A 72,089-nucleotide genomic window follows, 5' to 3' on the forward strand; every position below is an offset into this window, starting at 1 on the left:
CCGTAACAACGATATTCAGGGAAATATATGAAATACAGCTCAGAAATATCTTTGCCAAATTTCATTGAGATCGGTTCCGATTTGGATATAGCTCCCATATATATCTTTATCTGATTTCAAATTAATTTTTCACCAAATGGGCAATACAAGTCCGAATTTAAAAGATACAAATGCTTCGCATATTTAGTCTTTAATCTTTAAATTATAATTATAATCATAGCGTGTATGATTAAATTCTCCCATAAAAACTTTTAATTGTTATGTGGAGCACTACTAAATTAGCAAAGTGGTGTAGGGTATCATAAAGTCGGCCCGCCCGACTTTAGGACTTTCTTTACTGGTTAGTACTCAAAATGCGCAATTTGTCCACTATGATAACATTTTGTAATCAAAACTTTATACGTCGTACTAAATTTTCAGGTTTTACATATTATTTAAGTTTTTTTTTTCCTTTTTTCGGAAAAAATATAATAGGAATGGAATGTTTACCTTTTAAACCAAAAAGTCTTGAATATCCTTTGAAATTTTTTCTGTTCAAAACTATTTCAACGCCTCCATATGTAAGTCCTAAAAACCAACAGTGACCTCAATTTCAAATTTCAGGATTTCAGCTCTTTAATTTCCCCCATAAAAAATGTAGTAAATTTTTTAGAGTTATTCTTCGCATATCCAAAAACAGCTCCTTCTATCATCATCTATCCCTTCAGCCAGTACCAAATTTAGTAGCATTTAGATACCAACAGTGACCTTAATATTACATTTCAGCTCTTTAATTTTCCCCATTCTCAAATTTAGTACTCATTTGAAAACCCACAAGCAGATCTCAATAGCAGATACCAACAGAGACCACAATATCAAATTTTAGGATTCAAGTTCTATACATTCTCTCAATACCAAATTAAGTAATAGTTAGTACTTTTAGTACACATATAGAAAATATTTCCAAATCCATCTCCAAATCTTAAAAATAGGTCAAATTTCAATATTATATCTCTCTCTATCTTCATCCAATACCAAATATAGTACCATTCAACACTTTTTGTACAATTGTTTGTACATTTCCAAATGGATAAGATATGGAATATTGACCACAGTGACCACCAACAGTGACATCTACTTATAATTTAAGGTTTTAGGCTCTTTTCCTTCACCTAATATCAATTTTAGTACTATCGGGTACTTTTCGTATAAAAATAGCACACATTTACAAAACTGCACTTATATCTCAATTTCAGATAGAAACTGTATAATTATGTAGAGGTTTTTAGATGATGTCAAATGGTACCATTTTAGAATTTCCAAAAATCCTTTGGTATCCCGCACTCTATTAGTGACTCTCATTCCGAATTCTAGGTCAATTCGTTTTCGATTTTTAGTACATTTTAGTATTTTCGTACCATTTTTGAACCTATTTCCAAAACCCAAGCCTACACACCAACACTAGACCTCGTGCACAATTTAAGGACTCTAGCTTCAGCCGTTTTATCTGGGTGTTGGTTCTAGATAAGTCAGTTATTTTACTACTCATTATAAATAGAGACTACCAAACATAGATCGAGTTCGGAAATGGGCTCTGTCGATCCACTACCTCTGTTACCTCCTTCCCCACAAAAATTTTGGGTTTTCCCGAATAGTATAAACTTGGCATATTCTAATATTAAGGTAATATTCACTATTTCTTGTACTTCTATCACACACTCCCACATTTTCAATCGTTCTTGTACTTCTCTCAAATAATTTCAAAAATTTTGAAAAATTATTACTAAACTATTTTTTTAAACGTTGTGTGAAAATGGAATATATCCGTCCTTTTTTATTTTTGAAAAATAAAATGCAGCAGTTCGGGTTGATAAAGCATTTCATCCCAAAAAAAAAAATTAAATTGAATTTATGAAGTGAGTAGCTGGTACTATTTTTGGCAATCTTCCAAAAGGAGATATGGCAGCTACAATCATTAAAATGAATTTGACTATCGTGTTTCTCTACAAGTCCATTTTTTTAACGTGGGTTTTTCCGAAGGTTATCATTTTTCTGGAGTGTGCAGTCTAATTTTGTCATACAATCTTGTCATTTTCTACAGGTTTCAGTTTTAGTTCAACTTTTCAATTTCTGAGTATTATTTTTACATTTATCCCTAAGGCTATTTTGGTCAACAGTTCTGTGGCTCGTGCTAAAGTAAAATTGTCCAAAAAATATGAAGAATGTTAAATTGTCATTTCCAAAAACAAAACAACGACTGTGCAGCTCCTCGAGTCACTGGAGGACATTCTAAATATAGAAATCTGAGTTTTAGATGTAATCTAGTATTTCATTTCAATACACGTGTCGGTATTTACAATAATCTTATTTACATGTTTTTTTATCAAAGAATCGAAGAAATCGTAAATTGGACCGATGTGTGAGATTTCACACATTCAGATGAATGGAGGCGCGATTTTGTGCGGCGCGCTGGTGTTGTTGTGTGGAGCAATTTCAAATATCCCCGAAATAGAAAGCAATAACAAATGAAAGTGACTGGATTACAAGAAGAAGAAGTAGAACAAGATGGGATTGAAATAAACAAAGCGGCAATCAAAGAAAGTAAAAGAACAATTGTAATCTAAAATAATCCTTTCGTTTTTGTGTGTGTGTTTCGGGAAATGCATAACCTAAATATTGGCGGAAACGGGGGGAAAAATTGTTTCTAAAGATAAAAGGATTGGGTTTTATTTTTAATTGGTTTGAAGCAATAACGAGAAATATAAATATTCCGGAAGGTTGAAAGGATTGGCAATCAATTTGGTTTGAAATATATGATATCCTGTTATTCCTGATTTTATTTAATGTATTTTTTTCGTATCCTTGGAAAGTTCTTCGTTTCAAAAATTGTCCCTAAAAGGACTACCAAGTCGAGGTTTTTGGTTATTTTAAGTTTAGCTTAAAATTGGTATCTATCATTCAACAACTTCTTTTACCTCCCCCACTAAAGGGCAAACATTTGTGAATAGTTATTTGCCCTATAAAAGTGGAAGTGGGTATCAAATGTAATCCGAACTGCGTTTAGAGCTATATTTGTATCACGTTTAACTCAGGTGTCACAAGTTAATAAATAGTATCGGTGACAGATGTAGACCCGCAGAAAATGTTCTATTATTTAAAAATATTTTGACTTCTGTTATGATTATTCAAATTGTAAATCCTCTATGGAGTAGGTTCCGAAGGAATGGACCAATATTTTCAATTTAATGTCACACTCAAAAAATATGATATAAATATTGCTACATGTCAGGTTTGGACAACATCGACTACTTTCTTCACTTTATATGAGATATGCACTGATTTTGAGAATGTATTGAAATTAATGGTGGACCGAAGTATTTCATTTTCAAACGTCATCTAATACAGATAAAAATATTGGTATGGACAAAATTACAAGAAAATCGAATAGTTATTTATATCCAATTTTATGCGAAATCATAAATTTCGATAAATTCAATATTCACATCAGATTTCTAGCTGAGAGAAATATTTAGAAGTTGCATGTTGTAAAGAATCTCTGAGCTGTTCGGCAAGTTATGACACATATATGTATTGAAAATTGTTACCAGAAGGGGTTTGCAGATATCGTTCACCTACACAGCAGATCTTGTGTTAAAAAATGTTTGCATGTGTGAAATTTGAAGATGCTTATTTCGCTTTCTTTGAAGGTTTTGTTCTTCAAAATCTTGGCCCCTTTGTGGGGGAGGCACCAGAAGAAATGATCCGATCCCTACCTCCTTTACAACAGATTTTGTGTCGATGGAAATATTGAGATGTGCGAAGTTTGAATGGAATCGGATGCCAATTTCGCATTTTATATGCTTCATAAATATTCAAAATGTTGACCCTTTGTGGGGAGGTACCATGAAAAGTGGATCGAAATGATATGCTCTATCTTCACACCAGACATTGGGCCAATAAAAATATTGTAATGAGTGTAATTTGAAGACAATCGGACATTATATTATATTTTATAAAAATTACAATAATTCAACATTTTGAACCCTTTGTGGGGAAGGTACCAGAAGGAGTGAGTCAAGATATCCCATCTTTATAGCAGATCTTGTGTTAATGGGATGTGTGAAATTTGTAGAGAGCCGGATTCTTATTCCGGATGATTGTTTTGCTTATTCAAAAATTTGACACATTGTGATGTATCAAGTTTGGACAAAATCGGATACTCCCTTCGAGAGTTATCGTGTATACCAGCCAGACAGACAAATGGACGGACAACTTTTGATCGACTCCAAATGTGCTGCAGCGAATTTAGTCCAAAGAGACCTAGGCTCTAGAATCGGTATTTCTTTAGTCATATGGCTGATGGTATAAAAAGATATACAATTGCTGATAAGTCGTTTCGGTTAATACTTGACACACACAGTGATCTCTAAATGACATTCAACGCACAATGGGGATAAATATCAATTTCATGTCCTTGACTTTATGCAAAATGGAATTGGAATGCTTTAATTGGGGAATTCTCATAACAACAATAATAAATATTTATTAATGACCGACCGACCGCCTCAAATTCCATTCCAATCCACACATTCAAACCTCACTGTGGACTGCCACACACATTGCCGGCAACCCCGATCATTGATGGCTAAATTAAAGCAAATGGCTTAAGTGGTTTATTTGGGCTGAGCAGTAACAGCCAATGATGTCCGTCATTACTTTAATCAAGAAATATGCCACTTAATTGTTAATAATAATTAGAGTTGCGTGTTGCTATCATAGAATAACCCAAATCCATGAATTGTTTACTCGTGCTATCATCTTAGCTCTTTTGTTGCTGTTGTTTTTGGTTTTTAATAAAATGAAATATCATTTTAATTAAGAATTATTTTTCATAAATATTTAAACATAATTAATATAGAGCATATAAACATTTAAGTTGGATGCAAAACAGACACTGCTTCGTTATACATAATTAGAGAAGAGATATGAGAAAAAAATAAAAAAATGCTAGCAACTTAGAAATGTAATATTTTTTAAACTTTTTGGAAGAAATATTAGAATGCTCAAATATTAGAATGCTCGAAGTCTCAGAAGAAATTTTACATTTCAAGATAACTATTAACATACCCTCTACCTTGGAAAAGTGGGTACATAAACATAATTCCATTTGGAACACACCTAAATATTCGTCGTAGACCCCATAAAGTATACATTGCATCATAAAATACTAAGCGATTTTTCGTGTGTATGGTTAGTATTAAAAATGAGATACATTGGTTCACCTTGTCGCATAGCCCCCATATAACAATACCTCCCGATATTCGGTATTTTGATTATTGTAACACCACTTTTTAAACTGCATCGTTACGATTTTGGTATTATTAGCTTGTAACAGATCCTCTGGTGACAGATCATTTTTATACATATGCTCGTTTTACAATAGCATCCGAATTATCGGTACCGTCTGATATTCAAAACATTGACATTTTCCAACGGAATTGATAGATCTCCTTTTGATACCTCCCGATATTAAATATTAAGGTAATTTTAGCAAAAAAATTTGGAATTTTGGAATATTTGACTGCACAGAATCTGATTTTGTTCCAACTTTGAAAATCCTAAATTTGCTTTAGTGCTAAGTCAGGTGCAAAAATGGGCAATATCGGTCCACTCCATCAAAATTTGAATAATTATAACTTTAATAAAATGTGACATAAAAGTCCGAATATCTTAAAATTTTACACTTCCAATTTTTTATTAACCCAAGATTTAGTGTGGACATGGAATATATCGTTCTACTTCTTTTTGTACCTCCCCACAAAGGATACATTTTTTGAACACCCACAAATCTCGTAAAACGCGAAATTAACATCGGATTCCCTTTAAACTTTGTATATCTCAATTTTATATCAACACAAGTTCAGTTATAAAGATTGTAGAGATCGGGTCATTCCTTCTGGTATCCCACAAAAGATTTTGTTCAAATTATGCAAATCCCAATATTTTTGCCAGTGCTATGTCAGGTGTAAAAATTGACAAAACGGAACAATCCATTAAGTACCTCCCCCACAAAGGGTCAACATAAAAAACCGATTGTCATCAAATTTCACACATTACTACATTTTTATTTACCCAAAGTCTGGAGTGAAGATGGGATGTGTCGGTCCACTCCGTATTATGCCTCCATCACAGAAGATCAAATTTTGTTCATGAGGCAATCATTTTGAACTTGATTTGTGTTTAAAAAAATATAAGGAAGCTATTTATTTATTTTATCGATGCTTACAAAGAAAGTTAAAAAAAAAAAATAAAAATATCTATTTTTTATACCTTTGAACTACTTTAGATATTAACAGATTTTCGCATTTCTCAATGCATAGATAAAAATATCCGCCAAGCCAAAACATGCTCTAAATATTCTCTACTAACCCTTAATAAAAATATTTAGAAAAAATATATTAAATAAATATTTAATGTCGTAACGTTTCATTTCCAACAACATCACATAGTTACTGCCAATGAGGGTACCCCATGTCCCCCCCAAACTTCTGATTGCATAACATTTTAAAATAAAATTCCGCATACGTTTCCGGAAATCAATAAACGCATTACCTTGACTTGACGTAAAAAAGAGAGACAATTTCATAAAATACGCCAGACCCCATTTTTAAATGGTTTTCCAACCACATTCAATTTCTGAACCATAACCACTGAAATGGGATCGAGCACATCCTGCTGCCGACGTCCTTCGGAGATGACACTGATGGTTCTATGCTCGTTCTCGGAATCATCAGCATCTATCTGTGTGGCAGTCATCCGTGTGTCTTAAGGAAATTAAATGTTTACCCATAATATTAAATTAACAAACCGACAGAGCCGTCATAGAGTGACGAGGACGATGAAGCCGAAGAAGAGGCAAAAGAGGCTCGTTGAAGAAGCAAAGGAAGAATAGATGAGGAGATGTTTGGTTGGCTGCTGAGTATTTTGTTAGTTTTGCTCATGGCTCCCATTAAATGGAATCCCAAATGAATATGAAATCCATATGTATGTGGTTGGCTGGATGGTTGGAACGATGAACACACACACACACACACGCACACCTCATTGGTATATTTATGTGTATGGTGTTGTGGTCCGATTATCTGTGTCAGGCTACTTACTCACTCCAGCAGGAAGACGGAAGTCAGTCAGTCATTCAGCCACCAAGGCTGTGTGTGTGCGCGTTTGGAATATATCTATTTTATGGTTTAGTATTATCCTTTAAAAACACGCTCCCTGCCCCCTTTCGAATGCAGTAGCATATATACGCAATAATATTGCATGGAATATGTGCGTGTATGTGTGAGCGGGTTTTGTTATGAAAGAAGTGACATTTTTCATTCTCTCTTCAAGTGAATGAGTGTTAGTGTGCCATTGTAGCGTCCTCAAGATGTCAGATAGTAGAGCTTGGAAATGTCCTCATATTTCTTTATTATTTAACATTGGTTGGTTGGCTGGCTGACTGGCTGTTCTTCATTTAATGAAAGTTAATTTAACCAAACACTTAATTCACAAATGTTTTTCTTTCTTTTGCTTTTTGTTCTCATTTTTCCTTATTGTTTACATTCAGATATGTACAATGGCTTGAGATGAAACAAAACGAGCAATAGCTGTTATTTTTACGTGAAATAAGAAAACTATCAGGATTTATCTCGTACTATTAGAATTTGCTTTGCTAATATCTAGAAGTAGTTGAAATTATTTCTCCAAATTCAGGAGCAGTGTCTATATTTTTTATACCCTAAGCCATATGGCTACAGAGGGTTTATATCATTTGATACGGTCAAAACGTGCCTAGTCGAAATAACGGTTTTAGACCCTAGGTCGCTTGGGACCAAATCTGTTTCAGAAAATTTGGAGTCGATCTAGTGATGTCCGCCCGTCCGTCTGTCTGTCTGGCTGGTGCGCACAATAACTCTCGAAGGGAGTATCCGATTTGGTCCAAACTTGGTACATCGTAATATCTTTGTCAAACTTAGATCGAGTTCGGAGATGGACAATATCGGTCCACTCCTTCTGGTACCTCCCCCACAAAAGGTCGAAATTTGCAAAAAATTTTTTTTTTCCACAGAAAGAGAAGCGATAATCCGATTTTGCTCCAAGTTTGCAAATCTTAATATTAGCGTGAGTGCTAGGTGAAGTGTGAAAATGGACAATATCGGTCCACTCCATCAAGTACCTTCCCCACAAATGGTCAAAATTTGGAATAATTAAAACTCTCATAATATGTCATGTAAGAGTCCGATTGTCTTCAAATTTCACACATGCCAATATTTATGTTAGCCCAAGGTCTGGTGTTAAGATGCGATATATCGGTCCACTCCTTCTGGTACCTCCCCCACAAATGGTCGAAATTTTAACAAATATATATTTTTTGCACAGAAAGAGAAACGATAATCCGATTTTGCTCAAATTTTGCAAATCCTTATATTTGCGTAAGTACTAGGTCAAGTGTAAAAATGGACAATATCGGTCCACTCCTTCTGGTACCTACACCACAAAGGGTCATAATTTTTAATAATTACAACTCTCATAAAATATGATGTAAGAGTCCGATTGGCTTCAAATTTCACACATCCCAATATTTATATTAAGCCAAGGTCTGGTGTTAAGATGCAATATTTCGGTCCACTCCTTCTGGTACCTCCCACACAAATGATCGAGATTTTCAAAAAAATATATATTTTCTGCACAGAAAGAGAATCGATAATCCGATTTTGTTCCAACTTTGCAAATCCTTATATTTGCGCAAGTACTAGGTCAAGTGTAAAAATGGACAATATCGGTCCTGTCCTTCTGGTACCTACACCACAAAGGGTCAAAATTTTAAATAATTACAACTCTCATAAAATATGATTTAAGAGTCCGATTGTCTTCAAATTTCACAAATCCCAATATTTATATTAAGCCAAGGTCTGGTGTTAAGATGTAATATATCGGTCCACTCCTTCTGGTACCTCCCCCACAAAGGTCGAAATTTTGAATATTCATCAAGCTCTTAAAACACTAAAACACGATTCCATTCAAAATTGGCACATCTCAATATTTTCATAAACGCAAAATCTTTTATATAGATGGTAGAGATTGGACCATTCGTTCTGGAACCTCCCACACAATGGACCTAAGTTTTGAATAATCAAAACGAGCAAATAATCCGAAAAAAAAAACATCCCGTTCTCTTCATATTACACACGTCCCATTATTTCTACTAACTCAATATCTGGTGTGAAGATGGGATATATCGGTCCATTCCTTCTGGTACCTCCCCCACAAAAGGTCAACATTTTGAGTATCCATGAAGCTCATAAAACGCAAATTTAACATCCGATACATCCGTCGGCAAAACCGACAGACGCACAAATAAATATTATTTAATAGCTGCATTTGAATATTAAATTCCGAAAGTAAGGTATGATTTTAGCATCAATAACTTTGCTGTAATGCCTATAAGCTTTAGAAATTATCGGTGACACTCTAATATCTTCGATGTATGTGTAAGACAAAACCTCTTAACTTTTTCCCTGTTATTGGATATTTGTTTTTTTTTTTTGTTTTTGGGAAATTAATATTTATTAGCCCATAAAACATAAGTACATACATATGCCCATAATTTCATTTGGTTGGAAAGAAGTGTAAATAGTGCGGTAATTAAATCAGTTGATGATTATTATCACACATATCAAGCTTTCTTAATATCCCGCAAATAAATTTAACCTGAGCCAGTTAGGAAAAGTCAAAAGTCCGGCGGGGCCGACTATATGATACCCTACACCACTATGCATATTTAGTAGAACTCCCATAAGAAAATAATTTATTTCAAACCACCTATCAACATTTGGCTTTAGAGCATTTGTAGTTTGCTATATGGGAGCTATAGCTATATTTGAACCGATTTTCTCCGAATTCGATGTACTTGCTTCTAAACTGAATTCGGTCAAATGTGCCAAAAAATCAGGGCTTTTGGACTGATATTGGCCATTTGGTGCACAATTAATCCGTAATCGGTTGAATATATGTATCTAGATCTGAACCGATCATAATAAAATTTGGCAGAGGTATTTCAGGTCTGTATCTGATAAGTGGTACAAAATGTAATTTTTGACGAATGTATTACGCTTGTGAGGGACTTAAAACCCGAAGCCGGATGAAACACATATATGGGAGCTATAGGCATATCTGAACCGATTTTCTCCAAATTTTATTTACTTTCTTCTAGAGTGAATTCGGAGGGATGTACCAAAATACAGGTCATTTGGACCTATATTAGACAATTAACCCGAATTCGTTTGAATATATATGGGAGACGATTTAGCCGTCCGTCCGTCTGTCCGTCTGTTGTAATCACGCTACAGTCTAAACGAATTAAGATAGGAAGCAAAAAATTTGCACATATCTCTATTTTGCCTGCAGGCAGGCCAAGTTCGAAGATGGGCTATATCGGTCCACGATATCGTATAGCCCCCATATAACGGTACCCCCGATATTCGGTATTTTGATGATTTTAGCCACATTTACCAATCATATTGTCTGAAAATCCACATACGGAGTTCTTTGTGAGCACTTTACCCCTGAAACGGAATTGCCTATATAGGTCCACAATATCGTATATCCCCCATTTAACGGTACTCCCCTATATTCGGTATTTTGATGATTTTAGCCACTTTTTCCAATGGAATTATCTGAAAATCCACACAAGGAGTTCCTTGTGAGTACTTTACACGCAGACATAGATTTGTCTTTATAGGTCCACAATATCGTATATCCCCCCATATATCGGCACCTTCCTATATTATAAATTTTAAAGATTTTAAAAGAATTTTTAATGGATTTTAATTTTTTTGAAAATTTTCTAATTCGTTCCAAATGGTGGAGGGTATTCAAAGTTCGGCCCGGCCGAACTTACTGCTTTTTTACTTGCTTTTTTTAAATTTTATTGAATGAAAGCAAAACATGACGGAAATAGCATAAATATTTAGAATAAGTTTAGATTTGTTCGAATTGGTCACTTTTTGAGTGCCAACCTTGCTTTCCAAAATACTCCAGACACAATAGTCCAACGGATTGGTATCCGAAGATTTTGTGGACATTGTTCGCTGGAAAATGAAGCGAGGAACTTCATTTTGTAAGCATTCTTGGGTGGCATGTGCTGAGTGCGATGGTGCTTAGTCGTGTTGGAATGTCCGAGGTCTGCGGCCAAAATGTTTGCGTGCCCAAGGCTTTAACAGACCTTCCAAAATATTTTCTCGACAATATTCGGCATTTATTCTGATGCCACGGTCGTTAATACGAGCGGAGAACGACCATCGGCTGTTATGGCGGCCCAAACCATCACCTGACGGCGCTTGAGTTCTGGTGCACATTTTCAGCTGACCTCTTTGGCAAGGACTGCTGGTCAACGAATGTTTTTTTTTCATCGGAGAAATCAAATTCGGCAGTTCACCACTTTCGGCCAAGCGAAGCAACTCTTTAGCTCTTTTGGGTCTATTTTCTTTCTGTTGCGTTGTAAGTTCTTGCACTTTTTGGACTTTCAATGGCTTAAACCCGAGCTTTTTCAATATTTGCCGTATGGAATATTGAGATATGTTCAGCTCACGAGCCATTTTTCTGCCACTGCGACGCGGATTTCGATCAAGTCACTTCTAAACTTTTCAAACCATTTCTGCTGATGTTGCTGTTTTCTTCCTCCACTTCCTTGCCGTCGGGCTACGCTACCAGTATCACGGTAACGAGCGATGGTACGAGACACAACAGATTTATTCACATTTAAACGCTGCAGAGCTCTAACAATAGACACTGTGGTTTACCAAAATGCTTTTGTACGCTTGTAAGCAATATAATGAGCTGTCACTGGAATATTTTTAACAGCTGTCGGACGAGTGGCTTAGAAATGGCAGCAGTCTGAAGTCGGTTGCAGTTTTTTCATCTCACTCTGTATTGTGTGTAACGAGAATTTTGTTTATTTTTAAATCCGGTTCAGTAATTTTAGAATGCAGTTGGATTTATCCATAACCTTTAGTCTTTCATAAAAATAAGGAGAAAAGTTCATTCATAAATATTTATAAAATGGTCGCATCATAATATGCATGGGGTCATAAGATACTTATATGAAATAAGGCACAGGAGCTATGTCCATTCCTTTGACAGATATCTGAAACAAAACTGTAAACAAAAATAGGCCATTAAAAAGTTGTATGTTTTTTTATTTGCAAATAAAATCATTGCAAAAATCCTGCACACTGCTAAAATAAATATGCATGCAAATATGTAAGCTTTGCTACACTCATGCATATAGTGCGGGATTACTCTCATATGTTTTATTCATCACACCCACGGAATCCACCTACACTGTATGTGTGTGTGTGTGTATGTTTGCACACAACGACTGGTCAGCTGTGTCTAGAATAAGAAATTTAATTTACATATCTCTCACAAAGTCTGCCGTGATGTTGTTCTCGTTGTTGTCTCAATGATTTTGAGCCAGACATTTAGCTTCGTATGTTTGTATAAGTACACAGGTTTATGCATGCATATATATATTCACTCATATGTAGGTGGGAACATAAGCACATAAGTAGCAGAAGGAAGTGACTATCTTATGCATTAGTGGCTCCTCCGCCCCCTCTGTCGCTCGTCTAATAACGGTGCTGCTCAGGTAATTCCATCTTGAGCGCAAAACGTATTGCTGTAATTGGAAATGGATGTGGTAATGAAAGAGGATTAAATGTGTTTCTCTTTTAATTACGCTTCCATTTATAGATGCACACTAACACATGCACACACACACACACAACCATATGTAGGTGCTTCGTCCTAGACACACATATTAAATTTCTCTAGAAATTAATGATGAGTGTCACACTTCAGACTACAGATATTGGCCTCTTAAGATGTATTTGTATCAACACTTTTCGGGGAAAATCATATTCATGTTGAGACAAAGAGGTTTTTTTTTCTATCCTTACGGAATAAAGGGAATATTAATGAGATACATTAAGCTATGTGGGGGTGTGGGTAGCATTGTGCCTTATCCGAATTAAGGGAGTTCCAAGGAAGAGAAAGTTACATTTCCCAAGTAAATGTTGTTATTAAAGGTGGTTTTTAAAACAAAAGTTGGTAACTGTATATTTATATATTTTATTTCCTTGACTGTACTGCTTTGGCCATTTCTTTCTTTTGCTATCTCAGGATTTCCATAAAAACATATTTTTCCAAAAAGGCTTATATTTGATGACCTGATATAAGCCTTAATATCTCTTAATTAATTTATTTTGTTGTTCTCATTTTAGAATGCAGTTCTACGTTAAAGCAAAAAAAAAAAATAAAAGTTCGAAACTTGAACGCTTGCCTCCTATTTTTCAAGGACTAATGAATAACCTCAGGAATGGTACGATGAGCTTACGATTTTTAATTCTTAAATTGTTGGAATTTTTCGGCGTGGCAGATTTAACTAATTTATTTTATTTTATTTATTATACCTTATAACACTAGGTTTTGAGGATATTATAAGTCTGATTGGGCCAAAAAATATGAAGCACATCGAAGTATTGATCCCCGTCTTAAAAAACTATATATCTCTGCGAGCGGAGTCGATCAGTCCATCTGTGTGTCTATCTTATTCTTAATCATTCTACAGGCCGCAATTATGGCCCGATCCTCATGAAATTTAGCATGGAGGTGGGGCTAAGGTAAGAACAGAAGCTTATTTTTTTTTGTTCTGAAGAGTTGGAAATGATAGCAAAATATTTAGGGGTTAAAATTAACCAAAAACAGAAAATTACCTAATTTGGCAGGTGATCTACAGGTCGCAATTATAGACCAATCGATGCGTAACTTAGCATGGGGCTAGAGTTTAGGGCTGGCCAGAAGCCTACCATTTTGTTTGGCCACGGGACAATATTTAGAGGACAAAATAGACCATAACTTTTATGCAATAAAATTGAAAATTTCCACTAAACCGCGAATATAGGGTCAGATAAAAAAAACTGCAACAAAGTCAAACGCCATAATTTTTATTTTTTTTTTAAATGAAAGCAAAAAATGTCGGAAATAGCATCAAATTTTAGAATAAGTTTAGATTTGTTCGATTTGATCACTTTTGGCACGAATTATGGCCTTCAAACGGCCAATAAAATCGTCACACGCTGCCCGAATGTTGCTCTGCGGTATTTTGGCCCATTCCCGGCGAAGCGCTTGTTTGAGCTGATCGACACTTTGGTATTTTTAAGTGCCAACCTTGCTTTCTAAAATACTCCAGACACAATAGTCCAAGGAATTCGTATCTGGAGATTTTGGTGGCCATTGTATGAAATGAAGCGAGAAACCTCATTTTGTAACCATTCTTGGATGGCGCGTGCTGAGTGCTACGGTGCTGAGTCTAAGGTTTGCGGCCAAAATGAGTGCCCAAGGCTTTAATACACCCTCCAGAATATCCTCGCGATAATATTCGGAATTTATTTTGATGTCACGGTCGATTAATACTAGCGGAGAGCGACCATCGGCTGTTATGTCGGCCCACACCATCACCATGGCCGGCGCTTGAGTTCTTGTGGCCAACCAAAGGTGCACATTTTCCGCTGACCCCTTTGGCAAGTAAACTCGATCATTTTGTTTGTTTACAAAATGCCGGACAACGAATGTTTTCTCATCGGAGAGAACCAAATTCGTCACTTCACCACTTTTTTTTTTTTTCATAGAAGATATTTTAAATCAAACCAAAAAAAGGTACATTAGAATCAATATCGAACACCTTATCCTCCTCGCCTGCTCTCATATGGGGTCAACACAAATCTATACTTAAAAACTAATAAAAACTTAAAAATTTAACATATCTCTCCCCCAGCTCCGCGATGTTCATTTGTGTCCTTGTTTTCCCTAATAATTGCTAACAAATATGCGCTCCAAGGCGAATCTTTTTAAAAGATAAACAAAATCTACATAATTTTTCGTTCTAGGCCTCACAGATTCACACTATCTGCTGTAAGAGGCTTAGTTGTGAAGTCTTCGCACTTTTGTAAGTGGAAATGAAAATAAATTTAATGCGCGGAAATCCCCAATGATAAACTGCTGCCATTTTCGGCGTCGTTTACATAGTTTCCAAATTAGCTTTGGAGAAAAAAAAATTGACTGTGCTAATAACAAAAAATGGTGCGAGGCATAAATTATAAAGTTCTAACACTCACACACACATGTATGCATGCATACATACATGTATGGGAAGTCATAGATATGTCAAATATACTGATGTACATTTGTCTTCATATTCAATTCGAAGGAGGTACAGTGTTTTCAAATCTTAAAAGATGCTAGAAAATTATTTGAAAACTTTGAGAGATGAAGTAGAGGGATAAAGTTGGAAATCGCTAATTCATTACCAAAAATTTATTCATAATTTTTCAAACATGTATATTGGGTGATTTTTTTAAAAGCTGTAGAAAAGTTTTTCAAAAAAAAAAAAAAAAAGATAAATAAATATATACATAAATAATAATAATAATAATAATAATAATAATAATAATAATAATAATAATAAAAATAATTATAAAAATAAATAAATAAACAAAAACCGTGATACCCTACACCACTATGCATTTTCAGTAGAGCTACCTGTAACAAATATTTATGATGGGAGTTTATGTCAAGTAGTTCATATCAACACCAACATTTTTTTTTGCGAACCGAGTTTCATCAAATGTATTTGATTCCAGGATAAATTCGGCAAACAAATCGACTGTACAAAATACTTTGTACATACTTTTTTTTTTTTTTGTACTTCAGTAGTTGTCAAGTATGTTGGTGGAACACACAGTGTTCATTCACCATTACTGGTTATTGGTTACTTGCAACCATATAAAGTACTCTCTTTATTGTTGTGAATTTCTATTTACATATGATTACATTAGTGTGTTTTTAAAAGAGTTGTAGAAAAACAGAATTAATTAAAAAAAAAAAGAAAAACAATTTTCGAAAAAATAAGTTGAAATTACAATTCAATTTTACATTTCTGGATAAAATTTAAGAGATCATTGAAGTGGTCTATATTCATGGACATAAGAACATCAGGTAAGTTGTTGAAATGTTTGAAAACATTGTAGTTATTTCTTTCTCTTCTAAATTTTTTGCAATTGAACAATATATGCTCCTCATCTTCGATGACGTCACAGGTTTCGCAGTGATTGGAGTCGCAAATTCCCACTCTGTGGAAGTATTTTTTGGTATAAGTATGGCCGGTAAACAGTCTATTGATTATTTTTATGCTTTCAGGTTTCATCTGCAAATGTTTGTGCCATGGTTGCTTGGGAGGATTCGGGAAAAACCGGTATAAGTATGCACCTTTTTCAAGTGATGTCTCCTTGAAGTAATCCACAAATTCATTACAGAGAAGTGCGTAAATTTTTTGCGATGCATCAGTAACCGAAAATTCGAAAGGTATGATACATCCAGCTTCCGTTGCCTGCTTGGCATAGTAGTCAGCCGTTTCATTAATTGAAATTCCAACATGGGATGGAACCCAAACGAAAGTGACCTTATTTATGGAGGAACAGGCGATCTTTTGGACAATGTTGGCAGTGGTATGATTATTGGAGGAATTGCAATTCAAAAGTAAACAAGCATTCTTGCTGTCGGTGAATATAGCCGCTGTGCTGATTCCATCCTCGATGATTATGTCGATAGCTTTTTCTATAGCATATAGTTCTCCCGATAAGGAGGAAAGTTTTTCTTCAATTTTGAATAAAAAGTTCTGCTTGGCGGAAATATTACAAACAGCGCATCCTGTGTTATTATTGGATACCGAGGCATCCGTCGCCCAAATGGACACTCCATCAGACATGAAATCATTTAGAGTGTTGCGGAAAAGTGCTTGTAAAACTTCAGAAGCAACATCTTTTTTTGAAGAATCAAAAATGTCTAGTTTAATTGAAATTTTGGAAGGTTTAACGTTTTGCCCAATTCTGGTTTTGTCAAAAATATTTTGAAATTTGGTATAAACATAGCCAATGCTGGTGTTCCTGGACGGATTAGTTATGAAGTAGTTATATAGAGAGGAATTATAAATTTTTAATCTAATTAACTCCTTGGCCGCAAGATGTTGAGCTCTAAGATCTGTTGGAAGAACACCAGCAAGAGCGCATACGACATGATTGGGTGTTGATGGGACAAGCCCCAAATTTCTTCTTAGCATTTGATTTTGAAAACTAGACAGTTTTTTGTTTATGTATGCTGGCCTATGAGCCATTGATGAAATAGCATATTCTGTTTTGGAAAATACTAAGGACTTACATACATTTACAGCTTTATCCGGAAGAATTCCTTGCTTTGGGCCAGTTACCATTTTTAATGCATTTAAGGTGTTTTTGCAGGATAGAATAACTTCATCATAATGTTCTTTGAGGGAAAGACTATTTTTAATATGTCTGCCCAAGAATTTAATTGACGTTACGACGTTGACTTGAATTCCATTGATCAAAATACAGGGTTTCTTACGGCCTCCTTTGGCAACATACATCACAGCTGTTTTTTCGGTACTTACGCCAAGATTTAATTTGGAGAGTAATGTTACTAAATTGTTGGTTTTGTGTTGTAGTATCCGGTTTGCAATTTCAAAGTTTGAGTTATGTACTAGGAGTATAAAATCATCGGCATATTGAAAAAGATCTGTGTTGTTGTCTGATATACCATGCAGACCAAGTGTGTACAGATTAAAAAGAGTTGGACTTAAGCAACTTCCTTGCGGAATACCATTGTATATGTTGAGGCGGGAATTTCCTATTATAAGTGTTCTTTTGCATAAGAAATTTATGATCCAAGTCCTAATTTGCTCGGGTATGTTTAATTCATGTAATATGGTTCGCAGGCAGCAAATGTCAACACATTCATACGCCTTGCACACATCCATTGATAGCACTAATACTTTATCATTCCTTTCCTTGCAAATGTTAATTGTGTGGAGAATGTCGTTGATGCAAGTTGAGGTAGACACGTGCTTTCTATAGGCATAAGATCTGCTTGGCAGTAAGTTATTTTTTTCTACAAAGTGATTTAAACGCTGTTTTACCATCAGGTTTATAATTTTTGCTAAGACTGATATTAAAGCAATGGGTCTAAAGTTCGTTGGCACATCTAAGTCTTTTCCTTTTTTTGGTATTGGTACAATTTTGATTTCTCTCCACGTATCAAGGAAACTGCAGTTTTTCCATAATTTGTTATAAGCAATTAGGAGGTTTTCCTTTGCTTCTGTTGAAAAATTGCTAATCATTTCATAGGTAACTCCATCCAGTCCAGCTGCAGATGGTTTCTTTTTTTGGTGTAAAACGTGAAATAATTCTTCTGTGGAAAAATCATGGGTTTCATTGATGTATACAACATTGGAAATGGTTTGGTTGTTGTTTGGAACTTGGTCCTTTAGATGTTGGAGATATGTTTCATTATTGTCTGAACACCACTTAGCGCAAGATTGAGTCTCAAAATATGCCTTACAGCCCTTGATGTATCGAAAAAGAGATTTTGAGTTGGATATTGTATTTAAATCATTTAGTTTTGAAGCTTTCGCTAGAGCTTTGGCCCTTTTTATAGCATTTCGGAAATTGTTCCTTGTTACTATGGCATTCAGAGCATTTTCTGTATTCTTGTATCTTTCAAACTTTTTCTCAGCAGCATCTTTAAGACGTAGTAATTTCATAAGGTCATCGTTCCACCACGAGTTTGACTTTGTTTTAGGTCCGATAACAAAGATCGATTTTTTCACCTGATTATTTAGATCGGATTGAATGCTATCCATATCAGTATCAATACGAAGATTGGAGATATTTTTAGCAAATGTTTTTTTGCAAGAAAGGTTTTTTCTTTTTGTTGTATATTGTCAATATCCAATATAATGGGTTTATGGTGGCTACCGCCAATGGTTATATTTTGCACTTTCCAGGTAATTTGTGAAAATGAGTTGGTAAAAGTGAGATCCAAGACAGAGCCATTAGATATATTTTGCAAATTTTTATTAAAAGTTGCAGAACCATCATTTATGCATCGAAAGACGGAACTATCGAACAAATTTTTTACGGTCAATCCTCGTACAGTGTCAAAAACGTCTCCATATTCTTTGCACCTTGCATTGAAATCTCCAGCAATTATGACATTGGACCTTCCTTCTAATAAAGTAAACAATTTGATCATTTCTGTTTTCAAGTCATTCGATTTGACTGAATGTGCAAAATACAATGATACTATGGTGTAATTTGGATATAAATTTGTTGTTTCACAGATTAAAATGTCTAAGATCGTATTGAAGCTGATTTTTTTTATATGAATATTCTCCTTATGTAAAATGGCTACGCCACCATAGTTATCACTTCTCTTCTTGGTGATAAGCTTGTAATTTTGTATAAATGTGTTGTTGGTATTTTCATCAACATTAAATATTTCACTAAGTATGCAAATGTCCACAGACCATTTGTGAATGTATATTTCTAGATAGCTTTTATTTTTAGTTAGGCTCTGAATATTGTGCTGTAAAATTCTCATTGTTAGGAGAAACTACTGAATTTTCTTCTGTTGTTGCTTTTATGGCATTTGCAAAACTATTAAGCATATCTAAGCCTTCACTGCAATTTACTTTTGACAAAATAATAGTCATTTGATGTGTAAATGACGACAATATTTTTTCGTAGTTAGAAACTTTTGAGAAATTCTTAAAATCAAAAGTTGGTTTGGTGGGAATTAAATGTTCGACATCTGCTGTATCGTGGGAACGTTTTGGGACTTCAGTTGCAATTTTGCTATATTTAGTTCTGGTTATTTTTCGATTGAACTCTTCATCTAGAGTCCTGTGCGTTGGTTTGGATACCTTTGAGATGGTTGGGAACTCATTCTCGTATTGTGGATCATCTAAAATGACGTAATAGTTTGGGGAGTTTTTCTGCACGACCTCCTTTCTAGAGAGATTTGAAATAGCCATAGCCTCATACAGATTTTTTTCTTCCGAATATTTAGGACATTTTTTCGCATCCATGGCATTGTGTTTAATATCATTGCATAAGATACAACGAGGAAAGGAACAGAATGTATTACATTTGATAGTTGAGAGACAAAAGTCGCATTTTGACTCTCCGCATTGATTTGGGCAGATTATTTTATTTCCACAGAGAAGACATCGTTTATGGGATCTACATCTGACAGCAATATGTCCTAATCGACCACAATTTTTGCAAAGGCGTATTGGCGGAATATAAAGCTCAGCTTCAACTAATGAGTTGAACATTCTGATTTCTTTCACAACGAAGTCGGCGACAAGACCAATTTTAATAGTTTGTGAGGGGACAAACTGTCCTTTATCGTTTTTGTAATTAAAGCGAAAGATTGAGACAGCTTTAAAATCATTATCACTGTTGTTTATTTGTTCGATAATCATTTTACCACTGAACACGGTAGGCATTGATTTCACCACATAAAATTTTTGCAAAAATCTATCTGGTATGAAAGCATTAAGACCAATATTTTTTAACCTTGGATCCAAAACAAAGTTATTCGCAGACTCGCTGTTGTTAAAAGTCAAACGGAAGGTTCTGTATGATACGTTTTTGGATACAAAATGATATTTGATATTTGCATTGGCAAGTTTTGCGTACAAATGAAGCTCTGAGTTTTTTCTCTTTAAGCTAATTGGCTCATCAGTAGTGACCAGTACAAAATAAGGACCAGGATGAAGTTTTTGATAAAGAATCTTTGTATTTTCATAGATGTTAAAATTATGGAAATTTGATTCATTGGTGTTAGCAGATTGAGGTATATTGGGTTGAGGTATGTTGGGGTGCGTAGGAGAGGTGCTATTGGTGTTGGAAAAATTGTTATTTGAGCTGATGGTGATGGAGTTGGTGGTATTGGGAAAGGTTGTGTTGGCAGTGGAATTATCATTAGTGTTAGTAGTTGTTTTGCATATTTTTTCATTTGACATATTTTTGTTCTGAGTGTTTTGTACATCCATAAAAGTTGTTGGTGCTGCTGAAGTTTCTGCGACAATATTTTGCTGGGTGTTTTGTATGGCTGTTGTAGTTGTTGGTATAACTGTTGGAAAAGACACCATTTTGTCCTCTGCTGCATCTTGAATTTGAACATTCTTAAATTTTTTCCTATCCGGGTTATTCACTGGTAGAAATTTCCTCCGCGTTACAGAACGAGGAGGTGGGTCCTCGTCCTCCATCCTGTGAGTTTTGAGAAACCTTTTTTTTGGCACAAAGTGTTTATTTCCCAATAAATTAAAAAGGAAACAAAATACACAAAGTTCTTTGTTTATGTGTTATGTGCGTGTGTTGAATATCAAAACAAAAAAAGAACAAAAGAGAGAAGAAGATAAAAAGTTGCGGCCCGCGCGTGTAGTCTAACGTCAACAAGAGTTGAAAAGCGACTGTTTGTACATACTTTTGAGTGCGGTTGAGGCGCTGGGAAAAACTAGCAATAAACAATAAATATTCAAAAAATTACATATTTCCCAGCCGCCATAAAATACCACATGTGAACAACTCGGTGATCTTGTGCGCTGACGCATACGATAATGTGTCAGATAATAAAGGTTATGACCCACACGCACAGATATCGATGCGCTCAGTAGATGCACAAGATCACTTGAATGAAATGTAAAGCAGCCCTGCAATGTTCTCCATTCAATATTAGAATAGATAAGAACAATTGTGTGGCTGCGACTAGGTTAAGTAAGATTAGTTTCAGTAGTACGTAAGAAACATATTACTTAAATAAAATTAGAATTGAATCAGCAGCCAAACCAGTTGGTTGGTTTTCTCTTCTCACTCATCGACGAAGCCCCTTAACATAATTTATACACTTCAGGAAGCCCTTAAATATTTTTTACAGCATGCACCAAGTCCTTGAAAATATTTTTTTTTAAAAAATACAGGTCCTTAAAAAATGTAAGAAATTCAGAAAATTCTTACCAACATTAAAATATCCACGAAGTCTTTGATCAAAATATATTAAAACTCACCAATGTTCGTATAATGTTTTTTAAAGGTCTAACGAGTTCTGGAAAAATATTAAAAAAACCAAAAACCTAAATAAACAAGTAAAAACTTAAGTTTGGCCAGGCCGAACTTTGAATACCCTCCACCATTTGGAACGAATTTGGTAATTTTCAGAATAATAAAATCCGTTAAAAATTCTGTTTAAATCTTAAAATTACCGATTGTAGCCGTTATTTTAGGGCCTATACGACGGCGTGGAGCTGCATAGGCAAGTCTTGTCATAAGTCATTACAATATTTAAATGCGAAACTTAAAAAAAATCGGTGAATAATGTAGCTAAAATCATCAATATAGGTATTATATGGGGGCTATACCAAAATGTGGACCTACACAGACAATTTTCTGTCTTAGGCTGTAGTATCCATTACGGACTTAAAATACCAAAATTGAAACAATTCCGGTGAATAATGTCGATAAAATCAACAAAGTACCAAATATCGGGAGGGACCGTTATATACGAAGACGTAGACACAGACAATTTTCTGTCACACACTTTAGAATGTATTACGAACTTCAAAAACCAAACTTGAACAATTCCGATGAATGATGTCCCTAAAATCGTGAAAATATCGAATATCGTCGGGTACCGTTGCATGCCGGCTATACGATACCGTGGACCTATATAGACATTTCATTTCCAGGGGGTAAAAAACTCAGAAGGAACTCCTTTTGTGGATTTTCAGACAATTATATGGGGCCTATACGATATCGTGGACTGATATAGCCCATTTTCGAACTTGTCTTGGCTGCAGACAAAAGACTGATCTGTGCAAAATTTTAGCTTCCTCCCTATATTCGTTTTGACTTTAGCGTGATTACAACAGACGGACAGGGCTAAATCGTCTTCCAATTTTACGCTGATCAATAATATATATAATTTGTTATGTCTAAAATTATTATTTCGAAGAGTTACAAACGGAATGACGAACTTAATATAACCATCATACTACGTGATACATTTTAAGAATATCCCGAATGACTGCCAGCAGAGAAACGAGGACCGCTTTATTCGAAACGCGAAGTTCATAAAAAATCACCCACATTGTTAGTCTTATTTAAATTGTTAACCCAATGTTAGGTACAGGGGTGGTGAGACAGTATTATCTGTTTTATCAGCTGATTTCTGATGTCTGGTTTTCTGTTGGAAGGGGTACCAGGAGCTGTGAACCCAACCAACTGCTCTCTGGATTTATATATGTGGATTTGCGGGGTTTGAAGAAAATCGGAAACATATTTGACATTTAAAATTGGACCTTTGTTGGAGGTACGAGAAAGAGTTAACATTTTTGGTTAGACAACAACGGCACTTCCATTGTTATTCTTTTGTTATATTTGAACTACTGTTGAGAAGGACCGATATAACCTGTCTTTACGCAACATCGACCGACAAAAATATTGAAATTAGCGAGATTTGTGGAAAATTGACTGGATCTATTTTGGGGAGTTACCAGAAATAGACTAAGCCATTTTTACCGCATCAAGATTTACATTGTCTGACATTTCTACCTTTTGTAAATACACGTCTTAAATTCCATGATTTTTCCGAGTTGAATCACATTGCGACTCACAGCTAATATTTGTTTAAAAAATTCATCTTATATTTCTTAGCGTTTCCCTCCATTAGTACTTCGGCAGTACTACAAGATGGGGAGTAGATGCTAAATATAAGTATGAGTTTAGAAAATGATATGTGTGTACATACGAGTATACACATACATACAGACCTTCATTCTCTTAAACTACTACATGTAAGTGGTATTATTTTACCCCAGACATTAATTTAATTTTTTTATGTTATTTTACTTCCTTCATTTTACTTGCTGGCTTGCTTTTTCTTGTAGTAAAGTACTGGCATAACCTATTTCCCGGCATTTGGTTTCAAATATTTCACACAAACACACACAAATTATCTTTAAAAGCCTGAAGCTGATTGTAATATATCAAAATAACTTTCTTTCGACTTTTAAAGAACAACTCTCTGAAATGATTTAAAAAGTGAAACAAAATTTGATCTGTCCGCGTGCCATTTATGGGGAATTTGTGTCAATGGAATAACTGACAACTGCCTGCAGATGGAAAATTGGAAAAACTATAAGAAAAATAATTCCTTTTCTAATCTTTAGTGTACACACCACTACCACTACCACTCAACTCGACTCGTCCCAGTCCCAATTCATTTAAATATTTTCAAGATTATTTCCTTGACATAAATTTTAATAAACTTCTGTAACTGTAATAACAGAGTATCAGCACAATCAATGGACAATGGGGCAAGGATGATAGCTTTTTATTGTTGGATGAATGTGGGCAGTTTGGGAAGATTGTATCTAGATTTTAGTAAATGCCTAGTTTTAGATTAATATATTTTGGAAAAATAAGGAAGGCCATGTTGAACTCCATCAGTGAGAAGATTGTTATACTCTCAGCCTTTCGACTAAGAGGGTTAAATTTTATACCGACAAAATAAGCTTCAGCAAATTTACTATTTGGTCACCACGTCTTTTTCGAAGAAATCGGTTTCACAAAAATTTATCTAGCCTACCGATAACCGTCCGTCCTTCCATCTGGAGAGCACGATAATTTTTGATGAGATTGGGCCGAATTTTGCCCAATCCAACATAGGTCTAATTCGAAGATGTTTCAATATTTTTAAGGGCACAACCTTAAAAAAAGGTAAAAAATTACTACAAGGGTTTAGGTCACAAAGTTTCTGGAAGTTCTGAAGTCAGAAAAAATGTAGAGGATATACCGAATTTGAAATAAAAAGCAGCTAAGCTCGACCTGAACGAACCTTTACCAACCTCCACAAATTATAAGGAATTTGTAGACAAAAAAAAAATTAAAAATGCCGCAAACATGGACATCTACTGCCAATATCTGCGAGCGATTGCTGTGCACAGTCATATAGGGCTACACCTAAACTTGAACCTATATGGACAGTTATTTGCAAAGATGATTATATTCAAAAATATGACTAAAACAGCTAAGACACCTTAAATCTGGCGATATTTTTATATGTGGGCCATATCAAAATGTTACCGACCTACTTGATTTCGTTCGCAACCTAGAGTGATTTCCACAGACGGACGAACATAAATCGGCATAGAATCTTATGTTGACCAAGACAATATATACTATGTGTGGTCTAAAATCCTTATTTGAAGGAGTTAAAAACGGAATGACATACTATGGTAGAAATCACATTAGAAAATATTTTTATCAAAATTATTTTATAAATATATTTATCAAAATAAACCGCCAAGTGCGGAAATGGAAAATACCAGTCAATTATTCGTATCCTCCTTAAATACGATTAATGTGTTGAATTATCGTAACATCCTAAATAAAGTCTATGATTTTATTCAAATGGCCAAACACTCCAAAGTCTTTACCTTCACAGAAGTTTAAAGTCCACGATTTTTAGAAGCTTTGAAAATTCCAACATTTTACTGAAATTCCGTGAATAACAATGATTGGACCGTTGTGGGGGAGGTACCAGAGGGAGTGGTGCTTCACACCAAATCTTGTTTTACTAGAAATATTGGGATGTGTAAATTTTGAAAAGAATTGCATTCTCAATTCGCAATCTATGATAGTTTTGATTATTGGAAATGTTTACCCTTTGTGGGATAGGAAACAAAAGGAGTGGTCCGAAATATTCCATCTTCACATCAGATCTTGTCTTTATAGAAATAGTTTTACGTGTGAAATTTAAAAAACAGTTTATGACCTTCATGGTTATTCTATATGACCCGTTGAGGGTCCAGTTTCAAATCAGATGTTGTGCTGGCAGAAGTGTTGTGCCGAGTTTGAAAGGAATTAGTTGTTCATTTCGAAGTCTATGAGTTTCGTGGTCAATAAAAATGTTGACCCCTTGTGGGGAATGGTCCGATATATTCCATTTTTATACCAAATCTTCTGTTGGTAGAAACATTGGAATGTGCCAAATTTGAAGATGATCGGACTCTTGTTTTACATGTTATAAGCGTTATACTTATTCAAAATTTTGAAACATTTGAAAGAGAACCAATACTGCCAATTTCCGCACCTGACCTAGGACTGATAAAAATATTACAATATGCGAAATTTTTACAAAGTTGGATGATCCTATCTTGTCCTATAAGGGAACTTATTTTCTGTGAAAATGTTGATTTTCTGTGGGAAGGTTCTGGAAGGAGTTTACCACGTTTGCCCATCTCCGAACTCGGTCTTAGTTTGACAATACTATTAGGATGTACGAAGTTTGGATCAAATCCGATCGCACGATAACTCTCGAACGCACCAGCCAGTCAGACAGACAGACGAGCAGACATCCCTAGATCGGCTCCAAAACTTCTGAAAGAGACCTAGGATTTCAAAAAATTATATATATTTTTCGTAAAATTTCCAACTACGAGAGCAGTTCGGAAACTTCTTAGCCTAGCACAAAAAGCAGCAGAAAAAAGCGAAGTGTTTGGAAACTTCCACCTGCTATGAACACATGTTAAAATTAGCTTCGACCCGGCAACTCTTTCTTATAGAAACAGGAGTTCAAAAACGACACATCCGCAATTTTTTATTTTGATAATTTTATCGACATTAGTTATCGGAATTGTTTCAAATTTAGTATTTGATGTTCGTAATGGTTACTGCAGCCTAAGGCAGAAAATTGCCTGTGCAGGTCCACATTTTGCTATAGCCCCGATGTAATAGTACCTCCCTATATTGATGATTTAAGCTACATTATTCACGGATTTTTTTTTCAAGTTTCGCATTATGACAAAAGTTACCTATGCAGGTCCCGTCGTCGTATAGACTCTAATATAAGCTTACATTCGGTATTTTTAAGATTTTAATAGAATTTTTGACGGATTTTATTTTTAAAAAGAAAATATTTTATTTTTTTTTAATTTTTTGAAAATTGCCAAATTCGTTCCAAATGGTGGAGGGTATTTAAAGATGGGCCCGACCGAACTTACAGCTTTTTATTTGTTTAATTTTGCATGAAGAACTACAGTTGAAAAATCTTTCTGCAGGATGGGTGCCGCATTTATTAACAGTCGATCAAAGACGCATAAGAATGAACATTTCCCAAGCTTGTTTGGATCGTTTTAAGCGAAACAAAATGGATTTTAAGCGTCGTTTCATAGCTTTTGATGATACATGGATCCACCACTATACTCTAGAGACAATAGAACAATCCAAACAATGGACTGAAGCTGGAGGATGTGCCCCAAATAATGTTTTTTGCCTTCCAACGGTTTTTTGGGACTTTAAAGGTATTTTATTAATTGACTATCTGCAAAAGGGTAAAACAATAAATTCAGAGTACTATTGTAACCTTTTGGATCAATATGGATAAATGTACAAATTCGAGAAAAACGTCCTGTCTTAGAACACAAAAAAAAAAAATAATTTTTCATAAAGTTTTAAGTGATTTCATACGTGATAAAAATCGCGAAGTTTTGAAGAATGTATTTTAAATGTAGAGGAACATACTAGTTTATACTGGATAAAAATTATGGATTTTTTGGAATACTCACTAAAAATCCGCTCATGGCCTCATATACAATTTCCCCTGCTTTACAGCCCACCATCGTCACAACAAACATCCACTTCAAACTAAGAGAAAAAGTTCAGTTTTAAATCTATGAATCTCCTCAATTCAAGTGAAAAGACAACAACGTCAAACAGAAATAGATAAATGACAAAAGGAAACAAAGCTGTACATTTTTATTCCTTCCTCTGGTAGCAGTTTTCACAACCAGCCAGTCAGAATCATAACCATGGCTCCGTAGGATGCCCGCCAACATCTGATTGTGGAACAATAAAATTATTTTAAACTTCCGATTAGAGAATCAGGATAGGGGAACAATGAATAACTCTTCGTCAACAGAAAGACGGAAAAAATAGAACAACAAGGCCAAACAACAGCAATTATTCGAACGGGAATCATTCAGGCCTGAAACCAACAACAACAGCAGCAACAGCAACAACCAAATATCAAAGCATCAGTACCAGCAAAAAAGTCAACGAGAAACTCAGTTAAATTGTTATTTACAAAATCGTAAAATTCCAAGTCGTAAAACTGCCGCCTTGTGTGTAATTGCTGCTCGTGCTGCCGGCCGCATGCCACAAAGTTGTTTGTTGCCGGGATGCGGCTGTGGCAGAGTCAATGAGCGGCATTTCATCTAAACTTTTGCCAACTGTAAACTCACAAGGACTATTTGGCGTCTTCTTCGACGATACTCCTCCACTCAACGAAATCCGCAAATTACTCGGGTTGTGTGGCAGTCATTCGACCTTCTTGACTCTGCCAGATGCTCTGGTGTTTTCTGTTTGTTTGGGGAGGGGAAAGAACGATAAGTTAACGATTTTTGTGTTTCTTTATTTGCTAAAAACAAATTCTTCATTCAATGAAAATTTGAAAAACATTTTTTTATTTTTTTTGGCTGTTTTGACTTACAGACAAATGAAACGAACGACATGGCAAACAAATTACCCCTGCCATTGCTTGGCCACCCACTCACTCATTCATCTACCACCCAGACACAAGCCAAGCAGCCGGTGCACCATTTTTGAAAAAGTATAAAATTTGTTCTGCCGACTTTGATAAATTATTATTAAGTAATTTTCGAAGAAGTTCCAAAGTACGGAAAAAATCAATAATTTTTACTACCTTCACCGATGCGTTGACGGCTGCTGTTGTTGCTGCTGCCACTGTTGTTATTACCGACTGCTAATGGTTTAAACAGGTGCTGAGTTCTTTGAGCATATATAAGATCAGGAGCACTTAATGGAATTAAAAGGAGTTTGAAGGAAGAAGGTTGTTGATAGCCTTTCAGAAAGGTATATTGAAATTGTGTAATGCTTTAAAGAAAATTATGATGTTCAGGTTGGATGTGTTCTAGATGTAATACATGCAGAATATTAGATTGAGGTATGTTTTTGTGACTGAGAAAAAAATGGCAGATTTTTTATTTTACTACTTCTTTAATCATTTAGTCCTGAGGGAAATTATTTTTTTTTTTTTTAAATGAACTACAATTTCTGACAGTAGTTGAAAAATATGGTTAAAAAACCTATATATACACCAATGATACGAAAAATACTCCAAAGGTACCCATCAAGTTTTTATACCCTCAGCCATATGGCTACAGAAGATATATATCATTTGATACGGTCAAAATGTGCCAAGTCGAAATAACGGTTTTAGACCCTAAGTCTCTTTGGACCAATTTTGTTTCAGAACATTTGGAGTCGATCTAGCGATGTCCGTCCGTCCGTCCGTCTGCCTGTCTGTCTGGCTGGTGCGCACGATAACTCTCGAAGGGAGTATCCGATTTGATCCAAACTTGGTACATCGTAATATTTTTGTCAAACTTAGATCGAGTTCGGAGATGGGCAATATCGGTCCACTCCTTCTGGTACCTCCCACACAAAATGTCAAAATTTGCAAAGAAAATAATTTATTGCACAGAAAGAGAAAGGATAATTCGATTTTGCTGGAACTTTGCGAATTCTAATATTTTTATCAGTGCTAAGTCATGTGCGAAAATGGACAATATCGGTACACTCCATTAGGGATCTCCCCCACAAAGGGTCAACATTTTGGATAATTAAATCTCTTATAAAATGCGATGTAAGAGTCCGATAGTCTTCAAATTTCACACATCCCAATAATTTTATTAGTCCAAGGCCTGGTGCGTAAATGGAATGTATCGGCCCACTCCTTCTGGTACCTCCCCCACAAAAGGTCGAACTTTTCAAAAAATATTTTTTGCACAAAAAGAGAAAGGATAATCCGATTTTGCTGGAACTTTGCGAATCATAATATTTTTATCAGTGCTAGGTCATGTGCGAAAATGGACAAAATTTTGGATAATTAAAACTCTTATAAAATGTGATGTAAGAGTTCGTAAGTCTTTAAATTTCACACATCCCAATAATTTTATTAGTCCAAGGTCTGGTGCGAAAATGGAATGTATCGGCCCACTCCTTCTGGTACCTCCCCCACAAAGTGTCGAAATTTTGAATACCCATGTAGCTAATAAAATGTCAAATTAACATCCGATTCCATTTAGACTTGGCACATCTAAACATTTCTATCAACACAAGATCTGTTATAAAGGTGGTATAGATCGAACCATTTCTTGTCCCCCATACACAGGGTTCAAAATTTTGAAAAACGAACGCCCAAATAAAGCGAAATAAACATCCAACTCTCCTCAAATTTCACACATACAAATATTTTTGCTAACACAAGATCGGTTGTGAAGTTGATATATATCTGCCATCCGCTTCTGGAGTCACAATTTTCAATAATTTTATCTGTCATAACTTTCGAAACAATTTAGCAATTCTTTACTACTTGCTATGCTCAAATATTTGTCTAAATAAGAAGATTGATATGAATATGAAATTTATCGGAATTTATAATTTCGCATAAAATTGGACATAAATATCCTTTCTTTTATTGCTGCCAAATATTTCACTCAATATTTTTTATTTATATCAGATGAAGTATGAAAGTGGAATATTTCGGTAGACTCTATCTTGTACATCACGCACATTTTACAATTTTCTAAAAATTATTACATATCTCATATATAGTGAAGGTGTTAGTCTATATAATCCATACCAGGAAGGTCGGAATATTTATATCATATTTTCGGATCCGATACGAAATAGACAATATTGGCCCATTCCTTCGGAACCTGCTCCATAGAGGGTAAAACGTTTGAATAATTGTAACACTAGTCAAATTATATTTAAATAATCGAACACAGGCTGAGGGTATATATCTGTCGGCAATACCGACCGATGCTTTTTAACTTGTTAAGCTTTATCTTAAATTTAGCGAAGAATAGAGCAAAATATTGACGACTAAGGTAATATAAATGGATTCAACAAATTTTGCCTGAAAACCCTCAGAGAGTGAACCGAAATATTTGTTCACCAATATTATCAACATCTCTCCTAAACTTTGAGTAGAGCAGGGGAAGAACTGTGGAATGATATGGCAAAGTTCAATTTGGGATTGGTCATGTGTTTTGGAATATCTTTTACATTGAAGTTTCAATGGAAGAGATTTGTAACAATACCCACCCTTTAAGTAACCTCCACCTGTAAGCTACGGGTAAAATCGGCCCATACATTCCCGTATCTACCCTGAAAAGGTCGAAACTGGTGGTCGAAAATAACACTGCGACAAAAGTCAATTGATATACCCTCTACCATAGTTTGGAGGTCATGCAACACCTCGAAATATACATTTTAGACCCCACAAAGTATATACAGGGTGAGATAAAAAAAAACTGCAACAAAGTCAAACGCCATAACCTTTACACTTTTTTATACATTTTATTGATTGACAGCCAATATTTGGTATTTTAATGATTTTAGTGACATTATGCACCAGAATTGCTTGATTTGAAGTTCGAAGTCGGTACTATAGCCTATGACAAAAAAATACTTATGCAGGACTACGTCTTCGTAAATCAAGTTTTCATTTGAGAGGTATTTTTCGACGGACTTTTTTCTATTTTGAAAATTCTTCCAGATATATATATAAAAAGATCATATTAGCGTCTAAACGACGACGTGGACCTACATAGACAACTTTTGTCATAAGCCATTACAATATTCAAATGTGAAACTTGAAAAAAAATCGCTGAATAATGTAGCTAAAATCATCAATATAGGGAGGTTATACCAAATTTATATCTGAAAAAAAAAATAATAATTTTCTGTCTTAGGCTGTAGTATCCATTTCGAACTTTAAATTTGAAACAATTCCGGTGAATAATGCCTCTAAAATCATCAAAATACCGAATATAGGGGGCTATACTAAGACGTCGACCTGCGCAGACAATCTTCTGTCATATGCTGTAGAAACCATTACGAACTTCAAATACCAAATTTGAAACAATTCCAGTGAATAATGTCTCTAAAATCATCAAAATACAGAATATCGCGGGGTACCGCTTTATGGGGGCTATACGAAGACGTCGACTTGCGCATACAATCTCCTGTCATATGCTGTAGTATCCATTTCGAACTTCAAACTTTGTTGAGTCTAAAATGTATATTTCGATGTGTTACAAAGGGAATGACAAACTAAATATACCCTCCATACTATACTGGAGGGTATAAAAAACTATTAGTCATATTGCAAAAAAAAAAAAAACTTAATTAGTTCTCGGTCAATATAAACTCTCCTTGCAAAATATTTAGAGTATCGAGCACCATGTCTTATAAAAAGGTGGTTGCGTCTTGAAATGTTTGAACAATATTTTCCAACTAACAGTAGATGATATAAAAAGTTTCACTCGGTGAAATTTAACATTGTTTTACTTCGATTTTCGATTGTATATATACAATCATCCTACATTTCTGTAATTCATAACTATACGGCAACCCTAACACTTGTTTATGTTTACCCAGTAAACAATTTTTGCCGAATTCGGTCCGATTTCTGTCAGAATCTCTGAAAAAATGTCCGATTCTGATTCCGAATTCCTTCCGATTTCGGTACGAAAGTTGTATGGACGTGGTCACCGAATTCGGAAAGATTTTCTGAAAAAAATCTGAAAAAATATTCGATTTTCTGGACGAATTCGGTCCGAATTCGGTGAAAATTCTTGAAAAAATAGGAGAAAAAATTAGATTTTCGGAAAAGATTCGGAGGACAACTCCGAATTTCTGAAAGAAATCGGGCAGAATTCGTCTGGAAATTCGGCGGAATATTCAGATTTTCTAAAAGAAGTCGGTCAGAATTCGAAAGAAAATTCGGAATAAAATTCAGATTTTCTGAAAAAAAAAAAAAAACGCTCAGAATTCGGGAGAAAGTTCCAATTTTCTGAAAGAAATCGTTCAGAATTCGGAAGAAATATCGAAAAAATCGTCACACCACTTAAAAATGACAAAAAAAAAAACACATATTTATTTAAAAAAACAAACAATTTATTCCGGGTTTCGTAAAAATGTAGTTTAAATATTACATCTATAATACATTTACATTATAAATATTATTTTTATTAGGAACATAACATACAGTAGCACGTTTCTGTTTCAACTGCTAAACAAGAACTAAAAATAAAAAGCAGTGCACACAGAAAACCGGTATGTAGTTGTTTTTGCATTTTTTTTCCATCATATTTTTTTGGGAACGAAAGAGAAAGAGGCTGATTCACAACAACAACAAAACGCACATTTTTACAACGGAAAATCTAACAGTTCACAATAACAAATAGCATTTTTGCTTTGAAATGAATGATCACAACAACAACTACTATGGGAGAGAATGTGTCAAACCACCACCATCCGTTTACATGTGGGAGAGAATATGCCAGAGCAATAGACAATCTACTCTCTCCGTTTGTACATTTTTCGAGTTTTTTTCGCTTAAAAACACAGGAAAATGTGCAGAAATTCTAAAAAAAAAACGTTTAGAAAATCGGACCAATTTCTATCAGAAATTTCTGAAAAAAAACGTCAGAAATTTCGGAAAAAAATCTAAAATCAGAGCAGTCGGAAAAAATTGTTTACTGGGTAGTTCATTATTTGCTCTCGTTCCAATCAGTTGCCGGTGTGTTTTGTGCGTGATGGGGTTTCGCGAATTCGGTCATATAATTAATAAAGTTATCATAAAAAGTAATAAAATGTGCAAAATTACAATGGAATGTGTTAAAATAAATAAAAAGCAATCAAATTCCAATAATGAAATAGAAAATATTTGACATAACTTTTTTGATTTGTTGATTGCTGCTTTTTTCTAGTGTTGCATTGTGCTGTGTTATTTGCAATTTGTTGGTGGCTACTTACGAGGGAAAAGAGAGTGAGAGAGTGAGAGAATGAACTGCAGTTAATTTTCTCTTCAGCATCTTCGTGGTGCATAAACATTTGTTATCGTACGTTCCGTAATCTTTCGTTATCGTTGTGATCATGAATGTCCGTGAAAGAGAAACTGCCCATAGAGATGCCAATATCAGAAAATTAAGGTAAATTGTAACATTGTTTTATTATTTATTCAAGTGTGGCTCATTTAGCGCATTTTCTGAATTGTAAGAATTTGGATTTTGTAACTACTAAAAATAGCCATATTTTCACTGTAAGACCATCTTCGAATTGCATTTTTTACACAATGGTTCTCGTAATGGAATTGTCACATAGATCAAGTATTTGTAAAAGGCTTCATTTATGGACACCGCCATTTTTTCATGGACCATAAATTAAATTTTTTAGCAGGGATTACATATGTTTTTTTTTTTTAGAATGCCAACCATTTATTATACCCTCCACTATAGCATGGAGGGTATATTAACTTTGTCATTCCGTTTGTAACTCCTCGAAATACTCATTTCAGACCCAACAAAGTATATATATTCTTGATCAGCATAAAATTCTAAGTCAATTTAGCGATGTCCGTCTGTCTGTTGTAATCACGCTATCTTTCGAACGAATTGAGATGGAAAGCTAAAATTTTGTACACATGTTTATTTTTCCAGTAGGCAGCTTAAAAATATAAATTGGCCATGTAAGTCCACGTCTTCATATAGCACGGAAATGGCGTCAAATTTTAGAATAAGTTTTGATTTGTTCGAATTGGTCACATTTGGCACGAATTATGGACTTCAAACGGCCAATGAAACCGTCAAACGCTGCCCGAATGTTGCTCTGCGGTATTTTGGCCTATTCCCGGCGAAGCGCTTGCTTGAGGTGATCGACACTTTGGTATTTTTTAGTGTCAAACTTGCTTTCCAAAATACTCCAGACACAATAGTCCAACAGATTGGTATCCGGAGACTTTGGTGGTCATTGTGCGCTGGAAATGAAGCGAGGAACCTCATTTGGTAATCATTCTTGGGTGGCGCGTGTTGAGTGCGTTGTTGCTGAGTCCTGTTGGAATGTCCAAGGTCTGCGGCCTTGCACTTTTTGGAATTTTAATGGCTTTATCCGGAGCTCATTTTTTAATATTTGCCGAATAGAATATTTTGTTGGCCACTGCGACGCGGGGTTCGATCAAGTCGCTTCTTTACTTTTCGAAACATTTCTGCTGATGTTGCTGTTTTCTTTCGTCCACTGACGTCGGGCTACGCTAGCAGTATCACGGTAACGGGCAATGGTACGAGACACAAAGATTTATTCACATGTAAATGCTGGAGTGCTCCAACGATAGCCACTTGTGGTTTTGCAGCCAAATATAAAGAAATCACAATTTCACGCTGGAATTCCATGACGAATAACTTTTTTTCTGGAAAATTCTCACCATAATGCTTTTGTACGCTTGTAAACAATATAATGAGCTGTCACTGGAATAATTTTAACAGCTGAGGGACGAGAGGCTTAGAAATGGCAGTAGTCTGAAGTTGGTTGCAGTTTTATCATCTCACCCTGTATATGGGAGATTAATCTAAATTTCGACCGATTATTTCAATAGGGTTCGTCCTTGGGTCAAACAAATGATTTGTGCAAAAGTTCATCTGGATCGGGCAATTGCCTTATTAATTACAAGTAAGAAATTTGGAACACTTCCCGTCTATAATGTCTCTAAAATCATGTAAATATAAAATAGAGGTACTGCACTATTTTATTGTGGCTATACGAAAACGTGGACCGATATGGCCCATACACGAACTTAACATGCCTACCTTAAAAAATCACACTTTTTGGATACGCGTTAGGTAAGGTATGTATTACAATATGTATTTACTTGTTGTTTTAGTCAATAAAAAATTATATATTCATCTCATATAAAACGAATCGGGATTAAGCCCCAGTTAAGTACAGGGTTGCCCATATTCGACGGACCCATCTGGCAACGCCATAACTTTTGACAGAGATGTCACATCACTTATTGACATACCGCGTTTGAAGCGTCAGTCCAAGCAGATTTTTACCATGAACCATTACACGCCACGCGAGCGATCTGAAATAGTTGAAATTTACATTCAACAGAAGAAGTCAATTGTGAAAACTTAACGTGCTTTTAAAACATTAAAAAATGTGAGAAGTGCGCCTTCTAAGAACACCATTAAGCGTTTATACGAAAAATTTTCGACTGGTAGGGCTCTTTCTAATCCGAAGAGGCCATATAAAAGTCGACCAAGGCGATCGGCCGAGAATATCGCTGCCGTACGAGCCAGTGTTGAGAGGTCCCCAAGAACATCCCAAAAACGCCGTTCTCAGCAGTTGGGCATGGCTCGGTCCACTTTACAACGGATTATTCGCATTGATTTGCATTTGTTCCCGTACAAAATTCAATTGACGCAAAGAAAGTTGCCTGCGGACAAGCCTCTTCGATTGGAATGGGCCCAAAGGTCCGTCGAATATGGGCAACCCTGTATATCCCCTACTAAAATAGGGGAACAATTTTTCGTTCACATATGTAGTTTAAAACGAGTCAGGTACATGACGTAGTCCAAGCTTCGTAATGGAAGGAATTTAAAAAATCGTTACAGATTTCACTACAGTTTTAAATATGTGAAATGGTTTCCTTATGCGAGGATAGTATCATAAGGAGTGTGATGGCAACATCAATTATCGAACTGTATCTTATTTAACAAAATCTGGACTGTACAAGGAATAAGTAATTTTAATTATTGACTAGAAATATGAAAATATATCAATTCTTTCCTTAAAAGTATATTATTATTATTATACTAAGCACGGATATTTTGCCAAAATAGGGCTATAATCCTTTAACTAAATAAAGTAAATTCTGTCCTAATACTTGTAATAGTTTAAATCAATTTTGGAATAAAAATTAATCTCGATTTCCTTCTGTTTATTTGACGTATTAATCGGACATTAATTGAGTAGGCCCCCCAAAATAAATGTAACACACCTATTTTGACATGATAAATTTCCAATTATCATTTAAATCTAACATTATTTCAAATACAACAATGTCTGGTAATGTTCTCTGTCGTACGCATTAATCCTTTTCGTTTTGTAACTTTTGTTATTCATGGCAATGGGGATTAAAATCGATATAGTTATTGTTTTAGATAACAAACAGATTTGAGTCTCCACAATCCACCACCAACCCCACACGTACTGGAGGGTATGTGTATGTACCCCTCCCACATTCAAATATTTCCAATTAACATTTTCCATTTAGTTGCGTTTAATCTTCGATCAGTAATTGCTCATCCGTGTCTGAGTGAATTTGGGACGTTTGACATGCATGTGACATGCAGGGTATTGTTACAATTTAGTTTCGTCTAACCTGAAAAAAAGAAACAAAATAATATATATTGATTACTTCAACTGTAATATTGATATCAATATATATAAACACATGAATTCTACAAATGTCGTAAATAAAATATACGTCTTCTCTTTTATTTCAGAGACAATCATGGCAAAAAATCTAATACAAAATGGCATGAAATGGAAACCAGTCTAATATAAACTTTTCTTCTACTCAAAAGCAAAAATGTTTCATAATAGAAGTATCGCATTCAGGTATTTATACCCAATGTGTCATGTTTTACAATGAACTTTAAATTTAGAAACCGAAATTAATAATATATAAATCTTTGAAGCAGGAAATTGTGAAAACCCAACACGTTTATCACTTGACTATCAGAAATGTCGTGACACCTAAATTATAATGGACAAAGAATGTCATGCGTCTCATATCCCTATTAAGGATATCGTTGTGGAAATATCAAATATGCATTAAAATATATATTTTTTTATTTGTAAAACAGAGTTTCTATCACACATTACTTCCCCCACACATATGTAACGAATTACAGTCAGTTGCAGATATGACGAATAACTCCTAACCACTGAAATATATTTTGGAGTATGTACAATACTAATGAGGGACTTTGCAATTGGAGCGTGGTTACGTATTCCTAAAATATCTTTCATATTTGAAATGTAATTATATTTTGTTCTTCATTTGCGGATTGCATCTATGCAGGGTAAGACAAAAAACTTTCAAAAACGCCATAATTTTTACATATTTTTAAATTTTTTTTTGGCCCATTTGAGTCCTGAGTCCTGTTGGAATGTCCAAGGCCTACGGCCAAAATGTTGTGTGCCCTTTCGCGATAATATTCGGCATTTATCATGATGCCACGGTCGATTAATACGAGCGGAGAGCGGTTATCGGTCCACACTATAACCATGACCGGCGCTTGAGTCCTGGTGGCCAATCAAGGGGCCCATTTTCAGATGACCTCTTTACAACCTCCAGAATATTTTCGCGATAATATTCGGCATTTATTCTGATTAATACGAGCGAAGAGCGACCATCGGCTGTTATGGCGGCCCACACTATCACCATGGCCGGCGCTTGAGTTCTGGTGGCCAACCGAAGGTGCACATTTTCAGCTGACCTCTTTGGCAAGTAAACACGATCATTTTGTTTGTTTACAAACTGCTGAACAACGAATGTTTTCTCATCGGAGGAAAAACCAAATTCGGCAGTTCACCACTTTCGGCCAAACGAAGCAACCCTTAAGCCCTTTTGAGTCTATTTTCTTTCTGTTTCGGTGTAAGTTCTTGCACTTTTTGGAATTTCAATGGCATTACCTCGAGCTCATTTTTAAATACTTTCCGAATGGAATATTCCGATATGTTCAGCTCACGAGCCATTTTTCGGCCACTGCGACGTGGGTATCGATCAAGTCGCTTCTTTACTTCTGCTGATGTTGCTGTTTACTTCCGTCCACTTCCTTGACGTCGGGCTACGCTACCATTATCACGGTAACGAGCGATGGTACGAGACACAAAAGATTTATTCACATTTAAATGCAGCAGTGCTCTAACTATAGTCAATTGTGGTTTTCCAGCCAAAAATATAAAGAAATAACGCTTTAATTTCATCACGAATAACTATTTTCTGAAAAATTCTCACCAAAAAGATTTTGTTCGCTTGTAAACAATATAATGAGCTGTCACTGGAATAATTTGAACAGCTGTCGGACGAGTGGCTAAGAAATGACAGCAGTCTGAATTTGGTTGCAGTTTTTTCATCTCAGTTGCAGTTTTTTCATCACATAGGTCAGTAGCGATAATTGACAATAATACCACACTACTTATTACACCTCCTCAAAACAAATGAATGATACTAATTCTAGAAAAATTTAAAATAAAGTTCCCGTTTTCTGTAAATCCCAATGCGCGTCCAATATAACTCGCAAGTTTTGCTGATGGCAGGTCAGTCCTTCGGCGTCCTTAAAATATCATCCCCAGACTTTTGCCGCCATTTTGTTTACATTTTGTGTATTTAAAATAAGCTTTATCGGACAAAGTTTCGATACTGGCATATCCCAATTTTTGGCAATTTGGGAGGTTTCAGCAGCAAGTTCGAGCGGAAACAGTTCAAATTGGACAACTTTGATTCTTTGATTTTAGAAATGTTGTGTTTTGAATTTGGCTGCTTCAATTTAAAAATGAATCTTCTAATATTTTTCCTAAAGTAGTTGATTTTTTGAAAAATTCTGTAAAAAACCGAAGATAATAATTTTTTTAGCCACTTTCTAATGAAAAAAGCAAAATTTAAAACGCCAAGATACCCCTACCAAAAATCGTGGAGTTTTTTAGAATTTTTTGTTTGTTATAAATTCGTGGACTTTCAATACTATTTTTTCATGGATTTACTGAAAAAACTAATTTTTTAAGTCATTCATTTAAAATCATTCAAATATTTTTTTTCTAGGACTTCCTGGTCTAATACTTGTCATTCGTCTTAGCTACGTCCAACTGCACACACATATGTATATTCATCTATTTTTAAAAAAGTGTTTATCCTCTTCGTTTCGTATCGAAGTGTGTGTTATGAGTTTTTAACCAACAAGACATGAAATATCGACAAACGCATAAAACCCTATTAACTGTTGGTTGTTTTATCTTCTTTTTTTCTCTATGCCAGAGTGTCACGCAATAAGAAATTTCTTCGATAAAAATGAAAGGAAATAAAAAAAAAAAAATCCAAACAAATGTGAATATGAAAACGAAGAACAAAAACGAACCAATTACAATAAACCATTCGATGTAAACTCATATATTTATATCTGGTTCTTATCAGTTATCGGGTTATTTATACGAGGTTGGACTTGGGGAAATGGTATCAAGGAAAGGAGTAGAGGATTTAATGGTCAATGAAAAAGTTGTAGTGTGGAAAATATTTAAATAAAATATTTATATAAATGAAGAATGGTGGAATTCGAAATGTGCTACAGTTAAAACAGTATTATATGATCATTTGTATTACATACGTAAAGTACGACCGATTTTTTGTGTTGTGAACATCCTAGCGACAACTGCTTGAAAAGTGGTCAATTTTCTTAACAAAATTACTCAAAAACAAAAATGGATCCTTAAAAACACTTAAAAAACAGTAAAACAGGCCAAGGTCGGGCTGGATATTTAGTTTATGATACCCTATACCGCTGAGCATATATAGTAGAGCTACATTTAACAAATGAACGTTTTTATGGGGAATTTATGAGAATTAAAACATATATACATGAAATCGGATGAAGGTGTATACGGGAGCGGAAAAAAATCTGAACCGATCTCTAAAAAAATTAGCAGAGGCATTTCTATGCTGTATCTGATAGTTGGCGCCAAAAATCGTTGTTGTGAGTAAAAGTAGGGAGTAAAATACAAAATCGGATGAATCACATATATATGGGACCTATATATCTTAACCGATTTTCACTAAATTGTATACACATTCTTACAGTCCATTCTGACCACCACCACCAAAACCTATTCAATTGGTCCACAATGAACTTGAAATTGGTAGAAGATATATGGGAGCTATACCAAATCTGAACCGATTCCGATAAAATTTGGCAAAGGTATTTCTGAGCTGTAGTCGATATATCTCTCCGAATATCGTTGTTGGAGTGCATATTACGACTGTGGAGGAGAAATTCAACAAATCGCATGAAGAATATATATGGCACCTATAGTAATATGACCACATTGTTGTGTAGGGTATAACAAGTAAAAAACCAGTAAAGAAAGTCGGGCGGGGCCGATTTTATGATACCCTACACCACTTTGCTAATTTAGTTGAGCTCCACTTAATAATTAATAATTTTTTATGGGAGAATTCAATCATACACGCTATGATTATAATTATAATTTAAAATTCAAAGGACTAAATATGCCGAAGCATTTGTATCTTTTAAATTCGGACTTGTATTGCCCATTTGGGGCGGAATTAATTTGAAATCGGATAAAAATATATATGGGAACTATATCCAAATCTGAACCGATCTCGATAAAATTTGGCAAAGATACTTCTGAGCTGTATTTGATATATTTCCCTGAATATTGTTGTTACGGAGGGCGTATTACGGCTGTGGGTAACAAATACAATAAATCGGATGAACAATATATATGGGAGCTATAACTATATCTGAACCGATTTCGATAAAATTTGGCATACTTATTTTCAGGCCAAATTTGGTTGTATGTGCAAAATTCCATACTATTCGGACAAATATTAGACGTTTGGTGCACAATAAATGGTAAATCGGACGAAGTTACATATGGGAGCTATATCCAAATCTGAACCGATCTCGATAAAATTTAGCAAAGGTATTTCTGAGCTGCATTTGATATATTTCCCCAAATATGGTTGTTACAGAGTGCATATTACGGCTGCGGAGGACAAAAATAACAAATCGGATGAACAATATATATGGGAGCTATAGCTATATCTGAACCGATTTCGATAAAATTTGGCATTCGTATTTTCAGGCCTAATTTGGTTGTATGTGCAAAATTCCATACTATTCGGGCTGATATTACACGTTTTTTGCACAATAAAAGGCAAATTGGACGAAGATATATATGGGAGCTATATCTAAATTTTTACCGATTATCTCCAATTTCAATAGGGTTCGTCCTTGGGCCAAACAAATCTTGTTTGCAAAATTTCATCTCAATCGGATAATAAATGCGACCTGCATTTTGTTCACAAGAATACATGGAAAGACGGACGGACGGACGGACGGACAGACGGACTGACATGCATAAATCAACTCAGAAAGTGATTCTATGCAGATCATCAAAAGGAACTATATGTCTATCTCGTTTCCTTTTGCCTGTTACAAACAAATGCACAAAGACATAATACCCTGACCACCTTGTGGTGTAGGGTATAAACATTAAGTTCACCGGACCGAACTTTCGATACCCCCCACCTTAGGGTAAAGGAAACATGTTAATATAAAAGTAATTTTATACTTCAAGGATTGTCATCTATCAAATCTTCTAAAATACAAAATTTGAAATAATTATGTGGGTAAATGTGACTAGGATTATCAAAATACCGAATATCGGTGGGTATAGTTATATGTGCGCTTTAGGAAAACGTGGAACTAAATATTCAAAGTTCTGCCACAGGGCTAGAACCCATTATGAACTGAAAATACCATTTTTTTTACCAAAACACCGAATATCGGGAAGTACCGTTGTATGGAGGCTATACCTATACATAAAATGTTTCGTCACACGAGCTAGAACCCTTTATACCCTACAAATACAATTTTTAGACAAATCCGTGAAAGATCCGAAAAAATGTGGCAAAAATCATCAAAATATATGGGAGCTGTACCAAAACGTGGCCCTATAAATACAATGTTACGTCACCAAAGCTAGAACCCATTATGACAAATACCAATTTTTAGATATATCCGTTAAAAAATGAGGCAAAAATCGTCCAAATACCGAATATCTGGAAGTTCCGTTAAATGGGCGCTATACCAAAACGGGGACCTATACATACAATGTTTAGCCACCGAAGCCATTTTGACCTACAAATTCCAATTTTTAGACAAAACATGGACCTATACATACAATGTTTCGCCACCGAAGCTTGGACCCATTATGACCTACAAATACCAGTATTCAGACAAATCCGTGAAAAATGTAGAAAAAATCAACAAAATACTGAATATCGGGATGTACCGTTATATGGGGACTATACCAAAACGTGGACCGATATATCTCATTTTCAATACCAACCATCTTAGACACAATACAAATTGTTCTGCCAAGGTCCATTAATGTGAGCTGTATCGTGATTTCAACAAACAGTCAGACGGACATCGTTAAATAGACTTAGATTTTTTTGCTGATTATGAATATTTAGGAATTTACAAACGGAATGATAAAGTTAATATACCCTCCTTTCCAAGTTGGAGGGTATAAAAATCTATCGAAATTAATTTATGGGAATAAGTTTAAAAGCCTTAAGCCTCTATTATAAAAAAAATATATATAGATATACCTTTTCATAAGTTTATTCCACGAAAACAAAGTTCTACCGGGTAAAAATAAACCCCTCATGGATTTTTGAACTTCCTTTATCAAAAAATACTGCTTTCTTGCAATTATCATGCTGCCTCTGCAATGTACTGTAAAATAACTAAAAACCCCCATATGACCGGACTATTAGTCACAATGAATTTTTTATGATATAACAACAACAGCATATTTTTAATATGAACATAAAAAGAAACCCAAACATAAATAATTTGTTTTCATATATAATTTTTTTGTTGTCTCGGTTTTCCTATTAAGAACCCCGAAAATAGAACAGAAATGGAGAGCCAACTAACTGAAGCAGTTATGAACTGAACTGAAGTGAACAGAAGAGTAAAACAATAAAAAACAAATGTAGCTGGAAAATATGTTGATACTTTTTTTCTTTGGTTTGAAATTGTAAATATATTATTAAAGATTTACAAGTGTTAATGGATGTAAAGTGAAAACAAAATTACTTTGGCAGAGATTCTATAAATGGAAATTATAGAGTACAATATTACAGAAAAAAAAACAGGTGTGTGTGGGTGGTTATCGTTTCCCCTCCGCCCCCCCATTCACTGAAATGTGTGAAAGGCACGTGATGGGATAACCTGTACCAGTTGGCTTAACTTTTTGAAAAAGTCAATAAAAATATAAAACAAATTTAACCACACACACACATGTGCCACGTATTCACACCCAAAGCGGCAGACAGACATACATTTATCACCAACTGACATCGAAGTCGTCACATTTGTGCACCGTCGTTCATATGTTTTGAATAATTTACAATTTGTGATAACAATTTCCATTCCATTTTTAAGAAAAGGATGTTAGTTTTACGTTACTTGAATTTATAATTCAGCTGTTGGCAAATCTTTAGCTTCAATGGCTCCTGCCTACCTGTGGGCTGTGGCGAGAGCGAGAGCGAGAGAGAGAGAGTTTTGCAATTGAGCAAAATAACCATTTTAGCAAATCACACACATTACGGACGACTGCTGAAGGAAATCAATAAGGGACCTATAATTTTGTTACGTGTCAAAGGAATTTTGATTGGAAAAGGCCATTGTCTAGGAGAGTTAGACTACGTGCGCCGGGTGGCATCGTGTGGGTGGGTGGCATCGGAAGACCGACCATTGATGAATTGAGTTTATTAAAATTTTGAAGTTGAATGTTTGTGTGATGAAAGATTGGCAGAATGTGACCATGAATGTGCGTGAAATCCATTGTCAAGCGTTTGGGATTTGATCCTATGTGATGGGTATTAAAGTTATGGGTTGTGGTAGGGATTTAAAACTGGTAGTGGTGTGTAGTTTAGGATAATAAATTGTTATCTTTTAAATAAATACATTTTGTTACATTAGTTTTTCTGCTTTATGTGTCTATAAAGTTAAGGATTATTATTTGGGAGCAAATGGCTAAAAAATGTATATATCATTTGGTTCGACACAACATGTGACTCATCGCAATAACGTTTATCTCTTAGAGCGTCTAACTGCTTGTGAACCCCTCGATGGGAATATTATAGCTGGTCCAAGCGTGTTACATATTAATATTTCTATAAAACCTAAATCTCTTTTGAAATCGGACCCACTCCTCTCCAACAAAAATCAAAGTTTAAACAATTAAATACATCCTACGGTTGGGACATCGTCATCTCTTATGTTTGTATCAGATTTGGCCAGGCTTAAAACGAGCTGCCTTTCTTGTGTAGCCTGTCCCACAAGGGTCAAATAATATTAATTAGCATTCCACGTTATTCTTCAAACTTTAGGCATTAAGGTATTTTAACCAAATTGTTAAAGTGGAATATAAACATTTGCCTACTCTTTCGGGAACATCTCATACACCATACACTTCCACCAACACTAAATATTACGAGGTGAGATGAAAAAATTGCAACCAATTTCAGACTGCTGTCATTTCTAAGCCACTCGTTCGACAGCTGATACAATTATTCCAGTGACAGCTCATTATATTTTTTACAAGCGTATAAAAGCATTTTTGTGAGAATTTTGCAGAAAAAAAGTTGTTTGTGATGGAATTCAAGCGTGATAGTGTGATTTCTTTATATTTGGATGGAAAACCACAAGTGGCTATCGTTAGAGCACTCCAGCATTTAAATGTGAATTAATCTTTTGTGTCTCGTACCATCGCTCGTTAACGTGATACTGGTAATGTAGCCCGTCGCCAAGGAAGTGGACGGAAGAAAACAGCAACATCAGCAGAAATGGTTCGAAAAGTAAAGAAGCGACTCGATGGAAACCCGCGTCGCAGTGGCCGAAAAATGACTCGTGAGCTGAACACATCACAATATTCTATTTGGCAAATATTGAAAACTGAGCTCGGGGTAAAGCCATTGAAATTCCAAAAAGTGCAAGAACTTATAACGCAACAGAAAGAAAATAGACTCAAAAGAGCTAAAGAGTTGCTTCGCTTGGCCAAAAGTGGGGAACTGCCGGAATTGGTTTTTTCCGATGAAAAAACATTCGTTGCCTAGCAGTTTGTACACAAACAAAATGATCGCGTTTACTTGCCAAAGAGGTCAGCTGAAAATGTGCACCTTCGGTTGGTCACCAGAACTCAAGCGCCGGCCATGGTGATGGTGTGGGCCGCCATAACAATCGATGGTTCCTCTCTGCTCGTATAAATCGGCCGTGGCATCAAAATAAATGCCGAATGTTATCGCGAAAATATTTTGAAGGACGTATTAAAGCCTTAGGGACGCAAACATTTTGGTCGCAGACCTTGTACATTCCAACAGGACTTAGGACCACTCAGCACGCGCCACCCAAAAATGGTTACAAAATGAGGTTCCTCGCTTCCAGCACACAATGGCCACCAAAATCTCCATATAGCAATCTGTTGGACTATTGTGTCTGGAGTATTTTGGAAAGCAAGGTTGGCACTAAAAAATACTAAAGTGTCGATCACCTCACGCAAGCGCTTCGCCGGGAATGGGCCAAAATATCGCAAAGAAACATTCGGGCAGCGTGTGACGGTTTCATTGGCCATTTGAAGGCCGTAATTCGAGTCAAAGGTGACCAATTCCAACAAATCTAAACCCATTCCAAAATTGATGCTATTTCCGACATTTTATAAATTAAAAAACAAATATTGTAAAAATAATGGCCTTTGACTTTGTTGCAGTTTTTTTAATCTATATTCGAAACTGATGCGATTATCCACAGGTTTCGTCCATAGGCCAAACGAAAAAGATGAGCAAGTGTTTAACCGAATTGTAAAAGCTAAGCAACCTGTAACTTTTTTTTACAATAATCCACGGCTTAATATACCATCTAACAGATGGATGAACAGTTTTCAATAACTTCCGTCACAAATGATTACAATTTTTAATGTCCATGAGTGGAGGTTATATCCTTAATGGTCAAAACTTCCCTCATTGCTATATTTGTATCTAAAAATGCAAATATTTTATAAAATCAGAGAGGTTCTATAAGTCGTTGGTCGATATTGCAAATTTTTGCAGTGAATACTCCCTTATCACCCTGGACTCACTTTGACAGATGTTTGTTGAAATCTCTTAAATTTTTGGCTAAAATGAAAAATTACTTCTTTAAGGCAGCTTTAAATTCTTTACAACCCTTGTTGCTGTAGGACCAATTTGATTCCCTTGAAAACTCAACAAGCACACAAGCTCTCGTAAAACCGTTGTTGTTCAAAATAAAACCACAATTTTCCCCCCTCCTTACGAATTCTTCTAAATAAATAATGCGTGAAATAAAATAATATTGACCCACCTTCGCTATTGACACGTTTCCATTATAATTTTTATATTCTCATTTTTCTCAACAGTCGTCACCAAAAAAATAACTGGGTACGTCAATTGTTGCTACATGGGTGTGTGTCTGCGTGTGCCGACGTGGTGTAGTGGCCTAGGGTATGGCCGAAGCAGAACTCATTTTCCAACAAAAGTTAAAATAAATACCTGCCACGGTGAAATTGTTTGTTTTCACATATTTAGAATAATTTTCTTTGAAAATTGTCCTTAAATCCACAGAAAAAAAGTAAAGCGAAAGACAACAACAACAACAACGACAACAGCAATGACGCTTAAAGTAGCTACTCTTAACGTTAATAAATAGATTGAAAGTTGGATTGCTTTCTGTTGACATCGTTGAAAATAATTTTTTTGCTCGTTCGTTCGCTCGTTCGTGTGTTTGTTTGTTTTTTGGCTAGAAAGAAACAAAAAATGCGAACAAGGCGTTTGAAAGGTGTTTCCTTCCTTTCCTTGTTCACTGATAGCCCGAAGGTGTTACAAATATAAGGTAAATATAATTCTTTTGTAATGAGGTATGGTTGAAGAGGAGAGCTCCACGTTTATTTTTTCTGTTCTTTCGTGTTGTCGCGTTGTAACTCATACTCCATCAGCCAAGTCTGTTATCATCATCAAACTGCCTCTGCCGTTGTCTGGTGCTATTGTTAGCGTTGGTCGTCATAATTGTCAACACATAGCCATTCGTCGTCCTTTAGACCATGGCCATAAACAATTCACACTCCCTGTGTCGAATGGCTGTTTGTCTGTCTGCCCGCCAGTTTGTCCGTCTGTTTGCCTCCATACTTACAATGGGTTTGTGCTGTGATGTTGTGAGAATCTTTACTCCGGCTCGCCGTTACCGTTGCCAATAAGTTTTCTTCGTTCTCTGGAATTGAATTTTGTCAAGTTGAGTTTGTGTTGTGTTTGACTTCGTATGTTGTCATTCATATCCTTTTCAGACACGTCATAGTACCTTTCCTCATTTTTGTTTTTTTTTTTTACTTCCGTTTGCGTAATTTGGTAAACACCGTTTCAAATGAAAATTAAAACAATTTGGATTTTCCTTGAGCAAAAAAATGGATGGTAGTGTTTAGCGACATGCGGACGAAAAGCTAAATATATTCCATAGCAAATCAATCTTCATAAAAACTCCAGTAGGGGTGTGAATAAGGATGTTGAGTCATTTGGCCTATGAACCCGAAACTATTTTGGGGCTTTTAGATACAAACCGAGTACTATCAAATCCAGTTAGAATTTTTCACAAACCAGACTGGCTATTTGACAAATTTCCAGAAATTTTTGAGAACATGCTAAATTCTTAAATAAATAGTCGACATTTTTTATTTACATCCTGTAAAGAAAGATTTAAATTCGGATGGGCCATAATTTTCACATTTTTTTATTTATTTATTTATTTTTTTTTTTTGAATGAAAGCAAAAAATGTCGGAAATAGCGTCAAATTTTAGAATAAGTTTAGATTTGTTCGAATTGTTCACCTTTAGCACGAATTATGGGCTTCCAATGGCCAATGAAACCGTCACACGCTGTCCGAGTGTTGCTCTGCGGTATTTTGGCCGAGACACTTTAGTATTTTTTAGTGCCAACCTTGCTTTCCAAAATACCCCAGACACAATAGTCCAACGGATTGGTATCCGGAGATTTTGGTGGCCACTGTGCGCTGGAAATGAAGCGAGGAACCTCATTTTGTATCTACGCGCCACCCAAGAGCATGCTAATTTCGATGGTGCTGAGTCCTGTTGGAAGGTCCTAGGTTTGCGGCAAAAATGTTTCCGTGCCCAAGGCTTTAATACACCCTCCAGAATATTTTCGCGATAATATTCGGCATTTATTCTGATGCAACGGTCGGTTAATAGGAGCGAAGCGCGACCATCGGCTGATATGGCGGCGCACACCATCACCATGGCCGGCGATTGAGTTCTGGTGGCCAACCGACCCCTTTGGCAATTATACACGATCATTTTGTTTGTATACAAACTGCTGGACAACGAATGTTCTCTCATCGGAGAAAACCAAATTCTGCAGTTCACCACTTTCGGCCAAGCGAATCAACTCTTTTGCTCTTTTGAGGCTATTTTCTTTCTGTTGCGGTGTAAGTTCTTGCACTTTTTTGAATTTCAATGGTTCTAACCCGAGATCATTTTTCAATATTTGCCGAATGGAATATTGCGATATGTTCAGCTTACGAGCCATTTTTCGGCCACTGCGACGCGGATTTCTATCAAGTCGCTTCTTTACTTTTCGAACTATTTCTTCTGATGTTGCTGTTTTCTTCCATCAACTTCCTTGACATCGAGCAACGCTACCAGTATCACGGTGCTCTAACGATAGCCAGGTGTGGTTTTCCAGCCAAATATAAAAAAATCACACTATCACGCTTGAATTCCATAACAAATAACTTTTTTTTCTGGAAAATGTTCACCAAAATGCTTTGTATGCTTGTAAACATAATAATGAGCTATCACTGGAATAATTTTAACAACTGTCGGACGAGTGATTTAGAAATTACAGCAGTCTGAAGTTGGTTGCTTGGTTGGTTGTATTCTTGATCAGCGTAAAATTCTAAGACGATCTAGCCCTGTAATCATGCTAGAGTCGAAACGAATCAAGATAGAAAGCTAAAATATTACGCAGATCAGTCTTTGTCCTGCAGGTAGGTCAAGTCCGAAGATGGGGTATATCGGTCTATAATATCGTATAGTCCCCATACAACAGCACCTTCCGATATTCGATATTTTAATTAAGGCACATTTTCAATGGATTTGTTTTAAATCCGATGTATAAAGTTCTCGATAGGAATATATAAATTTGAAAAATCATATTAATAGGTCTACTATTGTCTAAAGCCCCCATATAACGGTACCCCCAGAAATTCGGTATTTTAATGACTGTAACCATATTTTTCAATGGAATTGTCTGAAATTCTGTACATGAAGTTAATTTCGGGTACTTTATCTCCAGAAAGAGAATTTCCTATATATGTCCACGATATAGTATATTCCCCATACAACAGTACCTTCCGATATTCGGTATTTTCATGATTTTAGTTACGTATGACTCTGACTCTAGGTACACATTACTCTGACAAAAAATTATCCCCACATATTCGGGATTTTGGTAAATTTTATATGGAATTGTCTTCCCCTAGCCGGAAATTGGCTATACAGGCCCGGCCATTACTTCATCATCGAAATCTAATAATTTATGTCGCAATTTTTGGACAAAATTGTTGCAAATTTGGTATTTAGTGTTCATATTGGGCGCCACAGTAAATTAATTATACAGCCCATATTTCCATATATCCATGATATAATGATACTTTCAGATTTCTATGACGGGAAATTTTCGATGCAGCCCACATTTCTATAAATCCATCATATAATGATATCTCCAGATATGGTGCTCGTATTGGGTGCCACTTTCTATGACAGAAAATTATCTATGCTACCCATATTTTCATATATCCATCATATAATCCTTCAGATATGGTGTTCTATTTGGGCGCCACTTTCAATGACAAAAAATTACCTACACAGCTCATATTTCCATATATCCATTATATAATAATACTTTCAGATATGGTGTACTTATTGGGCGCCACTTTCTATGACATTAAATTTCGTATACAGCTCATATTTCCATATATTCATCATATAATGATTCCTCCAGATATGTTGCTAGTATTGGGCGCCACTTTCTATGACAGAAAATTACCTATGCTACCCATATTTTCATATATCCATCATATAATGATACCTTCAGATATGGTGTTTTATTTGGGCGCCACTTTCTCCGACAGAAAATTACCTACATATATAGCCCATTTTTCCATATATCCATCAAATAATGATACCTTCAGATATGATGTTCGTATTGGGCGCCACTTTCTATGACAGTAAATTTCCTATGCAGCCCATATTTCAATATATCCATCATATAATGATACCTTCAGATATTCGGCTTTTTTTGATATATTTTACCAAGAAAGTATAAAATTGACATTTTTAGAAAATTAGCAATTATCATCGAAATTTTGAAGAGGATTATAACCACCACTCGGCGGAACTTAGCTGCTTTTATGTATGTTTCTTTTTCCTGTGTTGCTCACAGTAATATTTTCAGATTTTTTAAAGTCTATTTAAATTTAAAATTTCATAATATTTTCCGATTCGAATTTTTGGAAAAAATGATCAGATCGAATATTCTTTACTAATATCACATATTTGCCTTCAAATTTGTAAATCTCACAACTGAAACAGTGTCCCATCAACTCTCATATCCTTTTGATGGCTGTGTGACTTTCTTCTTTTTTTTTAATTTATGCGACTTACGAAAACCCCAGCAAAAGGTAAGGACACTCTTACATCGTATGTGTGTGTCCCTTCCTCCTTGCGGTTTTTCGAGCCTTCCTACATCGATGGATGATGAAAGGAAGGATGGATGGATGGATGGCACTCTAACTGGACTTGATGGTTAGATAGGATGAATGATGGCCCTGACAGTTTGTTGGTTGCGGCAACACCAGAACGGTGTGTTTACAAATTGGTTTCATAGTTAACGTATGCTAACCTGGCTGCTAGCTTTAGTTATCTTTATGACCAAAAGAAAAAACACCAAAAAAAAGAAAAAAAAAAAAACCCGTTATAGAAAAACTTTCGTCATCTTTTGTGCTTTAACTTTTCTTTCTTTGTGTGTGAGTGAGTGTGTGTGTAAAGTGTCAAGTATTTTCTTTTGCTTGTTTGTTAGATGAAATTTCATTTGAAGTGTTTGTGAGTGAGTGAGTTTCTCTGTGTGTGTGTGTGTGCATGTGGTACTTTAGATCACTTGTCACAATGACACAATGTTGGACGTTAAGTTCTAGACGACTTTATTCCTTTTCTTCCCAATTCTTGGTTAGATGGCTTGTTTTCGTCTTCTTTCTTCTTCTGTTACTACTTTGAAACATCATTTGACCAGTTACTCGCACTCTTCTGGTTTATATTCTGGCCAAATAATAAACGTTACACTTTTTTTTTTGAAAAAAATGGGAAACTTTTTCTTTTTTTTTAACAATTTCGAGAGTTCGTTCTTGTCGTGTTGCCTTTGTAAGTAAAGTTCGTTGCGCAAATAAAGAAAAAAACTTTGTCCAATTCACTTTAACAAAACCTAAGTATAAACGGATTTATTGTCAACTTGTATTTTTGCAAGAGTTATAGTTGTAGTCGTCTTCCCTACCCCATCTATTAGTCCTTGAGCAGGGAACAATGAAAAGGCGGGCAATCAGCCAGCCAGTCATCCGTTTGAGTCGCCTGCCAAGACAACCAAAACGAATGAGATTCTACGCAAGCACGTTTCCTCTCTTTCCCTCGACGTCATGCAAGGGGAACATTTGTAAAAACCTGGAAACGGCAAAGACGGTTGGAAAACACCCATCAAGATTTTAGCTAAGTCCGTTCACATAATACCAAGTGGTACCAAAATTTAGTGGCTTTTAGATAATTTTTAATTGAATTTATAGCAAGTAAAATAGCAGCTGAGTTCAGCCGGTCCGAACTTTTTATACCCTCCATCATTCGGAAGGAGCTTGAAAAATTTCATAAAAAAGAAAAATCCGTCGAAAATACCGCTCAAATAAAAACCTTTATAATTGGGCTATACAAAGGGATAAGTAATTTTCTGTCATAAGCTGTAGTACCGATTCCGAACTTCTAATACGAAATTCGAAACAATTCCGGTGAATAATGTCTCTAATATCAACAAAATACCGAATAAAGGGAGGTACCCTTGTATGGGGGCTATGCTAAGACGTGGACCTGCATAGACAATTTTCCGTCATAGGTTGTAGTACCCATTACGAACTCAGAGAGAATCATCAAAATACCGAATAATGGGGTAATCGTGGTTCTATATAGAAAATTCTCTTTCAGGGGGTAAAGTATTCACAGAGAACTTCTAGAATTTCAGACAATGCCATTGAAAAATGTGACTAACATCATCAAAATACCGAATGTTTGGAGGTTATATGAGCCCAAGCGAAATCGTGAACCTTATATAGAATATTCTCTTTCAGGGGATAAAGTACTGACAGAGAACTTCTTGTGTGGATTTTGAGACAATTACATTGAAAAATGTGGCTAAAATCATAAAAATACAGAATATCGGAAAGTGCCGTTAGGGAGATATGCGATATCGTGAATCTATATAAAAAATTCTCTTCCAGGGGGTAAAGTAGTCACAAAGAACTCTTTGTGTAAAATTTCAGACAATTTCATTGAAAAATGTGGTTAAAATCATCAAAATATCCAATATCGGAGGTACTGGGGGCTATGCGATATCGTGGACCTATATAGAAAATTCTCTTTCAGAGGGTAAAGTACCTATAGAGAACTCCTTGTGTAGAATTTCGGACAATTCCATTAAAAAATAAGCCTAAAATTATCGAAATACCGAATATGGGGGAGGGGGGTGCCGTTATATGGGGGGTATACGATATCGTGGACCGATATAGCCCATCTTCGAACTTGACCTGCCTGCACACAAAAGACTGATCTGTACAAATCGTCTTAGAATTTAAGCTGATCAAGAATATATATTTTGTGGGTCTAAAATTATTATTTCGATGAGTTACAAATGGAATGACGAACTTAATATACCCTCCATACTATGTAAGGTGGAGGGTATAAAAATGTGTCGGTACATCCATCAGCGACCCTCATTCCAAACGTCTAGCTCTATCCGTTTGTCCAACATAATGAATCCTATTTTTAGTGCTGCATTACTCCTTCTTACCCCTTCTTTGAAACATTATTTTTTTCCAAAAAGTCTCCAACAAAATGATGAATCCAGTATATCCCACTATTCTGTAGCACTTTAAAAACTTTTAAAACGAGAACTAAGCAAAAATAGTTACTAACCTGACCAAGACAACTTTTGGCCTCTCATCTTCTTTGGTTGTGGCATCACCAACTCAGCCATCCCCAACGATTCTCAGTTACCCTACAATAAGATTAGAGACCACTGGCCATCATGTAGCCATGATGTTGCCTGGCCAAAATTATGTTTTAATGAAAAAACAAAACTTCTTTCACCAAGAAAACAAAATAAATTGAATGCTCTAAATAATTTATTGGGGATTTTTGTTTTACGAGCGGCGACGGCGACACGTGGAGATAAATAACCTTTGGAAAATAACCAAAACAAAACGAAAACACAAAAATAATACTGACATAATTACAAAGATGCTTTCCCTCGTTAGAGGGCTGGAGACCCTTGGCTGGACAATGGCGGCGTGTGACAGACTGGATTTCCTGTGTCATGTTACATACATCCGTTGAAATTTATGATACCTACTCATCATGGACGAGTGCGCCACGGTTGTCCCAGACGAGTCCTGTGACACACTCCATTGAATGGTTTAATGACAAACGTTTATCGATTGCCAATAATTATTGATTTGTATTTGTTCCCCGGTTCCAGTCTTCAGTGAGACAGACACTCAGCCAAATGGTGGTCCACAGCAAAGGGGGAGGACGTAGGACAAAAAGTTTGTCATTCTGCTGAAAAAATTACAAAGGTTGGCAAGCAATTCCAGTGAAACTTTATGGGAAGTGAATAAGTTGCCAAAAGTTTTCTGACATTTTTTTGTTCTTTTTTTTTCAATTTGTGTCCTGACGCATTGGACCGGTCGATGTCACCGACACAAGGCAAAGACGATGACGACTACGGCCACCTCCATCAGCCATGCAATATAGATGATGACCTAATGAAGGCATTACCGTAACGCTTGGATGAATGGTTATATTGAATCTGTTTGGTATTAAATCGTCGTAAAAGTGCGTTCAAGCGTTGCTTCACTTGGAATGTCATCCCTCTGCCCTCGCAAACAATTCTTTCGCCCCTTTTTCTCTTCTTTTTTTATTTCTTGGCCATATGTTAGGTTTTGGGCTGTTATGGCCAAAATCAACTCATCTCTCTTTTATTTCATCGTTTTTGTTGCTCCAGGTATGAAGCCCTTAAAAAAGTTACATACCTCCCTCTCAAGCCTGGCAGGAAGAGTAAAACAATGAATTGCAGGCATATTTTATGGTAGTTAAAGTTGGTACTTTGTATTATTATGGATATTATTAAATCGCAAAACTAAACTCTAAATCCTATGGCAATAAATGTCAAATGCAGCTTATTGAATGCCACAGTTTTACGAGAGTATAGTTTTGTAAATGCCAAAAGCTAAAGTAATTGCCAAAAAAAAAGTTTTCGATAGGTAAGTATATTGAGATCAAAGACATCCTATCGGAAAACTGTGGGAAAAAGTTATAGATTGATTGGTATTGTAAATAGTATTAAAGAAAGTAAAGGGTGTTTTTTTTGAGGTTAGGATTTTCATGCATTAGTATTTGACAGATCACGTGGGATTTCAGACATGCTGTCAAAGAGCAAGATGCTCAGTATGCTTTGACATTTCTTCATGAATAGACTTACTAACGAGCAACGCTTGCAAATCATTGAATTTTATTACCAAAATCAGTGTTCGGTTCGAAATGTGTTTCGCGCTTTACATCCGATTTATGGTCTACATAATCGACCAAGTGAGCAAACAATTAATGCGATTGTGACCAAGTTTCGCACTCAGTTTACTTTATTGGACATTAAACCAACCACACGAATGCGTGCAGGCGTACAGAAGAGAATATTGCGTCTGTTTCTGAGAGTGTTGCTGAAGACCGTGAAATCGCCGCTGTTCGCTGCAATTGGGTTTGTGTTATTCAACCACAAGATTTTACGCATAGATCTTGGTGTAAAACCGTATAAAATACAGCTCGTGCAAGAACTGAAGCCGAACGATATGCCACAACGTCGAATTTTCAGTGAATGGGCAATAGAAAAGTTGGCAGAAAATCCGCTTTTTTATCGACAAATTTTGTTCAGCAATGAGGCTCATTTCTGGTTGAATGGCTACGTAAATAAGCAAAATTGCCGCATTTGGAGAGAAGAGCAACCAGAAGCCGTTCAAGAACTGCCCATGCATCCCGAAAAATGCACTGTTTGGTGTGGTTTGTACGCTGGTGGAATCATTGGACCGTATTTTTTCAAAGATGCTGTTGGACGCAACGTTACGGTGAATGGCGATCGCTATCGTTCGATGCTAACAAACTTTTTGTTGCCAAAAATGGAAGAACTAAACTTGGTTAACATGTGGTTTCAACAAGATGGCGCTACATGCCACACAGCTCGCGATTCTATGGCCATTTTGAGGGAAAACTTCGGAGAACAATTCATCTCAAGAAATGGACCGGTAAGTTGGCCACCAAGATCATGCGATTTGACGCCTTTAGACTATTTTTTGTGGGGCTACATCAAGTCTAAAGTCTACAGAAATAAGCCAGCAACTATTCCAGCTTTGGAAGACAACATTTCCGAAGAAATTCGGGCTATTCCGGCCGAAATGCTCGAAAAAGTTGCCCAAAATTGGACTTTCCGAATGGACCACCTAAGACGCAGCCGCGGTCAACATTTAAATGAAATTATCTTCAAAAAGTAAATGTCATGGACCAATCTAACGTTTCAAATAAAGAACCGATGAGATTTTGCAAATTTTATGCGTTTTTTTTTTTTTAAAAATTATCAAGCTCTTAACAAATCACTCTTTATATGTTAGACAAAATTGGGACAAAAGTTGTAAAACCCTAAGGAAGGAAGTCCGAACTAGAATAGGTTTCTGAACGATTAAATATAAATTCTAAAATTGAAATATTTTTCCGAATGAGAGGAAATGTTCTACGAATCCTTGGTTTGGCTCAAGGACGAACCCTACTAAATTGGTGATCGATTTAAATTAGATATAATTCCCATATATATCTTCATCTGATTTCATGTATATTGTTCGCCATATGAGAAATATTAGCACAAATAGGATGGATTCCTGCACATTCGAGCGAATTCAGCCTAGAAGATTGTACTTCGAAATACCTCTACTAAATGAGTTACATCGTTTTAGATTTGTATATATATTACATATATATCTTTAAGCGATTTCACGTTTATTGCGCACTAAATGTGTAATATCAGACCTAATTGGCACAGTGATCGTATTAAGCCTAGAAGCAAGTTATGAAATTTAGCGAAAATCGATTTAGATATAGCTATAGTTCCCGTATATATGTTTCATCCGATTTGGTGTTTAAGCCTCCCACCTTCGTTATATTCACTACAATACAATGCTGTTTTGTACCATATACCAGATACAGCTCAGGAATACGCCGGCCAAATATTATTGAGAATGGATCAGACAAGGATATAGCTTCTGTATATATCTTTATCATATTTTATGGTTTTTATACACAAACTATTATATATCAGCCCAAATTGGATGGATTTTTGCACAGTTAACCGAATTTATCCTGGAAGCAACTTTTAGCGCAACTCAGTTTCCATATTTCTATAGAACCAATGTCTGGTAAGAGATGAACAAATGCATGCGTCAAATTTTCTGCAAATCGATTCACTGTTGGACATACCTCCCATATACAGGGTGAGATGAAAAAACTGCAACCAACTTCAGACTGCTGTCGTTTCTAAGCCACTCGTCCGACAGCTGTTAAAATTATTCCAATGACAGCTCATTATATCGTTTACAAGCGTACAAAAACATTTTGTTGAGAATTTTCCAGAAAATTCAAGCGTGATAGTGTGATTTCTTTATATTTGGCTGGAAAACCACAAGTGGTTATCGCTGGAGCACTCCAGCATTTAAATGTGAATAAATCTTTTGTGTCTCGTACCATTGCTCGTTACCGTGATACTGGTGGCGTAGCCCGACGTCAAGGAAATGGGCGGAAGAAAACAGCAACATCAGCAGAAGAAATGTTCGAAAAATAAAAGAAGCGACTTGATCGAAACTCGCGCGTCGCAGTGTCCAAAAAATGGCTTGGGAGCTGAATATATCGCAATATTCCATTCAGCAAATATTGAAAATAGAGCTCGGGGTAAAGCCATTGAAATTCCAAAAAGTGCAAGAACTTACACTGCAACAGAACGAAAATAGACTCAAAAGAACTAAAGAGTTGCTTCGCTTGGCCGAAAGTGGTGATCTGCTGAATTTGGTTTTCTCCGATGAGAAAACATTTGTTGTCCAGCAGTTTGTAAACAAACAAAATGATCGCCAAAGAGGTCAGCTAAAAATGTGCACCTTCGGTTGGCCACGAAAACTTAACCGCCAGCCATGGTGATGGTGTGGGTCGTCATAAAAACTGGTCGCTCTCCACTCGTATTAATCGGTGGCATCAGAATAAATGCCGAATATTATCGCGAAAATATTCTGGAGGGTATATTAAAGCCTTGGGCACGCAAATATTTTGGCCGCAGACCTTGGACATTCCAACAGAACTCAGCACCATCGCACTCAGCTCGCGCCATCCAAGAATGGTTACAAAATGAGTTTCCTCGCTTCATTTCCAGCGTACGATGGCCACCAAAATCTCCGGATACCAATCCGTTGGACTACTGTGACCGGAGTATTTTGGAAAGCAAGGTTGGCTCTAAAAAATACCAAAGTGTCGATTATTTCAAGCATTCTCTTCGCCAGAAATAGGCCAAAATTCTGCAGAGCAACATTCGGGCAGCGTATGACGGTTTCATTGGCCGTTTGAAGACCATAATTCGTGCCAAAGGTGACAAATTCGAACAAATCTAAACTTATTCTAAAATTTGATGCTATTTCCGCCATTTTTTTGTTTCATTCAATAAAATTTAAAAAAGATGTAAAAATTATGGCATTTGGCTTTGTTGCATATTTTTTATCTCACCCTGTATAAGTCCACGTTATCGTATAGCCTCCATGTAACGGTACCTCCCGATATTTAGTATTTTGATGACTTTAGCCAAAAATTTCAACGGAATTATCTTAAATTCCACAAAAGGAGTTCCTTTTGATAACATTGCCCCTATGTAGATTCACATATCCCCCATATAACGGTTCCTCCCGATGTTCGGTATTTTGATGACCTTAGCCACATTTTTCAACGAATTGTCTGAAAATCCACACAAGGATTTTCTTGTGAGTACTTTATTCCCTAGAATAAAGTGGACATATAATTGTAACCCGAGATATTCCGGAATTGTTTCAAATTTTCTATGACAAAAAAAAAAAAAAAAAAAAAAAAAATGTGTTTGTTTTCCCTTTCGAGACGAGCTTAATGATCTGAAATTTGCAGTGAAAAGGAAAGCCAGATAGACACTATCACACACTCACCACTATGCGACGCGTTTCGCCGTTGGTTAGCGGCTCATCAGGCATATTTGGTGTGGATGACACATAAATCATAAAACATATGATCTTCGCCTTAACAAGGCAAAACTCAAAAAAAATATATATATATTTTGGGTACCACGTCGTATAGCCCCCATATAACGGTTTTCATTTGAGCTGTATTTTTCGACGGAATTTTTTTGAAGTTTTGGAAGTTGCTTCCAAATAGTGGAGGGTATAAAAGTTCGGCCCTGCCGAACTTACCGGCTTTTTAACTTGTACAACTTAGTACATCTAATATTTCTGTCCATAAGGTGTGAAAAAAATGAAAACATTTACCGAAACTCGATGTAATGCGATATTTAGTTAGATTTTGTATATATTAAAGTAGGTATACACATGATTCCGGTTTCCTGTAAATGAAATTGGAATTGTTATCAAACTATAAAACCACCATATTTGACCCACATTTCTCTGGCTATGAAGTATTTTAACTTTACTTGGACGCTACACACATATTCAGAGATTTTATAGCGATATAAAAAGGCAATTTTGTGTCGTCAAATGTGTTTACATTATAAAAACATAAATCAATGATATATTTCCCCTGCCACTTCCTTTTTTGCCTGTTCCTAGAAATCTTCCCTTTACTTTGTTTGCTAAAGATAAAATAATTCTTAAATATGAATCATAGCCTTTTTGTTCTCCCTTCCCCAAAAAATGGCTAACGAACACATTTGGCCGTCAAGGCCATCATCTGGTCCCATGGAAGATAACTTCGATATTTTCTAGAAATTTATAATCTTTAAAAACAAAAAATACAACAACGACAATTGCCAAAATTTCCCTTCATTGAGATGAGCTCATTAGCAGAAAATACTGAAAATACTGAAAAGAGAACTTTTGTTAAACAGCTTAGCAACAAGAAAATTACTCTGAGGATATGAAAGGACTTTGCAAAAATTGTTACTATTCCATTGCTGTGTCCTTTACCTAAATTTAGCTTGAGATGATAGTCAATTTTTATTTTTGGGATAACAAGAGTTCTCTATTGTGTGGGAGTGTGTGGGTATTGGTAAACTTGTTTGCCAGGATATGAAAAAAAAAATAGGAATAAACATTACATTTTTATAAATGGCGCCATTTGAAATGTGTAATATGGCGACAACTAAATATGCCGGCGCCAACAAATTTTTGCCCCATTGTCCTGGTTCATTTATTCGCCGAAATTTATATTTTTTGGCACTAGTCGCCACCAAAACAGAGCCCCAGTCGGCTGCGTATTTTCGTTTATAATTTAGTTGGATGTTCTCGCAGCAATTTGTTGTTTATCTGGGTTAATAATAATTTACAAATCTGGGACAGAGCATAATGTTTGTTCTGGGCTGTTGAAATCTGTGTCTCTCTGTGTATGTGTGTCCTGGCATAACTTCTTTTTTTGGCTTTAACTATGATGCTCACAATCGCACAGACTAAGACAATAAGAAAAATGCCAGCTATTCATTTTTATTTGTATGGTAATTTAAAATAAAAATAAAAAAAAAACACCAACAACGAAAATATCTACAATTTAATTAAACTTTTTAATTCTGGTGAAAAATTCACAATACTTATTTGAATTTATTTGGATTTTTATACTTCTGAACAAAAATTCGTCTTTTTTGCATTGTTGGGAGGCGGGAGGCTAAGAAAAGTCAGAAAATTCAAAAGGTCACATTATATATTGTGTGTTTCGACCTACACACTTCTTTTTTTGTAAATATTTTAAATATTCATGAGAAAAGTTTTCACATCTACGAAAATTGTTTTCATTCAGTCTTTTCTTTGTTAAATTTTCCACATAAAATGTCATCAGTTGGTCATCTGTGGGCAAAGAGTTTGGGTTTCGTTACAGATTAGAGATTGAGTAGCAGGTTAAGGAGATGAGGACCATTTTCATTCATATTTGTAGACTGTTGACCCTTAATAATCAATTAAACTGAAAGCAATTCGAAGATATTTGTATGCAGTTGGTTGTTGTCAGAGAAAATCGGAAGAGCTTAAATTTTTCATTTTGAATGGCCATATTTTGAAGATGATTGGGGGTGAAGATATGAAAAATACCAAGTATAGCATCGTCAGCATACTATCTGTTTATACCCTCCACCATTGTATGGAGGGTACATTAAGTTTGTCATTCCATTTGTAACACCTCAAAATATACATCAGCATAAAATTCCATATTGATTAAGCGATGTCCGTCCATCTCTGGAACTCACTCTAGCTTTCGAACGAAAGGATGTAGGTTGATAAGATTTTACTCAAATGTGTGTTAGGTCTCCAGGACTTTTGGTATTGAAAATGGGCTCTAAAGGTATAGGTTTTGGTATAGCCATATTTAACGTTTTTTGGGTGTTTAATTCACATTTTAAACCGAATTTGCTGTAAATTGGCAGCATATGTTCCCATTGTGTAAGAAACATCCGTGCATAGAACTGTCAGTATAGGTCTAGGCTTTGAAATAGTCCCCATCCCCCTCCAGATAATCGGATGATTTTTGTTCCACTTTTCAAGGGAAATGTTTTAAATTTGGAACTTGAAGTTCCCAATGTATACTAATCTTATGACATAAACTTGTTCATACAGGTTCTCGTCTTCGTATAGCCCCCATACAACGGTATCTCTCATATTCGGTATATTGATCATTTTAGCCGAATTATTCACCGGAATTGTTTCAATTTCGTATTAGAATTTCCTATGGCATGAATATGTCTATGACAGAAAATTGCAGGTTCAAATCTTCGCATAGCCCCCACAAAATGGTAACTCCCTATATTTTTAAGCTTTTAGCGGCATTATTAACTGGAATTCTTTCAACTTCCGTATTTGAATATCGTAATTGCCCCAATATAATGGTAACTTTTTATATTCGGTATTAATATTTTTTTAGCAAACTTGCAAAATTGACTTCGGAGATTCTCGGAAACGCAAAAAAAAGAGTTGTTCAGTTGATGATAAGGAATTCAATTTTTATGATGTCAATCGGAGATTTTAAAGTTGATATAAGGATGATCAATGATTTGTGGATGATCAGAAACTATGATAAAGTGATACCAATCTTTTCACGATTGGTTGTTAATGAAGTTTCCGATATTTGTGACCGTAGGTAATCGGGAACTTGTGGAATGTAGCTCGAAGTTTACTACTGAGGGAGTTCTATAATAACAATGATTGTGGTGGTGTTTTGGGTGTTGACCATCTACATCGACACCGGGAACTTTGATTTTTGGTCGTCGGATGTCGACAGGAATTACGATGATGGTATAAGAGTTCGGGAGCGTCTTTTCGCTGAAGAAATATTCGGGAGTATATGTCCAGGTCGTCTTGGTTTGTTTGGATTTGGCAGCCAACGATAGGTTCGATAGGTATATTATGTCTTTCTAAGATGGATCGGAACTCGCTTGGGATCGGCAGCCTACTGTGGGTATGTTCAAGTTTAGCACTTTGTCTACAATGGCTAGGGAATTGTTTTAGCAAGCACTAGGGTTTATGACCATTTCTAATTCACTACCAATGTTTGAGCTAAGATACAGTACAACGAGCCTAAGTTTTTGTGGGACAACGAATCAAAGACTCATGTGAAACAACGAGCAGAAGCTCTGTGGGCTCCTGTGGAACAACGTGTCGAACCCCATGATGAGTTACCGGCTACTCCTTTGAATAAAAGTCAGTTTAAAAAATATTACCACCTAACGATTCTGTAACTGTCGGAGAAAAGAAAATGATTTGGGAAATCACTAACTACCCTTTGGCAGCAAGTAACAAACTTGTTTCATTGCAAACCAAACCGAATACAGTATGTAACCGACATTACAAAGTGAATGAGAATTATTTTCCTTATGCACTTAACACCACATTGCCGAAAGTTGAATTGTCAGTTACTCTGGCAACGAATAGCGAGGTGGTTGGTTAAATTTTTTCATTTTAATAAGTTCTCTATAACTTCGTCTGAAAACATCCTAAATTTTCCGGTGTTCTTGTCAAAACGTTCAAAATACGTAAAATTGTGGGTGGGTATTTTTTAACGAAAGGTGCACTTGTACTGAACATATGTTGAAAGTAGCGAACATCTCTATCGAAACCCCTAAATAGAAATGGCAGCAGATTTAGGTGGAAATTGAGAAAGAAGCCTTTAAATTTCCGAAAATCAGGATATTCGGCTATATGACTGAAAATTTGTGAAATACAAAAATCGAGGAGTACACTTATATATCGTCCATACCTAAACATGGATCAATAAAGTACATTTTAAATTTCATTTATATTAAAATCAGATAATAACACCCCTCCCCTTGAAATGGTGACTTTCTGACATTTTTTACTTTGTGTGTAGAAAATTTATTTTTTCATTAATTTTCTGCTTTAACTGGTTTCGAAATACACTCCTCTTCACGTATCTGTTAATCAATATTGTGCGTTGTAAATATACCCGAAAAAGGGGTTTTAGTGTAGACACTCTGCCATCTCATGTCGTCTTTTATGGGATTTCAACAACACTTCATAGTGAGGATAAGAAATATTACAATTTATTTTGGACGTGGTGAATCCATGTCCATATTCCAATAGGTTTAAAAATCAAAAATAGTGCAACAAAAAAAAAAAAAAAAAAAAACTAACTTTGAAATAAATTCTCACTTTAATACAAAACATTTTTATTACTTGAGTTCATTATAAATCAATATTGGAAATGTAAACAAAACATGGAAACTTTTGATGGTCTTTGTCTAAATCCTACCCTATTTTTAAAACCGGGCTATAATTTTTATAACTCTGAAACAAAGTCACTGTGGTTTAACTTGAGTACCACAAAATTACTATTCGGGCATTCGAACAACTACATTCATGTATAATAAATATAACATAAATATTTGAAGACTCTGACCCCTCTACCTGCCTTCCCATAATTGCTGAAACATATTTACTGTGAAAATGCGTGCAACTAAATAACAATTGCGGAAGAAGTTTTGCGGACAGTAGAATTAATAAAAATGCTTAAAAGAAAAGTTTTGGATATGTGTTCATCTATGGCCCTCTCTCTATTCGCCAAATGTTTTCAATTAGAAATCAATAAAAATCGAGAGATAAACGCACACACACGTGTCTCTCCATCGTGTCGGCATTGGAGAAACGAAACCAAAACTAAGAAATACCTGTCATGTGAAGTTTATGGTCAGACTTGAAATGTGGCAAAGAAAACGGCAGTAAAAACAACACCCGTGGGAGTTTTATTCACGGACATCTTCCCCCCACCCTGATAAAGTTTTTTTTCGAGAAAGGGAAGGTGATTTGTAGAAGATAGTCACGATAAAGGTAGTTGGGCAAACTTGGAGAGAAGAGGGCGATTACACTCGGGCAATAGAAGTATGTATGTGATGTTATGGTATAAGGATCAGATGTGAAAACGTCTGTTTTTTATAATTATTATCGATTGTGAGGTGTATATTTTTATTTCTAGTTCAAGTGACACAATTTTATTGGAGTAACGCCATACTAATTGATATAAGTAAGAAATATATGCAATCAAAGTTAACTAATGTATGTGCAGAATTATTTAATTCCTTATCTAAGAATTTAACTGACATTTTATTTTGAGTGTTTGCGAAGTATATACAAGTCTAATGTTTGTTGCTTTGCAGGAGCCCATTGTATATATCGCACAAATTTTCACTCAAAATATATCCCAAGAAAATAGAAGAAAAATAACCATTTTGTGTTGATATTCTTGCCTTGAGTACTTATCTTGTTAGTTGTTAAAATTTATAGAAATATAAAGTAGATACGAGGTGTGGATGAAAAATATTTGGAAATATGTAGTAACAAAGTTCAAAACGAAAACACAATTTAAATTAAATAAAATAAATAATAACGCAAAAACTAAAAGAAAGAATCAACATCGGGAGGGGCCGACTATACAATACTCTACATCATTATGCATATTTGATAGAGCTACCAATAAAAAAACGTATTAATTTGGGATTTGTGTGAAAAAGTTGTTACCAAAAATAAACTTTTTTTGAATGCGTATTATGGCTTTGCAGCACAGCAAAGGATTATGGCCATTATATACTTATATATGTGGGCTATACCAAAATCATCAAAATATCGGGAGATACCTCTATACGAAGTCGTTGGCATACACAGACAATTTTCTGTCTTAAGCTGTAGTATCCATTACGAATTTCAAATGCCAAATTTGAAAAAATGCCGGTGAATAATGTAGCGAAAATCATCAAAATACCGAATATGGGGAGGTATCGTTATATGGGGGCTGTACCGAAACGTGGACCTGCACAGAGAATTTTTTGTCGTAGGCTGTAGTATCCATTAAGAATTTCAAATACCAAATTTTAAGCAATTCCGGTCCAAAATGCCGTTAATATCGCCAAAATACCGAATATGGGGAGGTACCGTTATATGCGGGCTATACGAAGACGTGGACCTTTACAGACAATTTTTTGTCTTAAGCTGTAGTATCCATTACGAATTTCAAATGCCAAATTTGAAAAAATGCCGGTGAATAATGTAGCGAAAATCATCAAAATACCGAATATGGGGAGGTATCGTTATATGGGGGCTGTACCGAAACGTGGACCTGCACAGAGAATTTTTTGTCGTAGGCTGTAGTATCCATTAAGAATTTCAAATACCAAATTTTAAGCAATTCCGGTCCAAAATGCCGTTAATATCGCCAAAATACCGAATATGGGGAGGTACCGTTATATGCGGGCTATACGAAGACGTGGACCTTTACAGACATTTTTTTGTCTTAAGCTGTAGTATCCATTACGAATTTCAAATGCCAAATTTGAAAAAATGCCGGTGAATAATGTAGCGAAAATCATCAAAATACCGAATATGGGGAGGTATCGTTATATGGGGGCTGTACCGAAACGTGGACCTGCACAGAGAATTTTTTGTCGTAGGCTGTAGTATCCATTAAGAATTTCAAATACCAAATTTTAAGCAATTCCGGTCCAAAATGCCGTTAATATCGCCAAAATACCGAATATGGGGAGGTACCGTTATATGGGGGATATACGAAGACCTGAACCTGCACAGACAATTTTCTGTCTTAGGACGTAGTATTCATTACGAACTTCAAACACAAAATTTGAAACAATTCCGGTGAATAATTTCGCTAAAATCATCAAAATACCGAATATGGGGAGGAATCGTTATATGGGGGTTATAACAAAATATGGACCTACCTGACCCATTTTCAATACCAAAAGTCCTGCAGACATGATCTATATTTGAGTAAAATTTTATCATCCTACATAATTTCGTGAAGCTAGATTGATTTCCACAGACTAACAAACGGACGGCCATCTCAAAATCGACATAGAATTTTATGCTGTGGGGTCTAAAATATATTTTTCGAGGTGTTACAAACGGAATTAGTATATCCCCCATACTACGGTGGAGGGTATAAAAACTGATCACAAATAATAGCTAAAACGCTAAAAACTCAATATTTAAGGAGTTATGGTCATTTAAATATATATTAATAGTCTTTGCTTATAACGAATTCTAGAGTTCTAGTAGGATACCAAAAAATTCAGCTTTATCGCCCCTGTCTAACCAAATTTCATTTAAATTTCCTATAAATTCGAAATCATTCAGTCTTTATCCAAAAGTTTTTTATGCCCACCATGTCTTACAATTTGTATTTCCCTCCCAGCTTTTAAATTACCCTCGTAGTAGTGATTATCAGTAACACTGTTAGTTCTTAACATTTATTATATGGCTCGGAAGATGGACACAGACAAACCCATACACACACACATATACGCCATTCACACGCTTGGACGCATCGACACACACAACTAACTCACCAAAAGATCCACTTCTTATGTGCATCTGAATGGTAACGACTTCTTAACCTTATGGTGTGTTATTCCAAAAAACCTATTGCATGGCGAATTTTTGGTCCACCATCCTAACAAGGAACATTTCACCAATGGATTTCTGAGTGTGTGTGTGGGGTGGGTGGGTGTGTGTCAGTATGTGTGCATACGGTGTGTGGGTTCATTTATTACCCTTAACCATGTTAAGACAATTTAACCACCTCTTAAAACCGGACCGTACCATAACGGAGACATGGCAGCCATGGATGGACACAGCAGCCAAGACTAGACCAAAGAGGCAAACCAAGTCAGACCAAACCAAGCCAGACCGTACGACTGGCTATGTTCATATTTCGTATATTTATGTGGCAGTTGGGTTTTACAAGTTTAGTCTTTGCTTTATAGTGTTTATTTCAATTTTCTTGATATTATTTTATTTAGTTGGCTTTCTGCTCGCCTCCTGCCTTTTCTGGCAATGGACAGATGGACGCACACACACACTTGCACGTTTGCTCGCTCGTTCTCTCTGGGGCAACATAACAAGTGGTCAGGATATTTGTGTAAGTTAAGCTGTGTCTAGGTTTGTGGGTTACTTGGGAAGGGGCCAGTGAGTGTTGCTCGTTGGGGTGTCCAACGGAGGCGTAATGTGGGAGTGTGTTTTTGCGTAAATGACCATTTGGGGAGAATCTTAGTTGTCGTTATGGCCAGGACTATTCGAATTTTCTATTTTATTATTTTATGTTATTTTTTCCAGGGGATTGCATATGTATGTGTTTTTTTGCAAAGGATTTCTATGGCGTTTAAATCCTTATTGCGGCATTGTCTATTTAAAGTTTTGTGCCATTTACGTTTACCGAAACGATAAAATTTAATTAGAAGAAGGTTTGTTCAGAAGGGTCGATAAGGGGGTGCAAAAAAAAGAAAATTAAAGAAATGTAAATTGAGTTCGTCTGGAAATTTTACGTTCTATGGGTATAAAACTGTTATAAGTGAGGGGTTTCTTATAAAAATGTAGTTACTGGGAAGAAGGAAGTTGGCATGAGGATTACTTCTTGGGTGAATGAATCAAAACACCAGAGTATCTAAGGGACACTGGAAAGACTTAATTCCTAAAAAATATGTTTTGAAGATAAAAAAAAGATACGATTTTTATAACCTCTACCATAATATAGAGGGTCTCTTTAAATTTGTCATTCTTGATCCGTATAAAATTCTATCTCGATTTAGCGATGTCCGTCCGTCTGTGGAACTCACTCTAGCTTTCGAACGACATGATGTAAGTTGATAAAATTTTACTTAGATATGTTTTAGGTCTTACTTAGATATGTTTTAGGTCTTTTGGGATTGAAAATATAAGGCCCATATAACTGTACCGACAGATTTAAGGTTTTTCTGGTGACATTAAGTGACAATTTTAACACGAATTTGTTGTAAATTGGCAGCATGTATTCATAGAACATGTAACTGTACCTCCAGATATTCAGTATTTTGATGATTTGTGTCACACTTTTCATCGGAAATGTTTCCAATTTGGAATATAAAGTTCGTAATGGGCACTACAGCCAATAACAGAATATTACATATGCAGGTCCGGGTCTTCGCACAACCCTATACTCTGTATTCTCGTATCGGTTTCGTACTGTTAGTTTCTAATGGTTACTACGGACTATTACAGAAAATTGGATATGCAGACCCGGGTCGATGTATAGCCCCCATATAACATTAGTTCCCTATATTTGACATTTTTATGATTTTAGCAGTATTTTAAACGGATTTCTTTTGAGGATTTGCAAATTCCTTGGAAATGGTGTAAGGTATTCAAAGTTCCTCCTGGCCAAATACACTGCTCTTTCACTTGTTCAATTTCAAATGTCGGTTGCTGGAAAAATTAAATTTGTGTGAAGAGCTCGTTATTTTATGACTACAACTCGCTGGGGTGCCGAAGAATATGAGTTGGACCCATAGTTGCTATTGATGATCTTCATAGAATCACATTCTCATATTCGATTTATGCCTGTCCTTCTGTCCATGTATTTTTGTAAATAAAATACAGGTCGCATTTATTGTCTGATTGAGAAAAATTTTACAAAAATCATTTGTTTGGACCAAGGACGAACCCTATTGAAATTGGGTTCACAGCGTCACACGCTGCCCGAATGTTTCTTTGCGGTATTTTGGCCCATTCCCGGCGATGCGCTTGCTTGAGATGATCGACACTTTGGTATTTTTTAGTGCCAACCTTGCTTTCAGAAATATTCCAGACAAAATAGTCCAACGGATTAGTATGCGGAGATCTTGGTTGCCATTGTGCGCTGGAAATGAAGCAAGGAACCTCATTTTGCTGAGTGCGATGGTGGTGAGTCCTGTTGGAATGTCCAAGGTCTGCGGCCAAAATGTTTGCGTACCCAAGGCTTTAATACACCATCCAGAATCTTTTCGCGATAATATTCGGCATATATTCTGATGCCACGGTCGATTAATACAAGCGGAGAGCGACCATCGGCTGTTATGGCGGCACACACCATCGCCATGGCTGGCGCTTAAGTTCTGGTGGCCAACCGAAGGTGCATATTTTCAGCTGACCTTTGTGGCAAGTCAACACCATAATTTTGTTTGCTTACAAACTGCTGGACAACGAATGTTTTCTCATCGGAGAAAACCAAATTCGGCAGTTCACCACTTTCAGGCAAGGGAAGCAACTCTTTAGCTCTTTTGGGCCTATTTTCTTTCTGTGGCGGTGTAAGTTCTTGCACTTCTTGGAAATTCAATGGCTTTACCCCGAGCTAATTTTTCAATATTTTCCGAATGTAATATAGCGATATGTTTTGCTCACGAACTATTTTTCTGCCATTGCGACGTGGGTTTCGATCAAGTCGCTTCGTTACTTTTCGAAACATTTTTGTTGATGTGGCTGTTTTCTTCCGTCCACTTCCTTGACGTCGGACTACGCTACCAGTAATGAGCGATGGTACGAGACACAAAAGATTTATTCACATTTAAATGCTGGAGTGCTCTAACAATAGCCCCTTGTGGTGTTCCAGCCAAATATAAAAAATCACACTATCACGCTTGAATTCCATCACGAAAAACTTTTTTTTTGGAAAATTCTCACCAAAATGTTTTTGTACGCTTGTAAACAATATAATGAACTGTAACTGGAATAATTTTAACAGATGTCGGATGAGTGGCTTAGAAATGACAGCAGTCTGAAGTTGGTTGCTGTTTTTTCATCACTCTGTATGTTTTATTCGAAAGGGTGTTAAACTACCTCACATTTGTAATATACACTCCACAAGAATTATATTTGAAATCAGATATCAGATATACCCCAGAAACACGTCTGCAAAATATCAGCAAAATCGGTTTCGATTTGGATATAGCTCTTAAATATATCTTTATCCGATTTGAAGTTTATTGTGCCCCGAATAGACTGGATTTTTGCACTTACGACCGTATTCGGAACGTATCCTAGAATTTAGTAATTCAAAGTTTGGTGAAAATCGGTTAAAATATAGCTATAACTCCCATACATATGTCTCATTCATTCTATCACACTCGTAATATGCACCTTACAGTAAAGATATTTGGAACTAGATACAACCCAGGAAACCCTCTGCCAACATTTATCAAGATCGCTTCAGATTTGGATGTAGCTCCCATATATACTTTAATACGACTTCAGGTTAATAGAGCACCAAATGGCTAATAACAGCGCAAATGGGGTTAATTGTGGCACAACCGAATTCCGCCTAGAAGCATTTACTTTAAATTCAATAAAGCAATCTTAGGTGTTACGAAACGTGCAAATGCCTCCGTTAAATTTGGTGGAAATCGATTCAAAGTTGGATATAACTTCCAAATATTAGTTCCTCCTGATTCCAAATTACAACTGCCTTTAAGCTATTATGCGCATTCAAAAAAATCCCAAAATAAACCTATATTTGTGACGGGTAGCTCTGAAAATTTTGAATAGAGGTGTAGGGTATCATAAAGTCGACCTGCCCGACTACTGACCTTTCTTTATCGATATGTATATGCTGTATCCGAATCGATTTTTAAGCCCGCCACAGCCATAATAGATTACAAATTTCTAATAATTACATAGCTCCACTAAATAAATGTAATGATGAAGTCGGTCCGTCCGACCTATGTCCTTTCTTTACTGGTTCTGTACTAAAATTGTGCTATTGACAAAAGTTTGAAAAATAAATTTTCTTTTAGCGATTCATAGAACTAGTGGAGTGAAAAAATTCATAGTTCTAAATAAGGAACAACCAGATGGGACTTAACACTGAACCCAACAAAGCTAGCCTGTTCTGATAGTAAGTGCATTTATTGTTAGATATTAAAACATATTGCCGATTAACATTTATTATCTTTACCAAATGACATTATTGTCAGTTTTTGCCGATGTCGTCATTACATTTGAAATCAATTTAAATTAATTATTGACCATGTACTAATTTCTAATTCTCTTCACGTTTAACGACACAAACACAACGACCTGATAGTAGATTGCAATTTAGAGAGATTAAAGTTAAATACCGATGAAATGAAATTGAATTTGATGATAGGGAATTGTGGCTAACCCTCCTCCTTCCCTCTTTCTTAAGGGGGTTTTCATGTGAACATTGAATTTAATAAAAAAAATGGAAGAAGAAAATCTCTTGCTATTTGTTTTGTGGTCTGGTTCTGGTTCTTTAAAAATAATTTGACATTAATGAAATCAAACCTTCGAAGAATTTTTTATTATTGACAAGACAACACACAAAAGCAAGTTCAAAGTTCACAGCATCCAAGCAAGGTGAATGGGTGCATGAATGTGTGTGAGTTCGACACACACACATCCATAAAAAGTTGGATTAAAAGATAA

The sequence above is a fragment of the Musca domestica genome, unplaced genomic scaffold, assembly GCF_030504385.1.
Source record: "Musca domestica strain aabys unplaced genomic scaffold, Musca_domestica.polishedcontigs.V.1.1 2, whole genome shotgun sequence".
Classification (NCBI taxonomy): Eukaryota; Metazoa; Arthropoda; class Insecta; order Diptera; family Muscidae; genus Musca; species Musca domestica.